Below are 72,089 nucleotides of genomic sequence, written 5' to 3'. Positions count from 1 at the left end.
CCTAGTATGGGCAAGGTCCTGGATTCAGTCCCTGCCAAAACACACACAAACACACACACATACACACACAAAGATTTTCCAGGATCCAGGATGTATGGGAATCAACCCAAGAGAGGTGCACACAGCATATACTGGGACAGAAAGAGGTAGCTCTGGACAGAAGTCAGTGACTCAGCAGGACCTGTTTTATGTTGTGGCTGTTTTATTTTTTTCAGTCAGCTTTTTTGCTACTGTGACTAAAGACCCAACCTGAACAATTATAGATGAGGAAAAATTTATTTGAGGGCTCACAGTTTCAGAGGTCTCAGTCAATAGACAGGTTGGCTTCATTCCTCTTGCCTCGATTTGAGGCAGAACATCATGGTAGAAGAGTGTGGCAGAGGGAAGCATCTCACATGATGATCAGAAATCAGAGAGAGACTCCCCTCACCTGAAACAAAATACATACCCCAAATTCACTCCCCCAATGCCACCTCTTCCAGCCACCACCTACCCACCTTCAGTTTACATTCAGTTAATCCCATCAGGGGATTAATTCACTGATTGGATTAAGGCTGTCATAGCCCAATCATTTCTCCTCTAAACCTTCTCGCATTGTCTCACACATGAGCTTTTAGGGGACACCTCACATCAAAATACTAACAGATTCTTGCTTGGAAAAAAGGAGTATGGCAAATAACAGGATAGGTTAATGGTCGGTCCAATGGAGATTAAAGGGAAATGATGATGGGGAAAAGTACTAGATCACAAATAATCTACACACCAAAATGGTTTTAAACCAGGTTCAAATCAAAACAATAAAAACATAACTAGGGAGATAAGGAAGGAGTTATGGGGAGGAAAAAGACAGCTGAATCTTCTCAGAACAGGAGGTTGAAGTTACTGTTTATAGGTGATTTAAATAGAGCAGCACAGACACATTAACCTGAAACATATTTGTTAAACTCAAAAAGAACTAGCTAGTGATGTCTGCAGACATTTCCACCTGAAGGATTTGGGATCAGCCTAGAAATGGTTGGTGAAGGAATCCTTGGTTATTCAAAGACTGCTTGGACTATTTGATGATATAACTACATAACAATTATTAAATATCATCTTAAAAATTTATATTTATATAAATAAATATAAATTTTTAAGATGATAAATGCTAACACATTTGCTCTGCAATTAGAAAAGACATTCTTATGTAAACATATATTCACATTGTGAACAAGGCCCAAAATATGCAATAGACCTTTTGGCAAACTTTATTGAAAACTCTTTATGGAATGACAAAGAATATTGGTGAACTGATCCAATTAATCCAATTTTGAGCCACCCTAATCTAAAAACAAAATCAAGGATAGGAAATTATTTGGTGCAATACAATTTGTAACCGGGAAATAAAAATCTGAACAATTTCATCTAAAATAATGAACAAATGGAAATAATTTCAATATTCTAAAAATTTGAGGCAGTCTAAAATTTTTCAAAAATTGTAAATTTCAAAAATGTTTATTTAAATTAATTGCATTTAAGGAATTGAATGCTGACATGATTTAAATAGTATTTTAAAAGTGTTCTTATAGAATGTTTTCAAATGAGTGATAAAAGTTTCATTGATTCAGTTTTGTTCATTATACTTTCATTAAACATAAACACTTGGAAAGATCACTTCCTAGAATTTTTCTAGAATAATTCCTTATAATTTTATTTGACTGAATCCCAAAGCTCAGGGATTTTACTTTTATTAAACATAACAAATTTTTAACCTTTTACTGTGTAAAATATGGTATCATAAAAGTTGGCTTTTGTCCATACAGCATATGAAATCTCCAGTAGGTCTGATGTGCTCCTTCTAGAGATGGCCTCCATGCTACCCTACAAACAAAGTCCTGAGAATTACACAACTGTTATGAACTGTGAGTGACACAATGTCAGCAATTTCTGAGTACAAAAGCCATTTTAAGTTTTGAATGATTTAGGATTTTCTTGATTTTCGAGCAAGGACAATATCATGTATGTTGAGCTTCAAATCTATTGGAACACAGCAGCACCTGGTAGTACAGTCTAAAAGATACTTTTGTATAGCAATAATATAGATGCAGAGACACATGATTTTTGAAAAACTTCCTATAAATTAGGAAAATCATGATGTCAAAAATTCAATCATGTTCTCTATGTTAGGTAGAACCTGAAGCAATCATGTATATAAAAAATATAAAAATACTGCAAGAAAAGTGAATCAAATCAAAACTGAATAAGACATTTTGGGATAGTAATGTTCCTCAAATTAATGACAAAATCTAAAAGATATTTAAAACAAACCAAAACCCAGTGGCAGCATAATAAAAACTTTTGGAATATAACCAGGGGCACTTATAAAAATTGAGTCACGTATCCAGTCCTTTTTGTGTTTTATTTAGAGATAGAGTCTCACTAAGTTTCTTAAGGCTTCACTTATTTGTTGAGGCTGGTTTTGAACTTGTGATCCTCTTGCCTTAGCCTCCAGAGCAGCTGGAATTACAGTCTTTCAGCTCAAAACTGCTGTTTTGATTTTACACCACAAAGGATTTCATTAAAAAACACAAATGAGTCTTTAGCTTGCTCCTATTGAACATAACCTTTTCCTGTGAGCAATTTTAATAATCTGCCTTCTATGTATTTGTGATGACAAAAAGAAATCATTTAAACTAAGGAAATTGTAAACTTAGAATAACACAGCACATAAAATACTATCATAGTAAGAAAGTTTATGAAAAATACTTTCCAGTGAACCTGGTACTTAGTAAACTCTTGGTAAATGTGGTATCCATTATTCTTGTCCCCAAATGCAGTTGCTCCAACATTAGCAATTTTCTTCATAATTTCTCCAAAACCAAATTTTCTGTCACTTTTTTTAAACAAACTTGAACCTAGATTGGAAAGTAGGCACTGAGAACTTAAATATGATACTCAGGCCACAGTTGAATTTAAAATATAATTCAGTACAAATTTCACTCATAATTGAAATGCATATGAATTTCTCCAAGTTCTTTCTTAAGAAAAAAATACATGATGCAGAAATATCCATCCATACAAATATATGGTATATTTCCATGCATTAGAAACAATAAATATGACATGGAAATATTTTTTTTTAAACCTGATTGTCTACTGTCAAAAAGCTACTTTGTGGGAACCAAGATATTACCGTAGAGGCTCTAATTTTTCTCAAGTAATTGTCCAAATGTGAGGACATTGATATCAACATGGTTCTCAGATCCATGATCCTTGAGAGTAGAAATTTTAGTAACAGAGCCCCTCTGTTTAATAAAACTTATGTACTTCCTTTTTAGTGTGTGTGTGTGTGTGTGTGTGTGTGTGTGTGTATCCATGTGTGTGTGCAAGTGTGAGCACAGGAGCCAGTATGTTTTAGGTTTCCACTCTTTAGCTACAACAGATAAAGCAGACTTTTAAACTTATTTTAATCATTGTAGTTTAGAGTTTCAATTATTCAATAAAGTACTAAAAAATACTCTGTTTTGTTTACTTATTTCCATAAATTACAATTAAGAAATAAATCAAATAATGCAATTTTCTTCATAATTTCTTAGAAACATCTACAGATGAATGGACAAATAAAATGTGAGATATACTTACAGCAAGTGCTCAACTGTGAAAGTGCTCTCATGCCTGCTGCAATCTGGAAGAACCCAAGAACACTCTGCTAAACAAGAGAACTCAGACACAAAAGTTCACATAGTGCATGATTTCAGAGAGGAACCAGGAGGAAACTGGGACAACTGGTAAACAAAGAATTTCTGCCTCTCAGTAACTACTAGGTTTTTAATCACAATATCAATAACATCAGCCACAGAAACCTTTTATGGAGTGTTGTCAGACACTGAGCTAGACACATGGTATGTGCTACATTACTGAGCCCTCTCAATATAGGAGGTCCATTTGACTGATGGGGAAACTGCTGTATGAGAGGTGATTTCAAAACAAGATTCAATCTCCCCATTTTATGGAAAAAAATCAAACATACTTCTAAGAATAACAGATGAGTGTAATGGGTCACTGCCAAGAACTCTGCAAAATTCCAAGCAATTATATTGCAATCTGATATTAAACCCATCCCTGCTTGTCTAATGATATCATTGAAGGTAAAAAACATCCTAGAGATTCACCATCCAGTGCAGTAGCCCCTAGATACCTGTGACTCCTAACCCTTAAAATTGAAATAAAATAATAGGAAACTAGTTCCCAATTGCATTAACCACACTTCAAATGCTCAACAACCATATATGGCTAACATCTACCATATTGGATAATCATCTGTGGAACATTTCCATCACTACAGAAAGTTTTAGTAGACAGCATCACCCAGAAACACTATGCTTTCAAATTTCTGAGGTTAGTCTGACAATCTTGTGACTCTTCTCTTCTCATGACCTTCCCATGTTTTGGTAAACAGGGTGTGTGTGTGTGTGTGTGTGTGTACATCTCTTGCTCAAAAGAGCTGGGCTAACAATCTGAGTCTGTCCATAATACTTTTGAACAGTCATGCCACAAATACTCCAGGCCCTGAATTGATTTGTCTTTATGTTTTGGTGAATTCTTCACATTTTGGGTCTCTTTGGTAACCTTTTCACCCCATTCCTTGGCTGGCTGTTATAATTCATCATGAATGCATCTTAGTCCAGGCCTGACTCTCCTGACGGAAGGAACAGCCAGTCTCCAAGGGTCTAAGGCATTTTTCTCCCTTCATCTTTCTCAGTTTTCAGCATATATTTGTCACTCTAAGAAAGCATGAATTCTGGATTTGATGTACTTTAATTGATTTCACCCTCAACAAGTCAGACTGCCCATCTTTAATTGGACTTCCCTGAACTTTCTTTAAAGCTAAGATTTTCATCTGGGCCTGAAACCAAGCTGTCATCAAACAATTTCCTCTCCTCAACAGCTCTCAGGACCCATCTTATTTCCATTCCCATAAATCTCTTGAGAAAAAAAGAAAGAGATTTATAATGAAACAAGGGAAAGATAGTATATGAAAGAAAAATAAACAGAAAAAAGGAAAAGAGAATGGATAGGAAATCCTTACTCTTATTTTTTTGGTGAATTTTTTCTGACTATTTTATCCAGATTGTTAACAGGGTAATATTAGAGAGAAGAATGTATTGATGAAAGGAGAGATAGATAGAAGGATGGATGGGAGGATGGGAGGATGGAAGGATGAATGGATGAGAGGATGGATGGATGGATAAATGGATGGATGGATGGATGTGTGGATGGATGGGAGGATGAATGCTTTGATGGGCAGGCATAAAGACAGACACATAGATGAATGTGTGAATAATTTAAAGAATTTCAGCTAAAATCATTAATCATTTAATTCATCCATAGAACATCAAAATAATTTACATTATTGCATATGCCAGAAACTCTGATAGAGACTTGAAGGGTGAGAAAATATACAGAATACTTGAGCTCACATTCAAAACTAAAGATGGAATATAGAAATATGAAAACACAGGATAACCTATATTAAGGACATTCAACAATGTAAGAATAAGGAGGGAGTAGTGAGTTTCAGAGAAGTCCAATAATTAAGGGAATAAATTAATACTTGTCACTTTTCTCAGACAAGAAACTCAAATTGTCTAGTTAGGGCTATTCCTAGGTTTAATTATAAGTCTCAGTATGTGGGTGCTCCTGAATTCCCTGTTTTTTCCTCATCCATGTGAAGAGTATGGATCCTTTTTCACATATCTCCATTCACAAAGGAACTTTAAAGTTTAAAGTACTGATTAAATATATTACTTTTCCTAAACTTTGTATAATTTTGAAAATTTTTCCTAATATTCCTCATACTAGTGGGTTTAGGATTCCATGAAAAACCTGAGACCTGAGTCATGGACTTCACTGATGCTTCAGTTTTATTCCAAGGAAACTGAAGTATCCAGTTATCCAGAAAACAACTGACGATTGGTTAGATGTGTCCGTTGGTGACATGGACAAGGGACCTCAACATCAAGGACCCCACAGTTAGTGATGTCAATTGGTTACTTCAGCATTAATCTGCAGGTGAGTCAACTTCATTTCTCACCAAGAAGGGTTCATATGTGATTATTGGTTGATTTCCTGACAGAAGCAACATCTACAACCACTTCTCTCCTGCAGTCTGGAGACGACACGACATCAGAAAACCTGGTTGTTGTCATGGTTCCAGGTGGACTCTGCACCTTGTGGATTTCTTGCATGAGGAACTCAAAGGGGCCCTGGAGGACAATGATCTCTTGTAAAATGTTCTTGTAAATGGATGACTTTAAATTGGTCACCAAATATTCCATAAAGGATCACAGATTTGGATGTGAAGATAAACTTACTAAGGGGAGTCATAAGACTTGACTTAGTCCTGAGTTCCTATGATTTCTTTATTGCCCTCTAAGCCTTGGTTTTCTCTTCAGTCAAGTCCTACTTCCTATGTTTATTGCAAGAATTAATCTGAAGTCATGAGGGAAAGCATAATAAGTTCATGACTAAGACCAAGGACTGTAGCAATGGTCCATATGATCTTGAATTCTGATTGATATCCTAAGGCTGACAACCTTAGGAAACTTCTTGCATCCTTCTCTCTATGTCCATTTCCTCAATAATAAATGCAGATGTGATAATATGAGTACATCCTTTGTAGAGTTCTTAGATGAGGACCAAACAAGTTAGCTTATACAAAGCAACTTTAACAATGCCTCACACATAATAAGAACCCATTGAATATTTGTTGTTGTTTGCTATTACTATGCTACTTCTGTGTATGTGTGGTCCTTTGTCTAGGCACTTTGTTAAGGAAATTGGGATCTATCATTAGTTTTTATTCCTCCTGTTACTTCTTCATCCATGTACTTAGTTTGGAAAATCCAAGGCAAAGATCTACTCCCTATTGTAACCTTGCCAAACATTAATTACACAGAGTTAAACATTGATATGGTGGATGGTACTCCTTGACAAAAACTTGCTAGATTAAAAACTATTTTTCTTGTATGTCATTTAAAGTTGTTTAGGGACTCTTCCAAGTTTATTTCCTTGACTTGAATGGAACGTGCTCAAATGCATTAGAATGGGATCATGGAGCTGCCTTTGGTCCTACAGGTGTTTTTCACTCTGTCATTTTTTGTTTTATCTATTCTTGAATTATTCTTGTGATCCCCATTTTTAATGAGGCCTTGAGAGTTTTAAAACTAAATAGCACACCAAGCATAATTCGAGTCTGCTTTGGCAGGGACGGGATCAAACAGATATATGGTCTACCCATTCACCTAACACATGGATGGATGGTTGGAATTATTTTTTAGTTTCTATGTTTGTTTTTTGTTGTTATTAGTTTTATGATGCTGATGGTGAATAATTCAGCAGAATTCCAAGTTTTCTTTTAAAGAATACACGGGGTGGGTTGGTGCCAAGTCATATTGTACCCCAGCCCTCCTTCATCCACCTCTTTATTTCTGGAGCATCCCACTCAGGGATTAATCCATCCAACTTATTTGCTTTGTCCTTAGAAAGCAATTCCCTTTTCCACAGGGACAAAGGCTTGAAACTGCTGGAATGAAAGGCCCTGGCTAGTTGACGGATCCCAAATCTGTCCACCGGTTGTGCTGCCTGCCTGCCTGGGCTTAAGATGGGCCTCTGTAGCTGGTGTCTTTTGTACTTCTTCCTTGAAATTGTTCAACATTTTGGGAGAAAGGTCCTAGCTGAGCATTTCCATCTTTTTTCTTGTTTTAGAAAAAGAAAACAATCCCCATCCCCCCACTTGAATAGAAGTGTCTTCTAGCCAGAGCCTGGAGTGGATCATCCACTGGGCACTCACCCTGAGGGCTCCTGTTCTTGCTGAGTCTGTGAGCTGCTGGCATGAGGTCTCCACCCAGGAACCAGTGGCAAATTTTAATGGGCCTGGTCCTTGGGCTGGCTAGATACTTTTCATAGTAGATTTATGCTTCATTTCAAAATCCATTATGTTACATTATGGACTTATTTTCAATCCAGATAATATTGATCTATTTTGGACTTCCAAAATTTGCATTTATAATTATTCCACAGAATCAAAATTTTTTAACATGGGTACTATGACCAGACACTTATAAAGCATTAAAATCAAAGTTATTTATATGTATTACAAGATTTTTAAAAATATTGTGAATGTTTGACTTATACCACTTTTCACTATTGCTTTTTTCTCTCTTCTATTCCATAGAATCCTTGCTGGTGATTTTACTTTTCTTCATAGAAAAGGCTTTTAGACAACTCAGAATTAATGTTTCATTGGCCAGATTATTTTAAATAGCAGGTCTGTGTGGGGTGTTCATACACAGAAGTGTTTGTTATGGAAAAGCTGCCATTAAGAATAAAGAAAAGAGTTGATATCAACCTGAATTGCATCTTCATAGATAGTCCTGGTTACTTTCATCTGTTTCACTGTGGTCCCTCTGTGTGTGTATGTGTGTGTGTGAATGTGTGTGTGTGTGTGTGTGTGTGAGAGAGAGAGAGAGAGAGAGAGAAATACTCAGCAATGAAGACACTATTACATTTGCAGTTTTACATACTGAATTTTTCCCACTCACCTCCATATCATATGCATTTGGTACTGTTAAGTATTTTACAAAATGTGATTTTTGTTATAACTGAAAATTACTCCATCTCATAATTGGGTCCCAAATAACTTTATTCCAGGCCATTTCCAACTGCTTGTTTGTGTGAATAAAGCTGTCACTGGCGTCCCCAGACTCTGAATCACTTCTCTGATTTGGTTCTTAGTTTTAAGTCTTAGAAAAAAGTTTTGAAGACTTTGATATGTGTGTTTGGGCAATCCCTTCTCCACTTTTATAACCAAAATAAAATACTGCCTTGTCGGGGTTTCTAGAGCCCCCAGCCTTAGACATGGTCAAGATGGCGCCTGACGCTGAGCCAGAGGCGGCCAGCTATACAGTAAACAACCAGCGAATTCCAATGATTGGCTAGTTAACGATGTGACTAGAGCATGCCCCCTCGTGTACCCATCCTATGCTTGCAGCTGTCCGCGTTTACCTCGTGTGCTCTCCCCTGATTGGTTGAAGTGTATATAAGCCTGGTGGGTGGGAGAGCGAGGGGGAAACGGAACGAACGGAGCGGAAGAAGCGGCGGCGACGGCGGCGACGGCGGCCGCAGCAGCAGCAGTTGGAGCGGAGCTGGAAGGAGGGAGTACGTGGGAGTGGAAGGAGCTGGGAAAAGGGAAGCTGAGAGTGCGCAGAAGCTAGGGGTAAGAGAAGCGTAGGAAAGAAACTGTGCACAATAAACTTCCAAAGCTTCAGACATTTGTCGTGTCTCTCTCTGCAGCCAGAGGGGACCCGATAACTGGTGCCGAAACCCGGGAAGATGAAGGCCTTATAAAAGAAAACGAGGTAAGATATTTGAAAAAAATTTTTTTTGTATACAAGTTGAACCGGTTATAAAAAAAAAAAAAAGGGTGTCAGGATGCGCCATTGGCGGTCCTGGGGACACGCGGAGTGCGGTCCGGTTGAAAGGTATCAGGAGTCCTGACGCGTGGAACGCACGTTGAAAGGTATTGGGGTCCTGACGCGTGGAACGCGGGTCTTGGGACGCGCCATTAGCGGTCCTGACGCGTGGAACGCGGGTTGAGGGGTACCGGGATCCTAACGCGTAGAACGCGGGTCGGGGGGGTATCGGGACACGCCATCAGCGGTCCTGGTGCGTGGAACGCGGTCTAATTAAAGTGAAAGTAGAAACACATTTGAAGCGGTCCTACGTGAAAAGCCGCTATAAAAATTTTAATGCGCACTTGATAGTTTTCCCTTCAGTAATTTTGTTGCTCCTGGCAGCTAGGCCACTGTTATTGTAATTGCCATAACTAAAGCTATTCAAATTAGTAACAATAGGGTCTGAGTGCAGCAACCCCTCAGGGAACCATTAAAAAACAATGGGAGCCATTGAGAAAAAAAAAAAAAAAACAGCTAAGTAAGAAAAGCTGCTTAGTGTGCCACAAGGGGGATCTTCATGAACAGGGTCTAATAGTAACAGAAAAGAACGCTTAAAGAGAATAAAGTGAGGAAAGATTGAGTGGTGGTGACCTACAGAATAATTGCTCGGGAAATCTAAGAACAAGGGAAAAAGGGGAATTAAGTCTAACACAAAGAACCCCCAAAAGGAATAACCAAGTGGTGGTGAAAACTTAAGAACAAGGGAAAAAGGTAGGAGAAACCTAAGCCTAATAAAAAGAGCTTCAAAATTTGTAGAACCTGCCTGTATTTGAGGAGCAAATGGAGATACCATCAACCATTAGAAAAAACTTTAAAGAGGCAGTTAAGACTATGCAGAGCAGTGTTATTTGGAGAACAATGGCTAATTGGAGAGCTCAGCTGTTGAAACTGCTTGCAGAAACATAGTGGCAAGGTTTCCCGATAGAAATGTTAATAGGAGAAGGCCAATACACTTCAATAGATGCACAAAATCAGCAGCAAGGAGATATTGCCCTAACAAAAGATAAGAGATAACTATAGTAAAATTTGTTACACCTTATGCCCCAGGGCTATGTCCAAGATGCAGAAGAGGAAGTCATCGGAATAGTGCCTGTCAGCCTATTAGAGATAGGGAGGATAATTTCCTAGGGTCGAATCCTGAACTTCAAAAAAACGGGAGACAGGGCCCTCCCCGGGGCCCGCAACAAATATACGGGGTAATTCAACAAGTTCCCCGACGGTGGTATCCTCCCACAGAGAAGGGGAGCGCAGAGCCACCTCAGGAAGTGCAGGATTGGACATCTGTGCCACCTCCAGACTCATACTAACCCCAGATATGGGGGTGCAGATGATTGATACTGATTGGCATGAAAAAATCCCACAAAATAGTGTAGGACTATTACTAGGTAGAGGTTCCTCAACACTAAAAGGACTTATAGTACACCCAGGGGTTATTGATCCTGATTTCACTGGACAAATAAAAGCCTTGGTCTCTTCACCAAAAGGAATTACGGTCATCTCTCCAGGGGATCGCATTGCACAAATGCTTATATTGCCCAGTCGACATTCCTTGTGGCCCAGTGAAAATACAAATAAAAGACAAGGAGGTTTTGGATCAACAGGAACCACTTTAATAAACCTTACTATGGATATGGAACAGAGGCCCCTCCTAAAATTAAAAGTGGGAAATATGGAATTTACAGGTTTATTAGATACAGGAGCAGACAAAAGTATTATCAGTGCAATGGTCTGGCCAAAGCACTGGCCATTGATCACAGCAGCTCAGAGCTTGAGAGGCTTAGGAGTAGCAGAGAGCCCCAATCAAAGTGCTTCCTCATTATCATGGAAAGATACAGAGGGACACACAGGAATATTTCAGCCATATGTCTGTAATGTTCCTATTAGCCTATGGGGACGAGACGTCCTGCAGCAAATGGATATGAAACTCACCACTGACCAGATTTACCAAGGGACCCCTGTAAGAAATATGTTACAAAATATGAATTATGATGATAAAAAAGGATTAGGAAGACATAGCCAAGGATCTACCCAACCACTGCCTTTACTTCCACCAGAAAATGATTCTCATGGATTGGGTTTTTCCTAGGGGCCACTGATAAACCATCAATCCCTATAATATGGAAAGATGATAAGCCTTGCTGGATTCCACAGTGGCCCCTAACAAAAGAAAAGCTAGAGGCAGCTCATAAGTTAGTACAAGAGCAGGTACAAGCAGGTCATTTACAACATTCTACCTCTCCTTGGAATACTCCAATATTCTTAACAAAGAAAAAATCAGGAAAATGGAGGTTATTACATGATTTAAGAGCCATAAACGAAAAAATGTACCCTATGGGACCCGTCCAATGTGGACTCCCTCTTGTCACTGCACTACCAAAAAATTGGCCTACTATTATTCTGGATTTAAAAGATTGCTTTTTCTCTATACCCTTACACAAAAATGATTGTTGGAGATTTGCCTTTACTTTGCCCTCTCTTAATCACACTCAGCCTGACCAGAGATTCGAATGGACTGTGTTGCCTCAAGGTATGGCTAACAGTCCTACTATATGTCAAATATACGTAGATAAAGCGTTAACAACTACTAGACAAAAGTTTAAGAGATTGTTGATTTATCACTATATGGACGATATACTTATTTGCCATCCAGAAAAAGAAGTTTTGTTAGAAGCATTACAATTTATAACTCAAGCATTAGAAAAGAGAGGACTAACGATAGCCCCTGAAAAATTACAATTAGAGGAGATCCAAGAATATCTGGGTACAAGGCTTACTGCTACTACAGTTAGACCAATAAGGTTGACCATCAGGACGGATCAATTGAATACCTTGAGTGATTTTCGGAAACTCTTAGGTGACATTAACTGGATCAGATCCTATTTAAAATTATCCACAGGGGAATTAAAACCTTTATTCGATATATTAAAAGGTAATCCTGACTTGAATTCCCCTAGGAAACTTACTCCTGAAGCACGGATATCCTTACAGCTAGTAGAGAATAAACTTCAGCAGTGTTACGTTGATCGTTGTGATCCTACTCAACCATTAAGTTTAATCATAATCTCAGAGAAGCATACCCCTTTTGGCATAGTTTGGCAAGGAGGACCTCTGCAAAGTGTAAATCTCCCTAGCTCTCCAGCTAAAACATTGCAATCATATCCCCAAGCTATTGCCCAGGTAATATTCAAGGGAATAGAATCTTGCATTACTGTTTTTGGAATCCATTCGTCTATTATTATAACTCCTTATTCCACTCAGCAAATTAAGTGGTTAATTAATAATGATGATGATTGGTCAGTATTATATTGTTCCACTTCAGCTCAGTTCGATAACCATTATCCCCAACATCCCTGGATTCAATTCTGTAAAAATACTCCCATAGTTTTTCCAAAAGTGACTAGTGTCCAGCCTCTTAAAGACTGTGTAACCATTTTTACTGATGGCTCCAAAAATGGAGTAGGTGCAGTACTTATCGGTAAACAACTTCACACCATAATAGTTCCACCCAACTCCGCACAGGTTACTGAACTTGCAGCTGTAATATTAGCCTTTAAATTAGCAGATAATCAGCCATTCAATCTTCTATCTGATAGCTTATATATCGTTAACGCTTTACAGGTTCTTGAAACGGTACCCCATATTTCTTCCATGTCCACGGTAGCTTCTTACTTTACTACGCTACAAAACCTTATCCTACAGCGTAAACATCTATTCTATGTAGGACATATTAGAGCTCATTCTAATTTACCAGGACCTTTGGCCAATGCTAATGACTTGGTAGATATGGCCACCAAATCAATTTTTGTTTTTTCCATAGAGGAACAGGCAAAACTCTTTCATGAAAAATTTCATGTAAATTCCACTACTTTGAGCAGAAAATTTCCTATATCTAAATGTATGGCTCGACAAATAGTAAAAAATTGTCAACATTGTGCTCCTTTAATCCCAGTGCAATCCTTTGGAGTTAACCCTAGGGGACTGCTGCCTGGCCATATTTGGCAGATGGATGTAACCCATATTTCTGAATTTGGTACTGTTAAGTATGTACATGTGTCAGTAGACACTGCTTCAGGGGTCATTATGGCTTCGACTCATTCTGGAGAAAAGGTAAAAGATGTCATTCAACACTGCCTACAAGCATTTGCTGGCTGGGGCATACCTAAAGTTATTAAAACAGATAATGGTCCTGCTTATACTTCCAAAAGCTTCCGGTTGTTCTTACAAACATTTAGCATCCAATCAGTCACTGGCATCCCCTATAATCCTCAGGGACAGGGCATTGTGGAAAGAGCACATCTTACTTTAAAAAATTGTTTAAATAAACAAAAAGGGGGAATAGGAGCCTCCTACAAGTCTCCTAAAGATAAACTTAATTTAGTTCTTTTCATTCTAAATTTCTTAACTCTGGATAGGGACGGCCATTCTGCAGCTGATCGACATTATAATCCCCATAATACTCCTCAAGTATGGGCAAAATGGAAAGATATCCTGACAGGTTGTTGGAAAGGACCGGATCCAGTCCTTCGTTGGGTCCGAGGGTCTGTTTGTATTTTCCCACAGGATCAACAAACTCCAGTCTGGATTCCAGAAAGGCTAATCAGAGTTTTACAGCATGCAAGTGATGCTGCTCCTCCTTACAATGGCGAGTCTGAGCCTTCCTCCAATAACAAAAACTCAGACGGAAAGGCAAACCCGGAACCTATGGGCCATTGTTAGCCTGGCCATATTTTTCATTTCTGACTAACATATTTTTTATCCTTCCTTTTTTTGTTTTTCACCAATTTCTCTACAAGTCTGTCAATTCTACTGATGATTTTTCAGGTCGTGCTGTTTTTGGTGACAAGGATATTTCTAGCCTTTCTTTGCTTTAACAGGAGGAATTTCTGTACTTTGCCGTTGGAATCATTCTACAGATCAGACTCAGAGTAGAGCAACTCGTTCTGCTGACCCTAGCTGTGATATTGCTTTTCCTCCCACGTCAGCTTGTGTATTTCCTCCCTTTTATGTTTCTACCAACTAACATTTCTAATAATACCTCCTAACTGTTCACTAACTGTGTCCTATCTCTCACAATACTGGAATGGTTCTTTTGCCACCCGTGCAATTTGCACATTTCTATCTTCCTACCAGTCCTAGTTTCTGTTGCAGATATAGAATTGTCAGTGCTATTATCAAAAAACAGAAGAGGCTTTGACATTGCAACAGCCGTGATCACTGCCACCACAGTCCTTGCAGTAGCAGCATTGACACAACCACAACAACGATCATTCGGCCGAGAATGCAGTTGCAGCCTTACAGACCATAGAGACTCTATCAGAGAATGGACTCTATAAGAACAAGTGGATACCTTGCAAGAACTTTTGGGACTGGGATGCGTTTATTCCCTGAGAGCTGCTTTGTGTTACCCATATTGTAACTCTATTGGGATGTATATTGTTTCTGTATTTAATATGGCTATAAGGTTCCTCTTCTGTTTATAGATTTGTCAAACAGTGGGCAAGCTTAGGAGCTATGGTGGTACCCCTCTGCCTTGGCCTTCTTCTCTTCATTCGTTTTGGCATGCATCTGCAAGCTAGCCAATAGAGATCAAATTATTTTTCATCAGGCCATGACCGCCCTAAAGGCCGACAGCCCCCCATTAGTATGGCTCTTGATGCTGGATCGGTAGTCAAAGACGGGTAATGAAGGAGGTGGCTGTGTACCGACCTAAGACAGGAGCTGCAGCATGCTCTGCAGGCTCTGATAACGGGTAAGGACATATGCTGACCACTCAGCCTAAGACAGACACGGTCCCGAGCCTTAGTTTAATATTAAAGAAGGGGGATCTGTCGGGGTTTCTAGAGCCCCCAGCCTTAGATATGGTCAAGATGGCGCCTGACGCTGAGCCAGAGGCGGCCAGCTATACAGTAAACAACCAGCGAATTCCAATGATTGGCTAGTTAACGATGTGACTAGAGCATGCCCCCTCGTGTACCCATCCTGCGCCTGCAGCTGTCCGCGTTTATCTCGTGTACTCTCCCCTGATTGGTTGAAGTGTATATAAGCCTGGTGGGTGGGAGAGCGAGGGGGAAACGGAACGAACGGAGCGGAAGAAGCGGCGGCGACGGCGGCGACGGCGGCCGCAGCAGCAGCAGTTGGAGCGGAGCTGGAAGGAGGGAGTACGCGGGAGTGGAAGAAGCTGGGAAAAGGGAAGCTGAGAGTGCGCAGAAGCTAGGGGTAAGAGAAGCGTAGGAAAGAAACTGTGCACAATAAACTTCCAAAGCTTCAGACATTTGTCGTGTCTCTCTCTGCGGCCAGAGGGGACCCGATACTGCCTTGTGGCAGATTGCATTATTGACCCTAACTCTAACTTTTCCACCTGGATCTGTGTCCCTGTCATATAACTTTGTGGTTAGGTGTGCACATTAGGGACACTTGCTCACTCATGGACGCTGGGGTCAGTATGTCACTAATTTCAGTCAAGGGGATGTTAACCGATCTGACATGAGCAAGAATTTGAAATGTGCATGCACACCATGTTCTTCACCATCTCCAGGGGAAGCACAGGTCCTAGTTAGATCACTTGTTCCAAAAGAAGTAACACAGGAAGCAGAGCTACCCAGATGGACTGAGAACTTGATACTTGCAGCAAAAGTCATTCAGCTGAGCCAAACCTACATCTGCCCACCCCAGTCCTCCTGCAGTCACACAGGAGCCAGTCCACTTAAAATCAGCAGAGATGTTCCAAGGAACCCACAGAGGAGTGCAATCAAGGCTTGTGACATGCCACTGAGATTGGGTGATTGCTGTGTAGCAGCAGCTAACAGATAAACCTTGGTAGTTCAATGAAGAAATCTAGTCCTCCATTTAACAAACAAGAAAACTGTGTGTAACATACTCATTTAATGAAAGAGTCTTGGGAGCAATCCAGACTTAGCTTTGAGGGACCTTTGGCAAATTATTTTATCTAGGTGGACTGTAGTCTCATGGTCTGTTACTTGGGAAGAATATAAGTAGGAATTCACAGAGCTGTTACTAAGAGCAAACTAGTTTATACCAGCAAAATGTTTGATAGCATGCCTGTGTGTGAACTAAGGGTCAATAAATGATGTTTAATGTTTTTCACTAAAGGACGTGAACTTGCTGAGGTCAGGGACCCTACTGAACTGTTTATAGAATCTTAAGCAAAAAGTGTCTGCTACACAGTAGGTGTTTGATTGATATTGTTGATCCTGACTATTATCCCTCTGCAAAATCCACTGGTCATGATATCCCCATTCTCCATCTTCATGCTTACTCACCCAACATCACTTGCACTCTACCACCACCACCACCAGTCAAAAAAACAGCAGGATGGGCTTTTATTTCTTTCTTAAGCTTTTTGCTGTTCCCAGACCTGCTTGAGGCTTGGGCATAGCTGCCCTGGCCAGCATTCATTCCACCAGCACATGACTTTCCAGATATTCCCATGAGCCAGGCATCCTGTTGGGATCCAGACCTGCAGAAACAAACAAGGTTCACCATACCTTGCTCGAGGGTGGCCCACTGACCAAGCAGAACTCAGAGGAAGAAGTACAGACAGTTTGTAAGCAGGTGGTCCATCTGAAGGCTGAAGAGTGGAATCTCTGAATTTCTTCATCTATGGCAAACTTCAGGTCAATTTTCTTTTTTCACCCACAGGAAAAGATTAGCATGCCTTTTTGACAGTCACCCTATGCACAGACTAAGCTTTGAATATATGTTCTCTAAGTTGCTTTAAAATGTGATGCTCAGTGATTAAACCAAAAGCTGAAGAATGAGCCCTGGTGTAAGGTGTGAGCACATTCTTTAGAAGGAGGGGGCCCTTTCAAAACCAGCACCTGGGAGTGGTCAGTTGCATTTCCCCATCCGCAGTGCCTGGGCAAATGGGGAAATGGGTGCTTCTGCAGTGATTCTAGCTGAACTCTGATTGGTCACAGTTTTGGCAGTTTTGCTGAGTTTACCAAATGATACCTGTCACTCCATTGTGAGAATTTGCACCTGCCCTTAAAGAAATCAAAGATGCCAACTCCCCTCACCACCTTTGAATGTTCCTGATTCAGTTTTAATTATTAAAACCTCAGACTTAGATTGGCTTAGATTTTGCACAATTTGGTGGGCAGAGGGGTGTGTTTGCCAAGCAACCCACCAGCCTCACCATCACAGCTGCAGCTCTCCATAGACTCTCTGCTGCATAAATGCAAGGAATGTCACAAAAGGGTCACAGTAACCTCACCCCGTTGGTGAACTCTGATCCCTCCTGTTCTTTCCTATTCTTTCACATGAGATCCAATTTCTCCCTGACTCAAATATAAGGATACAGGGACAACTGTCTGACTTCTTAGACCCCTAGAGTCTCAGATGTAAAAATGTAAGCAAGAGAAGAACACACACACACACATCTGTGCTTGTGACAGACATCAATAATCAGTCACAGAACTTTCATTCTGTGCCTGAGAGCATCCTCCGCATTTGAGGCACTCAAGGTAACCATCCTTAATACACCTCAGTGGATTCCTTTGGCCTACTTGCCTTTCTGATCTAGAGCAGATCCCTTTTATCTAAATTAAAACAAATTCCAGAGAGGAAGAGAGGCCTGGCCATCTTCAAACAAAATGTGTTAGTCAGAGCTTAGGGCTCCTTATGTCCCTTGGTCTCTGGAAATCCTCTCCACCTCTCTAGATTAAATAGGCCTAAATAAATGTCCCAGGGGCCATCTTTCAACTCCCACCAGCATACCAGGTACAGTACACTGTTGCCATAATAATGCTGTATGACAAACCCTTCGAATAGTCACTACTTAATAGAAGCAGGTCTGCTATCAACCTGGGTTCAGTCGATGCAGACCTAGCTTGGTTGATGATCCTGTGTCTGCTGTGAGAGCATTTATTTTGGACTCTGTTCAGAATGCAAAGGGACTAGGTGAGCCATACTTTTCTCATGGTGGATTCGGGTAGCTCAGGAGGGGCTGCTGAGGGAGTCCAGTGGTAGGGCATGTGTGAGGCCCTGGATTTCTCCCCAGCTCTACCAAAAGAAAGAAAGAAAAGTTAAGGTAGCTTCAAACCAAGTCAAAGTCTGTGAGTGTCTTTAAGAATGCTCCTCATATTGGCCAACCCAATCCCAAAGTCAGTGGCCTGGGATAACTAATCTGGGGGTGAGGGGCAGTGAATATTTGCTGAATAATGAAAACTCCAAAAAAATGACCTTCAAAATTTTCAATAAACATTTTAATAAGTGTTAGGATAAACAGAAGCCTTTTTTGACTGTCAGGCTATATCTAGCTAGAGAAAGTTGATAAGTTGTTGAGCACCTGACAAAATCCCTGAGAAAACTAAGTCACCTATCATGCAAATGTCAGCTCACTGGTTCTATTGGTGATTCTTTTGCTTTAGAAAAAGTCTGACATGGGAGTTCTCATCCAATGAAAGATGGATTATAAACATATTAATGGCCAGTGAGCTCCTGAAGAGTTATCTTTGTGTCTTAATACTACTTCACCCCTCCTAATATTGTGAAAATATATGGTGCTTTTGAAAGAATGTATTGAACAAATTTTAAAAACTTGAAATATGCTAAGTGAAATAAGCCAAACCCAAAAAACCAAAGGCCCAAAGTTTTCTCTGATATCTTGAAGTTAATTCACAATAAGGAGGGGTAACTAGGGACAAATTGAGTTATTTTAGATCAGGTAGAGGGGAGTGAAGGGTGGGGAAGGGAGTTTGAGGGTAGGAAGGGGATAGTATAGTGAATCAGTCATTATTACCTCGTGGATATGTATGACTGCATGGTGGATTTGACCCTACAATATGTACAATCAGAAAATGAGAGATCCATTAATGCATGATCTATCAAAATATATAAGTGTATTCTACTGTCAAGTACAACTGATTAGAAGAAATAAAAAAAGAATAAGGGCATGGTGGGCACATGCCTGTAATCCCAGCAGTGGGGATGCTGAGGCAGGAGGATCACAAGTCCTAAGCCAGCCTCAGTAACTTAGCAAGGTCCTAAGCAACTCAGTGAGAGGCTGACTCTAAATAAAATATTGAAAAGGGCTGGGGATGTGGCTCAGTGGTTAAGTCTGGGTTCAATCCCCAGTACCAAAAATAAATAAATACATAAATAGTAAGTGTTTGGAGAGAAAGTAAGATTTGAAAACTAAAGACATCACTTACTGACCAGGGGACCAACTTCAGAATTCCCCTTCACAAGTCCAGGACTGCATGCCTACCTTGCCCAGGGCAGTGTATGCAAAGTGACCAACTTTAAGCTGTCAATACATTCTAGCTTATGTTTTTATTCAGACTTATATTATTGAATTTCACTACTTTAGTGGTTAGGAATGCTACACATCAAATACTTCTAATTCTCTGCTTTCCAGGAGCCTGGAAGAAATATATTTCTCTATGCATTTTATAGTTTGGCATGGCCATGTGACTTGTGCTGGCCAATGAAATATGAGAAGACGGAAAATGTGCCACTGTAAAACAGAAACTTTGAGAATCATGATATGAGATTTACCATGTTTATTGACTGCAAGGAAAGTAAATGCTCAGACAAACCCTATCAATCTGAATTTCCAAGAGAATTTAAGGAGCAGAAACCTCTCAGCCTACCCATATTGTGTAGACAGTGTGAAAGAGCAATCATTGCATTTTATGTTAAGCCACTGAGATTTGAGCTTGGTTGTTACAGCAGCAGAGCTTAGTCCATTCTGCCCAATTCACTTAGTGTTATTAAATGCAATCTCCATCCAAAATGTTATGGATAATCCTTTCAGAGAGATTTATGCTGCAAATAAAAGTTTCCCTTGGCCATATGCCCACACACCTCCCTCTTCCCCCTATAGGTACAGAGTAGTCCAAGAGCATAAATGACAAAAACTTGACCTGAAAGTCAAAGAATGGGTGTTCTGTTTCCAGGGTGGTCTTCCCTGACCTTTATGATTGGGACAAATCATTTTCCTTATGAGATCATCAGTGTGAGCCCAAGCAATGTCATGGTGACCTGAAGAGAAAGTTACAGAGGAAGAGTGTCACAAAAGGGACAGAAACTGAAGTTCAAGGTCTGGGAAGGAATAAAAATAATCTAAATTATATAATTAAACCCTTAGGGAAGGAAAGGAGAGAGTTGGTTCACAGCCAAGGGGGTCAATGACTTCTCCCATGTACTTTCTGTCCCTGTGCCTCTGTGCCCTGTTGCTCTGCAGGCTGCCTTGGTATCTCTCCCTGCACCCCAATGTTTTCCATGCAATATGTTCTCCCAGCCATGTGCTTTGGGCTTCAGGATCCCAGGACATGGTTTTCCAAAGAGTGTTTCAAAACCCGTCTTGGGTATGAATTAAAGATTCATTTTCTCAGTTTCCCCACACTGACCTCAGATTCCTGTAGCTCTGGCCTGGGGACTCTGCATTTTTCTGTGTTTACCAAGTGATCCCTAGCCGAATTTGCATTTGTGATCTAATAGAGAACTCTATGGAGCCTGGAAGAGGTGGTGTAGTGGTACCATGGGCAGCCACACCCATGGCAGAGTTGGAGCCAGGGAAACACAGAGACCCCAACATTGGGGCCAGGGGAAGGGATGATCGACTCCAGACCATGGTGGGAATGGATGAGCCCAGAAAATGTCCTTCTATGACTTGGAAACAACCCTAAAACTTCCTATATCTTAAAACAGAGTGGAAAAAAAATTATCTTCCTCTCCTTTAGAGCCATTAGCAGGTGCAAAGTTAAGGATCTGCATCATGGAGCAGAGTGTCAGTTCTCAAAAGCCCATGGTACCCAGGCACCCTTAGACATGTGGAGAACATCATTGTTTGACTAACAAGGCCCATTCTCAGCATCCTTCCTTTCCGTGACTGCAATGCCAGAGCATACCAAGGACATACACTTCCTCTCTCAGCCTCTAGTGTGCTCACAGTATCAAGACTGGATGCTTCTGTTTATCTTGGAAGAGTTCATTTGATTCATGGTGAACTTGCTATTATGGATACAGTAGACTGGGGGTTGAACAAGGACTGACTGATCTAGAATGGTCTTTGCTGGGACAACTGGGCTGTCCAGTGTGTCCCCAGCTGTCCTTGAGTAGCTCATATTAGCTCATAGGATAATGGGCCCAATGTCAGCAAAGGAATCAGACATCTCAGTGCTTCTTGAGTCTCAGCTTGCATGACCTCTGCTATGACCAAGCCTCAATCATAGTTGGAACCAAAAAGACTTTACTTAAATGGGAAGAGAAGAGTTTAGGATATAAAAGAAAAATCAGTCATATCAATCCATAGTGGATAAGTAAGAAGCCCTGCTGGCCGTCCTTGGAGAAGATGAGGCTATAGAAAGGTGGAGAGCTGTCCTCCAAGTAACCGTGAAGGTAGAGAGAGGGCTATGGCATGAAGACCTGAATTTTGAATTCTGATTCTGTCACACATTTTATGTGATCTTAGGGAAACACACCCCTTTCCTTTGGTGAGTCTCAATTTCTCTTCCTGGAAAATGGTGGAGACCCCATCGGATGTCAACCAGCAGAGGCCCACAGGCTGACTCTGGCCTGCACATTGTTTTTCCTTTTCTCTCTCCCAACTTTCTATTTTCACTTGAGCCAACATTTGAAATTTTGAATATTTCAGATAAAAATCTGAATCCCAGGCTTCATTCAAAAACTCCAGAAGAACCAGCACGCTGATGGCTTACATAGTGGGGTGTGACTCCTGGTTGGAGAATGCAACTCTGTCTTGTGGCTTACCATGATCTCACTCTCCATTTTTGTCCATCAAATACTGTGATTTTTCTTACATTTGTCAGATTCACATATTTATATTCACCTTTAATTACTGAAGACAGTGGATTTGAGGCACCCAAACCAAGTAATGCAATAGGTGGACTCAAGGACTACATGACATGTTCTCAGTTTCCTAAGTTTAGAACATCTCCCCTCAATCTCCCTTGAATTTAGGGCAGTGGATCTTATGCCTATGGGGACTCCAGCCCATTTGAAATTCTGATGACATCTATGAACACTTTGTACAGAAGAAATACTGATTTGAGCATATGTGTGTAGACATATGTGTGTAGACACCCACATGCACACACACAATGCCACATCATGCTTTGTGAAGCCTAATTAGCATAAAAGTTTCAGTTTGTCCTGTTGCCTAGGTGGACACCAAGTTCTCCATCAACATGTTCCCACACGGCCTGTTTAGACAACTCTGAGACCTATTCAGGGAACCCCAGAAAAGCATCTTCTCTGATGAGTTTCTTAAAGCTGAGGTCACTGTCTGGTTCTGGTTCCCTCCCCATTACCCATTCACTCTTTCCTAGCACAGAGAGAAATCTAAGCAGACCACAGCCAGAAGACTCACATGAAGAAAATTGCAGGGATCAGCAGGGCTGTAACCTTCCTGTGTAGGTAACGAATGGGATGCTGTGCTTGTGCCAGGCCCTGGAGGGAGGGAAGGAAGTGGAGAAGTGGGGAGGAGGAGAGTAGTGTGGGGTGGAGCTGGGAAACAGGGGTCAGCAGACTTGCTTCAGGCATCCACAGAATAGCTCCATCCACCCATTCCCAGAAAATGGGCACTGCTGCAGGACATGCACAGGGGAGCTGCTGGAGGTCAGCAGAGGTCAAAGTGTGCACACAGAAGCATGTGTTTGTGTGCTGGAATATGTCTGTGTCTACACCAGCCAAGGGCCAGGAGAACCCCTGAATAGAATTCCTTGCAGAGATTGGAAAGGACCCCCTGGACCAACCCCCAGTTCTTAAATGCATAAGGTACAACAACGTTTTCCTTTTTGCTTTCTCTGCATTACCAGAAGGCTGTATAGTTTGGCTTTTAGGTAGGGTTTTTGGAGCTAATCTTTTGAGTTCAGATTCTTCCTGTACTACTTAATAGCTGTGTAACTCTGCAAGGCCAAGCTGCCTCTAGGTGCTTAGGCTTCTCATTCCTAAAGAAAAAATGATGATAATAACTTCTTCATATGTTTGTAAAAGCAAAATATTTATAAATAAAATGCTGAGAGAAATAAGCACAAGCTCTAACTATTCCTCTGCAGACATACAGATGGAGAACCCTAGATGGGTGCATTAATTTTCATGACTATCTAATATTTTCCTTTTCTATAAATTACATCATTTAATGTTTCCCCCAAAGATCTGGAAAGACAAATGCACTTAATCCCCATTTGACAGATGAGAAAACTGAGGTTTGAGGGATTAGATGCCTTTCCCAGGGTTTTCCAGCTAAGGAGTGATGAAACCAGGTGGGTCCATCTTGCTCCAAAGCCCTAGCTCCTGGCTGGTGCACTCTAGTCTCCAATTTGCTCTTGTGTTCCAAACACTGAGATACGTGTTTGATGCAGAAGGGAACAAATGAATGGCCGGCTCCCTTCTCTCCATTTGACCTCATGTCCAAGCAAAGCCACACTCTTCTCTCAGCTGCCCATCTCTGTTCACATTCCTGCCCATCATGATATTACCCCATCAGTCTCCGTCTGCCCTCCCAACTATCATTCATCTCTCCTCCCAGCTTCCCTCTAAAGGAAGACCCTGAAAATTGCTCAGGTGCCAGAGGAAACTCATTCTTTCTGGTTTAATTCACCCTGTCTGACCTTAATTGCTTTGCCCTGCTATGGGAGACCTCCCATGGTGACAGCCCTGAAAATGGCTGGGGGTAGGAAAGGTGGAGGAGGAAGTCAGGGGGAACTCAGAGTGGAGGGGTGATTAGTCCAAAACCAAGCCCAAATGTTTTCCCTGATAAGTTGATAATGATATATAATGGGGGTGGGGACGGTGGAGGTGAGAGAAGAAGGGAGGAATTTTAGATTACTTAGAGGTAAATGAGAGGGAGGCAGGTATGAAAAATGGTGGAATGAGACAGACATCATTACCCTATGTACATGTATGATTACATGAATGGTATGAATCTACATCATGCACAACCATAGAAATGAAATGATGTACCCCAATTGTGTACAATGAATCAAAATGCAATCTGTAAAAATATAAAAATGATTAACAAAAAAAAAAGAAAAAGCACACTTCACCTCATGAGGGTGGGACAGAAGCAATGGTGACTCACAGTTAATAACAATAATGACCACATAGTAATTATAATGATAGAAGCTGAATTGTGGAACACTTATATTGCTGGGTCCTGCCTAAGGATGTCTGTGGCTGACAGTGTTGGATCTTTCCCACAGGAAAAGAAGTTAGATACTAAGAATACTTCCACCAGTCAGAGCTCCAGGTAGCACAGAATGGTCAAACTGACCCAGGTCCACAGCCAGGATTCAGCAATGCCAAATGAAGCAATGTCACTGACTTGCATAACATCCCTTTTCAGTTACCTGGCAACAAAACAAAAACCACCATCATCCAGGAGCAATATGATCAATATGAATATGATCAAATGATTATATTCTAGTCTCTCAAGTAGTATATGATCCTTTTCCACTGCCTCAGTCAATGTTGGGTCACTGTAACTCAATGCTTGAGGCTGATACCTTATAAGTAAAGAAGGTTATGATTGTGGTGACTGGAAGGCCCCACAGCATGCTCCTGGAGTTATAGAAAGCATCACCCAAATGAGTTACAACATGGCACAGAAGCAGAAAGGGATGTAACCATGGCAGAAGATTTAGAGAAGTGTCAGGTCCACTTATAAAAATCTTGGCACTGGACTTCCCAAAAAAGCAAGATGAAAAAAGTGATTTTGAGATAAAACTATTAAAACCTCTTGAAGAGCTAATCACATTCCACTGGGATCCAAATCTTAAAGGTTCCATCACCTCCAGCACCAATGTACTGGGGACCAAGCTTCACAATCCTTTGGGGCACAAACTCTACCCAACTGCAACATCTCTTGTGCTTTCCAACAGAAGTTTTAGAAGTAAAATCATTTCCAATCTTGCCCACTTCCACCATTGAACAAATTGAAACTCACATGTCAGGATGCTCCCAGAGTTCCTGAGAAGAGTGATCATGGTGGAACTCAAAGCCCAGTTTCAGGATTATACTATTAAGGTTGAACAAACACTTCCCATCAGGTGAGTTCCTGCTCAAAGCACAAAGTTGTGAAAGAGACTGTTTTTCACAGAGGTCTATGGAAATACTGCACAAGAAGAAAGCAGGTGACCACTGGCCATCTGGGCTAGCCTTAGCAGTCAGAGATTCATGTAACAACACCCAGGCTTTGCCCATGCCATTCCCAGAAAATGATTGCATTCTCTGGCTACCTTAGAAGAATTTCTATTTCTGAAAGGCCAAGTTTTCTCTTTTAAGAAGCAACCTTTGGAAGAATGCCAGGTCAATGAACTGGATATACCTTGCATATTTATAGCTCTAATCATTTTCAATGGGCAGCTTTACATACTCCATAGGTAGATATTTAAAACAACATCAATAAAACAGAAACTAGTTTCTCCTTTCTGTTACCTGCCCAAGCAGAAAGTGTCAATAATTTGTATATCAAATCACTTTCAAACAGAGGGGAGATTAGCATCTTCTTCATCCAGGACAGGCCTGGGTAACTCAGCCTCAAAATAGAAACTACAATAGGAAATCCTACCATCTATTGATCATGTGTATGCATCAGAAAGTTTTCTGAACAATACACATGCACTTCTTCTTTGATTTCTCACATAAATGTTATCAGGTAAGTACTCTTTTTCTACAGGTCTGACCTTTGGTCTTCAACCAGGAGCAATTTTGCTCCAGAAATATCTGGCCATATCTGGAGACATTTTAATTATCATAAATAGGGTAGAAATGAGAAGGTTCTGCTGTCACTCAGTAGGTGGAATCCAGCACAGGACAGTACTTAAGAACAAATGTGAATGTTGCCAAGGTTGAGAAACTCATTTTTGAAGAACAGAAAATGTGAAATGATATTCTATGAATTAAAAAGTACAAAATCCTCACTGTATCTCTTACACCCCACCCAAATGAAAATATAACAAAGTTTAACAGGAAAGTATTTCCAGCAATCCCTTACTCACTCTGTTAGATTAGTATATTATTGGTCCCTGAATCATATATAAAGGCATTTCAAAAAGGACAATTTTAAGTCCATCTACTTAATAAATTATGATGTGAAACCCTTAAAAAATTATGACACACCAAACCCAGCAAACAAATGAATACAACTTGAACAAGTAGAGTTTGCCTCAGAAGTCCAAGGATGGTTCAATGTCAAGAAATGTTAGGGAAGAATTATATAATCTAAACAGATGCAGACAGACCTTTGGAAAAAAAGTCCTCACTTTGCAAAGTTTTATAATATTAAGAATATTAAGGAATTCTTTAACATGTATCGAAAGCTTTTAGCAAAGATCAGTATAATGATAAAATTTAGAGTGATTTAAATTAATGAAACAAGAATATTCCCAACCACCAGTTTTAATTAGTATCAGAACTCTTGTCTAAAACAAGAAGAGAAAAAGCTGTATGAATTATGAATTATAAGAATTGGAATTTAGTTAGTTTTGTGTTATGTGACCAAAAGAAAGACAACAACAACTTAGAGGAGGAAAATGTTATTTGGCTCAGAGTTTCAGAGGTTCAGCCCAGTTCAGAGGTTCGACTCTATATCTCTGGGCCTAAGGTGAAGTAGAAGGTCATGGCAGAAGGGTGTGGCATAGGAAAGCAGGTAAGGACATGACAATCAGGAAGTAGAGACAGCTCTACTCACCACGGACAAAATATAAACCCCAATGTCAAACTCCCAGTGACCCACCCTACCTGCCTACAGTTACCACCCACTTAATCCCTATCAGGGGATTAATGCACCAATTAGGTAACAACTCTCATAACCAAATCATTTCACTTCTAATATTTCATTGTCTCACATATAAGATTTTAGAGGACATCTTATGTCTAAATCATGATAATTGCATATGAAGAAAATGCAAACAAAGTCAAAGATAAACTATAAATTCAAAGAGATTGCTAGGTTTTATAATAAGATTAGCATATGAAAATCAGCAATAGCTTATTAGAAATTAAAAATAAAATAACCCATTTAGTATAACAAGGAATTGCAAGATCCTCAATTTTAATTTTTAAAAATTTTAATTTTTAAAAAATACAATACCTTTAGAAATTTAAAACATTAAAAATAAGTTTAAGAACATATTAGTAAATATAGATGTATATAAAATATTCATAAGTGTTATGATCAATATAATATCAATACTTCCAAATTAACCATAAATCCAGACAATTTCCATAGAGCTTTTAATGGAAATATTCAGGTGATTACTATCATTTGTATATAACAGAATAGGGTCAAAAGATCTGTAATAAGTTTGAAGCAAAGAAAAAGAAGGGAAGAAGTGCCCTGTGAGATATAAGATTTTAAAAATTATGTTATTTCAAACAAATTAATATTTTCATAAAAGTGGATGGAGAGGGCCTGGGGAGATACCTTGCAAGCACAAGGCCCTGAGTTTGATCGCCAGCACTGCAAAAAAAAAAAAAGTGGATGGAGAGAGATTGATAGCTATCACTAAAATGGCTCTATACCTGTATTTTGCACATGTGAACGTGATATATGATTAAAAAAAGTCATAGTTAATAGATTGTGCTGGCAACAAAAAGAAGACAACTACTTCCTTATCTCACGGAACAAATAAAAATCAATACCAGACATTTTTAAAGGTCCTATACACTAATGATTTTAGGAGAAAATGCAAAAGGAAACCTTTAAGATCTCCACATAAGATAAGATCTATTTGAGAAGACTCCAGGAATGCAACCACAAAGGAATTTTTCTACTTTAAAATCAAAATTTCAGTTTAAAAAAGACTGGGAGAAGGAATCGACAATTCATAAAATTATCTAATGGTTGGCTTCCTGAATTAATTAATTAATTAATTAATTATCTCTTACAAATTCACAAGAAATTGTTTTAAAGAGTTAATAGAAAAAAACTAACTAGTTCAGGATATGAATATACTAACAGAGACACCTGAATGGTCAGTAAGAAAACAGGAAGAAATGTTTCAGCTTTTTGCTAATCAAGGAAGTGAATCTCAAACTCACACTAAGACAGCAACTTTGCATACCAATCAGTCTGACAGAAAAATTTTAAATTTACCTGAAGTCAGTATTGTCGAGAATGTCGAAGGATGGGAAAATCATATGCTGGTCTCTGATGATGTAGGAATTGGGGCTATGGGGAGAAGGGGACCATGAGGGGCAATGGGGACCTTGTGGTAAGGGAGACTGAGTCCAGGAAGCAATTCCAGGGCTCAGGGGTGAAAAAAACTGAGAATTGCACTGAAGCAGCAGAGACCCAACATGGTGGTGCTGGGGACCTGATCCAGGGCCTCATAAATGTGAGAAAAGAACATGCCACTGAGCTACAGCTGCAGCCCAGAAATACAACTTTGAAAACCAGGTGAGACTTTGGACAAGGAACATGACTGAGTGACCTAAGTAGACCAAAGACCTGAGGACATGGAACCTTTTCTTGATCCAGGTATTTAAAATGCTAGCTGGAAACTTCATGTCATCCTGTGATGGGTCAACTCGGTAACTGCAAGAATTTGCTAGCAACTTTGCTGCATGGGATATCATTTGATTTTGTTTGAGAGAAGGATCAGGTCTATGTGTAAGAACCTGAGGTAGGAGGATATATGGGTCTACTTTTTATTGCCAATAACATAAAACTAGAGAGTGAGCAAGTTGTAAAGAAAAGGGGTTTCATTTGGCTCATGCTCTGGAGGCCTGAGTTGAAAGTCCCACTTCGGGTGAGAGTCTCACGGCAGTGCTTGACAGAACATGGCAATAGGTGGGGGACATGCAAATGTATCTGGTCTCTCTTTTCTTCTAAAGCCATCAGGATTCAACCATGGGGATCCACCCTGACAATCTTATTTAAACTTAATCACCTGCAAAGGCCCCACCCCTGAGCACTCACTGTGGTTGGATTAGGTTGTCACCCTCTTAATTCCTCACAAAGGGGATAAAATGTCCATATGTGAGGGCTTGGGGACACTCAGTCCATATCCAACCCCCAGCAGGGGCATTATGTACACCACAGACACCTCCACATAGATGAAACTCATCCACGGGACTCTAGGGGAATGTGGGCTGAACACCAGGTCTTCTTCATTTCTTCCTTATACTCCCTCTGCTGGAGCAAAGATCAAGCCATGTGCAATGGTTGAGATTCTATTTCCCCAGCCTCAGAGTCTAGACCTGGTGACATAAGGCCTGCCCTTGGCAGGACTGAAGTCCTGCCAATGCTCATGGGCCTCCTGCTTCAGCACCTGGCCAACTGTAATATTTAAGAACATCATCTTGATGTCTTCCCCTCAGCATTCCAGACATTTCCCATCCAACCCTGCTACATATTGGAATCAGTCATTTATCACATTTCTTCTGACCCTCGTGCTAAACACTGTGCCAACCAAAACAAAATAGAGTGCGGCCCAATTTCAATGGCCTAATTTTGAAACTGAAATCCCAGGGACCTTGTTAGAGCACTTCTCTCCTGGTGTTTCTCATAGGCTATTATGCTAATAAACTTTATTATCTGCTCCATAAGCACTGGCAGTTACACAGATCAGTGGCCATTGCCGAAGAAGAGCATAATGATAGGAGAGCAAGGTAAACATAATAAAGCATTCTTTGTTCTCCTGGTATATTAAGATAATGGGCGACTTCTTATTGTTTATTGTCCACATAAAGAGCTTGATGTGATCCGAGCCCTCTCTGAAACTGACAGTTACAAACTGGGAGAGCTCTGTCCCATTTGGGATGCAGGTTTGGAATTGGTTTCTTGGAGGAAGTGTGGACTAGCCAGACATGGTGCACATATGTTATCTCCTTTGGAGTTCCCAGAAGCTCTGCCCATGGCCCCATGGCCAGGTGGTTCTACCTTCTGTATTCAGGAGGGGTTAGGCTCTGCAGTGGTGGAGGGACTCTGCAAGACTACTGGAAGGAGTGGAGCAGGATGACAAAGAGCCCTGTCTGATTCACATTGAGTCAAATGTCCAACGCCATGCCATTCTCTATCTCTACCATTCTAAATCCTCCTCATCATTTTTGTTCACAGATACATCACCTCCTCCAGGAAGTCATCTGGGAATATCCTAAGAGCACAGACTGATTTGTCTGAGTCAAACAGGTGGGTTCTGGAAGTCCACATTCCTTTACTCATCTATTCACTTCCTAGGGAATTTGTGCCTGATTCTTCCAGTTTGAAATAAATTTCTCTTTTTTGGGAGATCCACAGTGTTTCATATACCATTTACAATCCATCTGAGTCAGTTGCATTGTGAATTGAATTAATAAGGATGAGTAGATTTGACCATCTTTCCTACCAGGAAGTCAGGGGTAGCATTTTGGATCAAAACACAGATTCTGTGTCTTTTTAAACTACATCACACCCATGCAATACAAAAGATCTGGGGCACCACACATCGGGCTGCTTTTGTTTTCAAAAGGAAAAGTGCCCCTAGTTGCAATAAGATAGAACTTTGGGGAGTAGGTAAATATCTGCTTTGTCAACCTGGAGTTGTTCTTCTCATTTAAGCTGCAAAATGCATTTATTTAACAAGCACTTATGGTCTACTCTGTGCTGATTTCTGCTCTACAAATTTTGAAAATATTTAAGTCACTTAATTTTCCTTACAGTCTATGAAGAAAATACTAGTCACATTCCACAGATGAGAAAATGGAGGCAGAGAAAGGTTAGGTAGCTGGCCCAAAACCACAGAGCATATCTTATTCGTGTTGGAACTGTCATCTGGATCTTAACCCACATTGACAATTTATGGGTCACAGATAATGTTGAAATTTTCTTTTCATTATCACACTCGGCAATATTAATCAAATAACTAATAATAAACCTCAATTGATCATATGATAACGAACTCATAGAATTTTCAATGGAAAAGAAGAATGTTTATTGAACATGTATTTTAATCAAGAGATTAAAACATGACAGTTAATATGCTGCCAACCACAGCAAAGAAATTGTGATCATCACTTTGCTGATGAGGGAACAACGTTTACAGAGATTAGAAGATGTGCCAGTGGTGCCCCAATGAGCTAGATGCAGAGCTGTGACTTGAATCTGTCTCTGTCTGGGTGAGGAACATCCCATCCAGCATCTAAGTGGTGCCCTCTGCAACAATCCATAGTCCTGAAGCCAAATTTTTCACTGTTCTCTCTGCAAAACCATCAATGTGGTCATTGGGTGCATGGTATTAGGTGCTATCCTTACAAAATCAGCTAAATGAATCTGAGATGCTTTGGGTTTTGAATGGTTTTCCTATTTTTATGCCACTTCACCAACTTACTATGGCTCATGTTGGTGAACTATGCTTTCCAGTGCCCAAGGAAAATTTTGAACTCCCTGTTAATTTCCCTGGTTTTCTCTCTCCCTTTTCATTTTGCCCAGAGACAGTTTTGGTTTGCAACAAAAGTAGCTTTTCATTTTTTTCCATCCTAAGTTGCTGAAAAGCCCACATTCACTGCATGTCCAGCCTCCTCTTTTGTGATCAGTCCTTCTGCCCTGCTCTGCTGATAATGCACAAATGGGCTCCCTCTCTTTCTGTGGATTAGAATAATCAGAGATCCATCTCTTCATCTTTTACCCATCTTCCTTCCATACCAGATAGGTATTCTGAGCTGATCAAAGTTGCTTTATTCAAGTGTCAAAAGTGTTTCCAGGGGTACTAAACTCCAGGAAATTCAAAGTTGCACAGATTCAATATATGTATAATTTATAGATAAACAGAAAGAGGTTACCAGGAGCTTTTGATGAACACTATGGCATTTGTAAATGCTCCCAGTTCAGGATTTCAGTTTGAAAGACCTGTTTCTAGTGATCAGGTGACTGCAGAAAGTGCTGCTGTTTCCCTGTTGGATCCGCCCATAAAATCACAGCAACATCAAACATGTTACATCAACATCAACAACAAGTAATGAAGTGCAAATACTCCTTTGAAACACTGACTTCTGGAAGTTCATTTTTGTTTCCTTTTCTCTTTTGTAATTTTTATGCACCTGTCACATCTTAGCTTTTTATATAAAATGCTCTGCATTAGAAGCCTTCAGAGGGATGGTCCTACACCATAAATGAATATAAAGAAATGTATTTCAGCCCAGTGTTTCCATTAGTCTAAATAATAACACTTAAAAGCTTTATGAAAATTTTATTCCACATCAAGATCACAGACCTGAATCACCTCCAATCCCTCTATGTACAGTTGCATCTAGATACTTCTGAATATATTGCAAAGGATTGAATTATTTAGAAGCAAAGTGGTACACTGCTTCAACCTCTGAACAGTAAATGCTTTTTAAAAAGCTTTATCCTCAAAGTGTGGCTCTAGCAGGTGCAAATTTTATATCTAATGAAATAAGTGCAATCCTTTGTAAAAATAAGTGGGTATTTCACAGAAACTGTCCAAATTCTTCAGTTCCACTATGAAAAAGTCCTTAAAATAAATGTAGTTATATCTACATTAGTTGCTTGAATCATTTCTATTGTTTCCCCAACATGTAGTATCTGGCCAGTGTAGGATGTAGAGACACTGTGTTTTAAAGATGCCCTTTAGGTAGACACATCATTCAAATTTTGAGTACATTTTACTGCTTCATATTACATTCACCATCCATCCACCCACCATCCATCCATTTCCCCACCCATCCAACTATCACCAATCCAATCACCCATCCATCCAACCATCTTCCTAGTGTTCCATCCTTCCATCCATCCATCTACCCACCCAGCCACCTGTCCACCAATCCACTCACCCACCCATCTGTACACCCATTCACCCACCCATCCATCCTTGCATCCAAGCTAATTTCCCTAGAACCCACGAAATGTGGCAAACCCCACATACATGCAAGAGGCCTACTCCTACTGGAGGAAAGGTTTGGTGAACATCAAGAGCAAACCATGGCACCAACTAAGTACAACTGGATGCGATTCTGAAGAGCCTCCCGTGCAAAGAAGCTAGTGACAAATGGGACACAGAGACACATTCAGAACAGCAGGCATTCTCAGCAATGAGCCAAATATTGAAATATGAGATACCAACAGAGTATGGACTGCCAGGAAGCTGACAGCAATTATGAAATATAACATGTGTATGGGTTAGAGCTTCTGAAAAAATGTTTCCTCAGATAATTACTGCCCTGTAACATAGTCAAACTTGAAAATAGAGTACAGTAAGTAGAAAGTGATAGTATATATGTACATGCATTGAAATCATGGCACAGACCAGGGACCACCAAGTAGATGGCAAACCTATGGCAACCAGTTGATGAAGGTGCCTGTTGACCAAGGTGAAACTGGGATATCTTACCTACAGCATTATGTCCGGCTCTGTCTCCACACTATGGTCAATCAGATAGATGCTTTTTGTTATTCACACACTTGAGGATAAAATATTATTCCATTGATGTTTCTTCTCCCCAACAGAACAAAAGAACAGTGAGCTAAAACTCAAGGCATGCACGTGTGCTTCTAAGCACTATTCAGTTTGGGGAGACTAGAGGTTTGGCAAGGCAAATGCTTCAGGGTTCCTCAATGTCATCACCATTGACCCTCAGGGCTGAATAATTCTTTGCTGTACATTATCAGATGTTCAACAGTGTCTCTGGCTTCTGTCACTAGATGCCAACATCCCTTCACTAATCAAGACAAATGTGTCCCAGGCATTGTCAAATATCCACTGAGAGGCAAAAATCTTTCAATTTAAGCCTGTTTTTTTTTTTCTTTTTTTGTGGTGCTGGGGATTGAACCCAGGTTCTTGTGTTTGTAAGGCAAGCACTCTACCAACTGAGTTATCTCCCCAGCCCAAGCCTGTTTTAATATCTACCCATGCATACCTCTAATACAGTAGCCTTTGGCCTTGAGTGTACATCAGAATCTTCTAGAGAACTGATTAAAAACAGATGGCTGAGCCCAATACCAGATTTTCTGATTCACTATAATTGGGCAAGGCCCTAAACTGGTGTAGGTTATCAGGCAACATGGTGGTCTCTGGTTCTGGTACCCTGCTTTGAGAACCACTGCTCTATCTCATTTCTTCCAGTGGCCGCCTGGAGTCCCACTATTTGCATCATCTGTATTACATTCACTCATTTCTCTAGTGAGAGCTAAACTGTCTTTCCATAATTCCTCGTCTCCACAATGTTCCCATCAGCATCCTGCCTGTCGCATCACACATAGTGTGTGACTTTCCCTAGGTCTACGCCCAGTAATGGCATTGCTACTCCTAGGGCCTCACACACTCTATTTCAATGAGTCCTGCCTGATCACACTCTGCAATGGCTAAGCCCAGCTGGGCTCCCACCAGCTGGACATGAATGGGCTTAACCCCATTTAACAGAGGAAGAGACTGTGAATCTGGAAGTTAATTAAACTGACCCCCTTTGCCCCACCATTAACACAGAAAAAAAGTGGATTCTGGGTACAAACCCATCTGAGCTCTTGCTGATTATTTATGAGGTAAACTTTCAGGGACTTTGAGTTCACTACAGAATTTTCCACAACTCTCAAACCGGTCGTTAGCATTCACCCTACCCCAAAAGTGTGCCTGTTCAGCCTCCTTGGACTTCATGTACTTCAGAGAGCAGGAATAGCAATCACTGTGCTGAGAATCTTGCCAGTGGAAAGAAGAGGGACAACAGCTCTCTCAAGGTCCTCCCAGAGGTGGGCTGGACCTCCTAGGTCAAATTTCTGTTTCCATGTCCCAAGCCTGTTTGAGAAAGCAGAGGAGGTGACTGGGTGCTATGACTTGGATCTGTAACATCCTCCAAAGGCACATGAGTGGGAGGCTTGGTTCCCAATGCAGCAGTGTTCACAGGTGGGGATCCTCAATCCCTGGCAACCACTTTTTTTTTAATGCTCTGCAACCTTCTCATTTCCAGACTGTTGCCTTAATGGAATTGCAAAGTAAATAATCTTTCTATTCTAGCTTTTCTCACTCAATCTTATTCCCTGAAGATTCATCCAAGTCATGCCTGCATCAGTCATTCATTCCTTTGTATTATTGAGTAGTAGGTGAGTCATAATATATCACTGTTTGTTTACTCATCCACAAACTGAAGGACATTTGTACTGTTTCCTTTGGGGGCACCCTTATGCACAGTGAGGGTTTTTGGGTGAAGACAATTTTTCACACCCAAGACTGCAATTTTTAGTTGGTAGTGCTTTAATAAACAGCCCGGCTATTTTCCAGAGCACTGGTACCAGCTTCCATTCCTGTGAGCAATGCATGCACGATCCACTCTTTCCATACCTGTGTCAGCACTTGGTGTTGTCACTATGTGATTTATGTTTTTATTTTGCTCGTGTCTCTCCCTTCATCTCTCTGGTGGTTTTTCTTACCTAATAACATTTCCATGGTGCAGAAGAAGGCACACATCCTAGTTTCTTCCTTCAGTCTTTCGACTAAGTCTGTGGTAAGCTCACCCATGGTTTAATTTCACAGGTCCTAATGGCTAAGGATGCGGACCCCTTCTTCTGTGCCCCTCTGCTGTCTGTGGCTCCTCCCCTGCATTGTCTGTTGATGTCACGTGACCATTTCCTTCTTGAACCTTTGTCAGCTGTGTTCTGAGAAGTTGCTAGGCCATCTAGATGTTGGTTCTTTGTCAGCTATATGCCTTGCATGTTTCTTCCCAGTCCAGATCTTGCCCCCAGTCCTTGTGATGGTGACTTTCACAGAGCAAGACTTCCTGATTTTGAAGAAGTTTTGATTGGGATTATTATGCTTTTACTTCTAGCACCTCCTCTTGGTTCTTTCTCATGTCTTCTCCGATATCAAGATGTCAGCCTTCTCTGCTAAGTCTTGTATTGTCATCTGCTTCAAGCCTGCTGCTAATTGCTCACTGAAGCACTTTCTGTGATGGTGTTCAATGATAAATATCACCCTTCTGTCATCTCCTTGTCAATTGATCATCTTCTCATCAGGCAGGATGTTCTGGATTTTGGTGTAATAAGTGGATTTTGATTGAAACCCGTATTCTCTGGGAATTAAGTTGACCTCCTGGATCTTATTTAAATTTACATCTTTGCTGGTTCTCTCCACCTCCATTTGGGTCCCAGGATGAGGTTTGGTGTAGAAGTCCAGATTCCCCATGTGAACTCAGGCATGGGGTACCTTGTACTTCTCCCCCCAGGCTTCTCTGATCCCAACCCCACAGGAGGGAGAGACATCTGATGCTGCTCAGTGAGGTACACTTTTCTGCCACTGTCATGGGGAGGGGCTCTATACAGCCCACAAGAGGACAGTCCCAGCTTCCTTCCCACTCAGCTGCCCCTGGCAGCATCCCAGGGTTGGGGGTCTGCTGCTGTGGTTGAACCACAGCTCCATCTGTGGTGTTGGGCTATAGTTGTCTTCTGAAGCCTTTCTGTCTTGCTAGCATGCCCTTCCTCTTTCTTTGGGCAGGGAAGGCATGCTCGTGTTGAGGTCTCTTTCCCCGGGTCAGTTGACGTCCCTGTTCACTGCCTTCCTCAGCATCTCACTTGAGACATAAAAAACAGTAAGACAGATTGGGGAACTCATCATGTGATTGATTTGGGGATCTAGCGGTCCCTGGCCCATCTTCTACCTTCTTCCCACATTTCAATTTTCCACATTTTTGGAAAACAAATTTTCCAAAGTTTTAGTTACTCTGAGTGGAGACATTTAGTAAAAGTATGTCTCCTCATACTCCAGAAGCAGACTTCTCAACACATTCCTCCTCCTTTAGAAACATTAAACTGTTCTGGGACATCTACATACTTCTTGTTAACCTGCTTACCTGACCTTACCTGAACCCTAGCTCTCAAAAACAACAGAAAGTGAGAAAAAAAAAAAAAGCAAAGGAAAATCAGCCAGCAAAATCTCCCCAGGCCAGGCCATGAGAGAGTTCATGTTGACTCTTCTGAAGAAGAAATGTCTCCAGCATTAATTCAGGTAGAAGCTGCCTCATGTTGATTTACTATTGCTAAAGCCTCATTTTTTGCAGCATTCACTCAGAAATTCCAATTTTAAAAATAATCAGGCACATTCAACACTTGCTTCCATGTCATTAAAAGCTTCCCTACCTTCCCAAATGATAGAAGCTCAGAAAAAGAATCCACCTCTTTTCCATGACTTAGATCCTGATTCTAAGCTGCTGAACCACAGTGCATCCTCTGCCAGGCAGCAAAGCCCTCATTGAGTTCCCCACAGATCCTGGGCTGTGTCCCAAGTCTTGATTGCTGTATGTCTGGAGTGGAGACCAGTTCACCATGCCTCACAAAGCTGTGGGTAAATTAAGAGTCAGATTTGGGGTCCAAGAACACAGACCTTAGCAACAAGCACAGAATCTGACTCATGGTTTTGATAGTTTGACTGATATTAATATGACACAAACAGTTCAGAATTCTTAGGATACTCCAGGTAGCTGAAGTTGCCAGAAAAACTGAATTTTAAAGAAAAGGAAAAATAGAAGGAAAGAAAATAAGGTAAGAGAAACCATACTGGAAATAACCCTATGATGAACATCCAACAGTGCTTCTCAAAGTCTCATTCACAGAGGGCTCCTAGTACAGAAGGCCTGGGAAAGGACTGGTGCCCATGCTTCTAATGAGGTCCCACAGCCTTCTGACAGTGCAGGTCCACAGACAACTTGTGAAATAGCAAAGACTGAGCAATCCACTTTGATAATATGTAAAGGACACTGACAGAAATCTGTTCTTCAATGGAAGATATTTCAGGCAGATCATTGTTTACCCTTTTAAAAAATGAAACATGATCATAAAAATTATATGACTGCTTCATTAGTGATACTGAAACTAAATAAGGATGCTGATTTAAGGCAGGAAAAAAATGGAGGTGTATAAGTGAATTAAAAGCAAAATGTCAGGTTGGAGATGTAGTTCAGAGGTACAGCTCCTGCCAAACACACACGGCCTCCGTCCAATGCCAGCTCCACAGTAGTAAATAAATAAATAATAAAAGCAAAAAGTCTGAATATAAAAATGAAAACTAGACACTTGTCTCTTACCAACAGTTTTTAATAAGCTCTAACTACACTGAGCATAATTCCTAAATCAAAACTCAGATTACATATTTCAACTGTTTTGCAGAAGACTAAAAGCTGAAATCAGGATTTTGGTTAGGGTGACTTTTCCAGTGAAATCTGAATAAGCTATTTAGCAACAAAAGAAAGATGAAAAATAAACCACATATATATCTATGAATGTGTAATCTAAATACTTTAGCCTAAATGAGATGTAAGGACTGGAAAAGGTTTCTATATTACCTTTTGACCTGATTTGGGGATCTAGGGTTGGTTTAAATCAAAGCCACCATCCTCTCTATATTAAACTAAAAGAAAATATTTAGTCATTTGAACAAGGTAAACTAAGTGTGTTCCAAATCATTGTATTTTTCATGGCATATCAATTGGTCTTGTGTGGAAAACATAAAAAGAATTTTGGAAAACCCAAGTCAAAGTTGACACATTTCTTTGTTGATAGACTCTTCCTACTCAGAGCCTGACATGCTGGATGTCAACACAAGGTAATTTCATTTTCTTCCCTACTATTTAAGTTCATTCTGGGAGCTAGCTCTTCTGTGCCCATAGACTTCCTTGAGTTAAAAATAAAAAAATACTCATTTAAGTCACAAGCACAATATTACTTTAATATTTTAAAAGTTCATTACAATTTAAGAAGAAAAGTTCCAGCTTTGATTTGGGGTCGGCCCCTCTCCTCCCAGGTGGGGTTGAAGACTGCAGTCCAGGAGGCTGCAGCTGGTCTTGCTCTTTCTCCTCCCTATGGCCTTCTCCTGCCACCTCTCCCTCACAGCACCTGCCTCTCCAGGTCTGCAACATGTGGGACAGGAAGGAAAGGAGGGAGTGGCAGGAAAACTGTCCTTTGGTCAGCATGTTGTGAGCAGGTGACAAGGTCTGTTAGCCGTAGGAGGATCCATGAAGTAGCTATGAGAAGTGCAACTTCAGTGGCTCTCAACTCCCACGTTCATTGTTAGAGGCCTCTCCCTGAAGCCCTTGGATATGGGTGATGCCCACATCTTCCTCGGATCCTTCCTCTCTGTTCTCTACATCCTCTTGACTGAGGTCTTTCTTCCCCAGCTCTCTTCCCTCCCTCCCTCCAGGGCCATCTTGAGCTGATTCCATACCAGTTCTCTCCTGGTCATGAGGGTCATGTTGTCCATGGAAAAATGGACACAGCCTTTCCCCAGAGAAATTCTTGAAGAATAGGATACTCAACACTCCTTACCCCAGGTTCCACCCCAGTTCATTCAGGTTAAGCTGGTCAGTGAATCATCTCTTACACTTTAGGTTGGTCACAGAAAACTCAGATACCAGAACATGTGACTACCACCTAACCCCTGGGCCATTTCCCACTTCAGGGAACTTTCACAAAATTCTGAGTGGTCCTGCTATATGCCCCACTGTCACCAAACTGTATGTAGGAGGTACCTCCTTTCTTCTCTCTCTGCCATTGTGACCTTCTCAGAACTTAGTATTATATTTTCCAAAACTACATATTCAAATAAAATCTCTCTCTCCACTCTGCTGGCCCTTTGATATTCTGGATATGGGTGCAGCATCTAACTAGCTTTTGATCTTCTACTGTGAACTTCCTGCATATGGTCTAGCACCTCCTTTGAAATAGAAATCCATTGTCTCCTAGAACCTTGGGCAATATCTCTGGCTTCACATTGTGTTGAATATGCTAATGGACCTCCAGAATCCCCAAAAGTACTTCTGAAATTTCTCCCAACTTCAAAACTACTTTTCATGGTACAGATCATGGGACTAGTTTGCACTACTTCTAAATACTTCAGTAGAATGTTGTTATTGAAAAGACTTAAGGAGCAAACCATTCCTATTTCCTTCCATTAGTAGGGATGAGGACCTGGAGCCCAAAAAGTGTATTGATAAAGACAAGTCCTCTGGTTTGTCAGTGGAAAACAGGACAGCGGCAAGCTGCCCAGACACAGTCTCAGCCCCTACTCAGGGTCTGGGAAAGAGAAGGGACTTTAATCTTTAAAGTTTGAAAAAGGTGGGGAAGAATAAAAATTATCCTTCATTTTTTAAGTGGAACAAAACCAGCAGTTAAAAACAAAAATATTTAATGAAGAAAAGCTACACAGGATGCATTTCCAAGACTGTCTGTGTCAGAGTTTTCTGAGACACTTTGTTTTATATAGTCATCCATTTTTTTTTTATAATTCAAAACTATTTGGCAGCTCTTCCTTGGGAGAGAATGTTCTACAAGTCAGCAGCATTAGACCAGAAGCTCTTCTGTGAGATTAAAGACCCACATTAGGAAGAACATGTTCTTCCTAAGAAAAAGGAATCATTTTTATGCTCATATTGAACAGCAGTCCCATGATGCACAAAGAAAGAACCTGGGCACCCTCCCTGTTCCTAATAGCCACCATATCAGGAGAAAAAGTAGAAAACAGCAAAGATGCTTTAATGTCCTGGGTAGAAATTCAGCCACCAGCTCCCACCTCTTGAGAGAGCTGAGTTGTTCCCTACAGTACTGCATCTGCCCTGTTGAAATTAGGATCTTCCCCTCCCTGAGAGACACAAGATGGAGTTCCTTCCTTCCATCAATTCAGAGCCACTCCACAAGCACCAGCCCTGGAATGCCCAGTGCTCAGAATCCGTTGACAACATCTTTAGGCAACAATGTGGCTTGGGACTTCCAAAGACTCCCATTGGTGGACAGATTCTTGGGGAAGTTGACTCTTTGCAGAGCCATGGGCCTGCTAACAAGTCTCAATGGTATGGATCCTCAAATGGTAATCCTGGGTCTTGCTGGCAGTAAGTCCTTCAGTCCTTTCAGTGTGGGGGCAAACATTCAGGGAAGATGCTTTGTATTGACCAGGTGGTGGCTGCCTACATGGAGTGCTAAATAGTTAAGAGACAGACTCCTCTAGGAAACTAAGGAGTTTTAGAAGGCAGAAACCATGTTCAGCCCAACCAGAAAAGACACACTGGTGCCCTTGACAAATGGTTCCTTGAGGGCCTTGCACTTAAGTTCAGTCTATCAGTCTGAGGTATTGGGTGGGTCCTGGACTGGGAACCAGAAGGCCTGATTGAGTCTCAGCAGATCAAGTTTCCTCTAGACCTAGTATCCCTTATCTCTGAAAGGCTAACATGGACTCCTAGTCTCCCTGCAGACCTAGCTTTACCTGAATAATAAAATGATGAGGTAAGTACATAAGGAGGGAAGGACGTAATGGATGGATGAATGAGCCAAATCAAGGAGAGGAATGAGAAACAGTTCAGGTCCCAGCCAGAGCTGTCAGTCAGCTGCCTCTTTTCTTTCTTTTACTGCCTCAGCCTGGATCTCACTATACTTTGGACTCGTGAAACTGTGTTGTATAGTAACTGGTGGCTGCATTATATTTATACACTGGAGGAAGAAGGTACAGCAGGAGAGGCGTGCCCAGCAGAGGGTGGAAGTGAATGCTTCCACGTTCATTTACAGTCCACTCTATTACTGGATCAATAAGCAGAAAAGCCATGTTATCAATGCAGCTATTCAAATAGGCCCTCCCTCATCTGTTATCATCAGTGAGATGAGAGACCATATTCCAGATTGTCTGTGGACACTGAAGACATTGTCTGAACCCACTGAAGACAGGGGTTATGGACTCAGAGGCAGCATCCACAAGGCAGAGACCCCTGTTGCTATGCAAGCAACTCTGGTGGTCTCAGGGCAGCCTGTATCTAATTAGATGCCACAGTGCCAGACCAGATCCCCATTCCCAATTCCCATCTTTCAGGAGATACCCTTTGCCCCACTCCACAAAATGCCTCTGATGCTGGAACAAACTGTCTCCTATGCGTTAGACATCTATCCTGAAAGGAATGTCCACTACCATTCCCTTCCCTCACTGGACCTGGAATGAATGGTTTCAATGCCGAGCTTTTGCTTCATATGTAGCCTTGACTCACTGAAGGTGGGAGCTTTATGTACCAAGGGTATGATTAGAAGATGGAGTTATCCTCATGGCAGTCATGTTGACACAGAAGGCCAACTTGGATGTTACGTTATTAAACATTTTTGGAAAAGTCAGTGTGTTGTGTCTCATTTGCCGGTAGGAGGGAAATGTCCTTCTCCTGTTTGATAGTGGCACATGTCTAACCAATACAATGAGAACTGGAGGTTGGCATTGAAGGGAAATATTGAATCAATACTTGTGGATGAGCTCAGTCCCCTACATCCAGGATTTAAGCTCAAACGGGTGTAAGACCCTGTGGTAGGTCCACAAAGGCAGTGCTGTGCTGCAGGATGGTAAGTTCAATTGCCACAAGAATGACAGTTGCTGAGGGCATACAGGAATGGCAGTCCACAGTGGCTATGCCAATGGTCAAACAAGTCATCATGGGGCCCATGAACCACATCACACTATGGGCTGAATGACTGATATCAATTATGTATTGAATCTTAGGTGGTCGTCTATGAATTGTTTCTTATACAAGAAAACTGCAACATGGCTATCATAAGTCTTCTCTTACTGATGAAGAGAAAGGATCCAAGGGCATATGCCATTATCTTATATATTGTTGTTGTTGTGTTGTTCCTGAGCCACTTCTCCAATTTGCATCTGCCTGACATTAGAGTTCATGATCTTTCCACCATACTCCTGGGTATACTTTCCCTAATCCTGTCTGGTTCAAACATACGTGGTGGATGCTTTAGTGTGTGCACAATCATCTGCTTGGTCTATAGATGTGCTTAGAGTAATGGATGGTGAGTACCTCCTAGAATTACACACAGGAATACATCCTTAGCAAATAGTAATCCATGGCCACCAAAAAGTGAAGAGTCCCCTGCAACTCAGATACAAGGGAACATCTTGAATACTTTCTGGAAATGGTTCTAAAAGTAGAGACAAATAAGATTATGAAGAATTTGGCTACAGTTTAAAGAAGACAATGCCTGGATCATGCAAAAATCTTTAACCCATTGCCTTGGAAATGAGAAACCCACTCACCATAGTTGCTCTAAATGTTAAATGTAGATTTCCCTGAGAGGAAACACCAGTTTTTATTATTTTGTGGTGGTGAAAGTATCTCTGAATGCATGTACGTGCATGTGTGTGTTTGTGTGTGTGTGTGTGTGTGTGTGTGTGTGTTTGTGAAAGAGAGAGAGAGAGAGAGAGAGAGAGAGAGAGAGAGAAGTTGTGAGAGAATGTGATTCTTGGCTCTTACTAAACTTAGGTAATTTATTTTTATTTATTCCTGTTTGACTGAAGGGATTAGGTCCAGCAACTGAAAAGAAAGTCCTAGCCCTATCTACATGACCTGTCTCTAGCAATGGCTTGTAAACCTTTTTCTTTTATTTTGGGAAGGCAAGTGGAACCATTTTTTCCCCTTCTGTAAATATGATCTTATATTGTAAATCAAAATATAAAACAGGACTAAGTGGATGTTCCTTGATAGAACAGAGGCAGAGGTTCACACCTTCCTCATTTTTTCTCTTATCATTGGTGCTTTCAACCATGCAGATGCATAAAGGCTGAGACTTCACTACAACACTGCTTTATGCCCACCATCTGTTAGCCCTTGCTTTCAAAGGAAGATGGAATCCATAAATGGACAGATCAATGCAGATTTTTTTTTTCTTATGAACCAGTAAAGTGGGGGGAGGCTCTTTTCAAATTTATTTTACTATTTTCACAGGATCATGGTTGCTTCTCTGCCCTCTCCATTATACTATATCTCTGAGGAATGAAATTGAGGTTGCATCTCACATGGGATCCTCACTGCTTACTATGTGGTCTAATGAGGCATTTAATAAATAATGAATGAAACTCATAAGAAACATCCATGGAGAAACCAGATGGTATACTGATTAAGAATGCAAGTTTTGCAGTCATAGTGTGTCAGATTGAATTCTGCCTTAACCAATTAATGGTCAGACTTAGGAATTTTCCACATCAGGAAAATGGGAATTGCACAAGAATACTTATGTTTGCAGGATAGTCATCATGATTGTGCCATGATACCTAACAAGTGTCCATAAGTACTCAATAGTATGATGAATTTATTGGTAAGTAAAAAAACATAGAACAGTTATTATTTAAAACAGTCCCACAATCATCATAACCTGTACATTTTACCTTCAATGCCGGAAATTCTTGGTAGGGAGATAGTCCATATTTTTGGAGCTTTGGCAATTCGATCTCAAAGAAACTGAATTTTTTGACAGCGCTGATGGCTTTGATGTGAAACTCTGTATTTGATCTGTAAAACCAAGTATGCTTTAGTATAACCAAATCTAACACCCAATTATACTAGTATCAAAGATCTTTTAGGACATTCATTCATGTATTAATATAAGAGAAATAATTGAAAATTATGTAGCATACTAACTGTGAAGTTAAAGGTTTGCCTTGAGATGTCTAAAGACAAGTGAAGGTGAATCAACAGTATATTACTTTAAGTTTTCAATAGCTGTTTCTCACCAGCGTATGTTATGCAATTTGATCTTTCCTAATGTAAAAACCTGAAATACTCATAAATCTGCCATTTCTTCAGTGCCAATATCACCTAAGGGGAAAATTCCACATGGGCCCTCATGTGATGTGTCACAGTTAAAAGAAGGTGTGCACGGTGTAGTGGCACATGCCTGTAATCACAGCAGCTCAGGAGGCCAAGGCAGGAGAATTGGGAGTTTAAGGCCAGCCAATTGAGTGAGGCCCTAAGCAACTTAGCAAAACCCTGTCTCAAAATATAATATAAAAATTTAAAGGATCTCGGGATGTGACGCAGTAGTTAATGCCCCTGGGATCTATGCCCAGTACCAGAAGAAAGAAGGTGTATACAAAAACTGCATAAGATTTCATCAGAGGCTGGGGATGTAACTCAGTAGCAGAGTGCTTGCCTAGCATGTGCAAGGTCCTCAGTTCAAGACTCTTACAGCAGAAGACACAACAATAAAGGAAAAAAAAGAAGGCAACCCATCCTAAATATCAAGCTACATGTATATGAAATATAAAGGTTTCATGTTGTGAATTGACTAACCATAAGCAAGCTATCTCATTGTATATATGCAAATATTTAGAAATCTCCAACACTTCTAGTCCCAAACATTTTGCATAAGGGGTACACAGCCTAGTGTACAAGTTAGCATTATACATCATTCAGATGGAAAGAATTCAAGCAGTCATGTTACAACAGCATAAAAAGCTGGATATGAAAGAACTTTAAACATCCTGGGACTTGTGCAATAATCCTAGTCTGGAGCTACATGCTACCAAGTAAGCTGGTGCTAAAAGACTGGTTCCATAAGATTACCCAGCACCAATGTTAGGAAAAGGCTCCCACTGTACTTCTTTCTCCCAATCAAAAGAAATCAAGGGAGGTTATATTGATTTTCCAAAGTGAATAATACTTACTGGAGAAGGGCTCAAAGCCAACACAGTCTAGTGCCTTTGTTATGTCCATAATGGAGGTAACACATCTGCCAATATTAACTAATTATGTCCCTTCCAAACCAAAGTCAAGTGCTCTTCTAATCCAATGATCCTACCATTATATGTTAATGGTTATCAGAAGAACTAAATTCTATTTTTAAGTAAATTTTAGACAGAAATGAAGAGTCTCAATTATACCTCAATTATAGCCAAATGCATAAAATGTACCCCTAAGTTTGTTTCATAGAGGTCAAGTATCAGAGCTGCATCAGGGATAAAAGCATGTCGAATGCCCACCCAGGTGTGATTGCTCTGCAGACCTGATTTGGTAGCACAGCCTTCTGCAAAAGCACTTTGCTTTTACTTTTCTGGGCTACTTCTCAGCACAAGTCTGATTCCTTATGACACCTGGCATGCCAAACCATCTCAGATCTGAAAAGTTGGGTGTTGTAATTCATGTCATTCTTTTTCTGATGACAGTGAATACAAAACCACAACTCCTAACCTTTGATGAACTGAATGTGGGTGTGCTGAACAGAAGTGAGCAACAGGGAACAGGCAGAGCTCCCCTTCCTCATCTTCTGTGTGGTCATGCCCTGGCTCGTGCCCAGGCAGCCTGAAGGAATCTGAGGTTCACTGGAACACCTCTGGATTAATGGCAAACACTGAAACAGCAGCCACCTATTACTTCCCTTGTCTTTTTCACAGGTCCTAAACAGAATAATATAAATTCATCAGTCAGTGTAAATGAGATCACACCTGCACCACAGGGTGAGAGACTAAGGCATTTCCAGGACCCACCTGCAGCATGCAGGAAGCACTCTGAATGAGCAGGGTTAGTCAAAGTATGTTTGAGCAGAGTAACTCCATCTGTTCTTAAAAGTAACTCCATCTATTGGCAACTGAGAAAGATGGGAGTACCTGAAGAGTGACAAGGAGCCAAGTGAGGACGACTGGCACAACCTACTGGGAGGCTGAGCCAGCCTTGCTTAGGAAATGGCTTTCAATCTGAGCTGGTTGAATAATTGAATCAAGCTGCCTCAGGTGGTGGTAAGCAAGACCCTGAGTCAATGGAACCATGGGGGATGGGTTACTGAGTAGGGAAGTTGTGCCATCAGTACTCAAGAGTATGAGAGGAGTTGGATTAGACAACTCTCCAAGTCTCTTCCAACTGGAGATAATGAGGTTCCAGGAAATCAGCTGAAGGGACTACTTTCACAGAGTAGGGATAGCTGACCACCTGGGTTGATAAGGAGGTGTTCAGTGGTGCAAATGTGGGAGAGGCACTACTGAGTGAACGAACTGCTTCAGCCAAGCTCCAGAGGTGAATAAACAGGGTCTTTTGGGAATCTAGCACACCACGAGGGAAAAGGTATATCAAGGACCGGGAGGAGATGAAGCTAGGAAGAGATGCAGGACCTCATTGGGGAGAGCTCCCACGGGGCCTGGTGATAATGAGAGAACACTTTGCCAGCCCTTGTTGAGGAGGCAAAAGAGAGACTGTAAGAGCCAAAGAAGGTGGTTTTGACCGCTTGGTTCCCATGAACAGCTTTTTTTTTTTTTTTTTCCCTCACACCTTGGTCACCAACTTCTTTTTTTTTTTTTTTTTTTTTCTTTTTTTTTTTTTTTGGTACTGGGGATCGAACTCAGGGCCTTGTACTTGCAAGGTAAGCACTCTACCAGCTGAGCTATCTCCCCAGCCCGGTCACCAACTTCTTGAGTGTATGCCTGCCCAATATTCACTATGCTCACTGCTGAACTTCCCACTGGAAAATATATCCAGAAATGGCTTCCTAACAAGCAACAACATAAATATAATCCCATGAGTTTGTGAGGCCCTGAATCTGGGGACTGTTTTGTGACTTCACCGTAAGAAGTTCGGAAAAGAAAATTCTGGGGAGGACCAGTACTTCATGTAAGAGAAATATGATCACAAGAGGCTGCAAGATGAAGTCCCTTGCTTCCATCAAATCAGAGCCATTCCACAAGCACCAGCCTTGGCATGCCCAGTGCTTAGAAGCTGGTGACATCATCTTTAGGCAACAATGTGGCTTGGGACTTCTGAAGTCTCCCATTGGTGGACAGATTCTTGGGGAAGTTGATTCTTTGCGGAGCCATGGGCCTGGTAACAAGTCTCAATGGTATGGATCCTCAAATGGCAAACCTGGGCCTTGCTGGCAGTAAGTATCCATTCAGTAGTTTGAGTGTTGGGACAAACTTTCACGGAAGATGCTTTGTATTGATGGGGTGGTGGCTGCCTGCATGGTGTGCTAAATAGTTAAGAGACAGACTCATCTAGAATCTAAGGAGTTTTATAAGGCAGAAACCATGTTCTGCCCAACTAGAAAAGATACACTGGTGCCCTTGACAAGTGGTTCCTTGAGGGCCTTGCACTTAAGTTCAGTCTATCAGTCTGAGGGATTGGGTGGGTCCTGGACCGGGAGCCAGAATGCCTGACTGAGTCTCAGCAGATCATGTTTCCTCTAGACCTAGTATCCCTTATCTCTGAAAGGCTAACATGGACCCTTAGGCTCCCTGCAGGCCTAGCTTCAAATGAATAATAAAATGATGAGGTAGGTATGTAAGGAGGTAAGGAGGGAATGGATGGATGAATGAGCCAAATCAAGGAGAGTAATGAGAAACAGTTCAGGTCCCAGCCAGAGCTGTCAGTCAGCTGCCTCTTTTCTTTCTTTTACTGCCTCAGCCTGGGTCTCGCTATACTTTGGACCCATGGGACTGTGTTGGGTATTAACCGGAGGCTGCATTATATTTATTCACTGGAGGAAGAAGGTGCAGCAGGAGAGGCGTGCCCAGCAGTGGGTGGAAGTGATGAACTCTTCCACATTCATTTACAGTCCACTCTTGTACTGGATCAATACCCAGAAACACCATGGTATCAATGCAGCTATTCAAATAGGCCCTCCCACAGCTGCTACCATCAGTGAGATGAGAGACCATATTCCAGATTGTGCATGGGAGTCAGACATCCCTGAAGCCAGGGGTTATGTCCTCAGAGGCAGCATCTGCAGGGAAGAGACCCCTGTTGCTATGTAAGCTGCTCTGGTGGTCTCAGGGCAATCTGTATCTAATCAGATGCCACAGTGCCAGACCAGATCCCCATTCCCAATTCCCATCTTTCAGGAGATACCCTTTGTTGCACCCCTCCACAAAATTCCTCCAATGCCTGAACACACTGTCTCCTACCCTTTGGACATCTATCCTGAAAGGAATGTCCACTACCATTCCCTTCCCACACTGGCCCTCGAATGAACTGTTTCAATGCCAAGCTTTTTCTTCATATCTGTAGCCTCCACTCACTGAAGCTGGGAGGTTTATGTACCAAGGTTATGATTAGAAATTGGAGCTAACCTCACAGCATTCATGTTGACACAGAGGGCCCACTTTGATATTACATTGTTAAAGATTTTTGAAAAGTCATTCTGTTGTGTCTCATTTGCCGGTAGGAGGGAAATGTCCTTCTCCTGTTTGATGGTGGCACAAGTCTAACCAATACAGTGATAAATGGAGGTTGGCTTTGAAGTGACACATTGAATCAATACTTGTGGATGAGCTCAGTTACCTCCATCCAGGATTTAAGCTCAAACATGGGCAAGACCCTGTGGTAGGTCCACAAAGGCAGTGCTGTGCTGCAGGATGGTAAGTTCAATTGCCACAAGAATGACAGTTGCTGAGGGCATACAGGAATGGCAGTCCACAGTGGCTATGCCAATGGTCAAACAAGTCATCATGGGGCCCATGAACCACACCAAACTATGGGCTGAATGGCTGATATCTATGATGTATTGATTCTTAGGTTTCATCTCTGAATTGTTTCTTATACAAGAACACTGCAACATGGTTATCATGAGTCTTCTCTTATTGATGAAGAGAAAGGATCCAAGGGCATATGCCATTATCTTACATTTTGTTGTTGTTGTGTTGTTCCTGAGCCACTTCTCCAATTTGCATCTGCCTGACATTAGAGTTCGTGATCTTTCCACCATACCTCTGGGTAACCTTTCCGTAATCCTGTCTTGTTAAAACATATGTGGTGGATGCTTTAGTGTGTGAAGAATCATCTGCTTGGCCTACAGATTTGCTTAGAGTTAGGGCTAATAAGTACAGAATTATACACAGGAATACATGTGTAGGAAATAGAGATCCATGGCTTCCCAAAAGTGAAGAGTCCCCTGCAACTGAGATACATGGGAACATATTGAATACTTTCTGGAAATGGTTCTTAACCAAGAGACAAATAAGATTGTGAAGAATTTGGCTACAGTTTAAAGAAGACAATGCCTGGATCATGCAAAAATCTTTAACCCATTGCCTTAGAAATGAGAAACCCACTCACCATAGTTGATCTAAACATTAAATATAGATTTCCCTGAGAGGAAAGGCTAGTTTTTGATTGTTTTGTGGTGGTGATGGTATCTCTGCATGCATGTACGTGTGTGTGTGTGTGTGTCTCTCTCTGTGTGTGTGTGTGTGTGTGTTTGTAAAAGAGATTGAGAGAGAGAGAGAGAGAGAGAGAGAGAGAGAGAGAGAGAGAGAGAGGTAGGTTGTGAGAGAATGTGATTCTTGACTCTTACTAAACTTAGGTCATTTATATTTATTTTTTCCTGTGTGGGCTAAAGAAATTAATTCCCACAACTGAAAAGGAAGCCCTAGCACTATCTATGTGACCTGTCTCTAGCAATGGCTTGTGAACCTTTTTCTTTTATTTTGGGAAGGTCGTGGAACACTTTTTTCCCCTTCTGTATATATGATCTTATATTGTAACTCAAAATATAAAACAGGACTAAGTGGATGTTCCTTGATAGAACAGAGGCAGAGGTTCACTCCTTTCTCACTTTGTTTCTTCTTATCATCATGCTTTCAACCATGCAGATGCCTAAAGTCTGAGACTTCACTACAACACTGCTTTATGCCCACCATCTGTTAGCCCTTGCTTTCAAAGGAAGATAGAATCCATTAATGGACAGATCAATGCAGATTTTTTTTTTCTCTTATGAACCAGGGGAGTAAGGGGAGGTTTTTTTCAAATTTATTATTTTCACAGGATCATGTTTGCTTTTCTGCCCTCTCTATTATACTATAATATCTCTGAGGAATGAAATTGAGGCTGCATCTTACATGGGATCCTCACTGCTTACTATGTGGTCTAATGAGGCACTTAGTGAATGAATGAAGCTCATAAGAAACATCAATAGAGAAACTGGATGGTATAGTGATTAAGAATGCAAGCTTTGCAGTCATAGAGTCTCAGCTTGAATTGTGCCTTAACCAATTATTTGATGGAACGACTTAGGAAGTTTCTCCATCAATCAAATAGGAGTTGCACATGAATACTTATGTTCACAGGATAGTAATCAGGATTATGCCATGATACCTAACAAGTGTCCATAGGACATACTCAATAGATGTTAGTTGAATTTTTTGGTAAGTGAAAAAACATAGAGCAAAAATAATGAATCAAACATCATTGCCCTATGTAAATTTATGATTACACAAATGGTATGCCTTGACTCCATGTACAAATAGAGAAACAACATGTTTCCCATTTGTATACAATAAAAAAAATAAAACTTCAAAAAAAAATAAATGGCACACTGCTTATAAAGCCAAAAAAAAAAAAAAAACATAGAGCAGTTATTGCTTAAAACAGTCCCACAATAATCCCAATACATACATTTTACCTTCAATGCCGGAAATTCTTGTTAGGGAGATAGCCCTTAGTTGGGGAGCTTTTGCAATTTGGTCTCCAAGAAACTGAAACTTTTGATAGTGCTGATGGCTTTGATGTGAAACTCTGTACAAACCATGTTTGCTTTAGTATAATCAAATCTCACACCCAATTAAACTACTATCAAAGGTCCTTTAGGGCATTCATTCATGTATTAATGTAAGAGAAAGAGTCAAAAATTATGTAGCATATTGACTGTGAATTTAAAGTTTTGGATTGAGATGTCTATAGACAAGTGAAGGTGAATCAAGATTATATTACTTTAAGTTTTCAAATAGATGTTCCTCACTGGAATGTTATGAAGTTTGACCATTCCTAATGATAAAACCTGAAATACTAAAAAATCTGCCATTTCTTGAGTGCCAATATCACATAAGAGGAAAATTCTACATGCACCTTCATGTGATGGGTCACAGTCGAAAAGAAGGTGTGCCCAATGTGGTGGCACATGCTTGTAATCCCAGCAGCTCAGGAGGCCCAGGCAGGAGAATTGGGATTTTAAGGCCAGCCAATTGAGTGAGGCCATAAGCAACTTAACATAACCCTGACTCTAAATAAAATATAAAAAGGTAAAAGGGGATTGGAAACCAGTAATTAAGTACCCCTGGGTTCTATCCGCAGTACCAAAAAAAGAAGGTGTATACAAATACTGCATAAGATTTCATCAGAAGCTGGGGATGCTTGCCTAGCATGTGCAAGGTTCTCAGTTCTAGCCTCACAACTTCAAAAACACAATAAAGGAAAAAAAAGGATCCACCCCTTCCTAAATAGCAAGCTAGGTATGTATGAAACAGAAATGTTTTATGTTGCAAATTGACTACCCATAAGCAAGGTATCTCATTGTATATATGCAAATATTTGGAAATCTCAAACACTTCTAATCCGAAACATTTTGCATAAGGGGTACACAGCCTAGTGTACAAGTTAGCATTATACATTATTCAGATGGAAAGAGTTGAAGCAGTCATGTTACAACAGCATAAAAAGCTGGATATGAAAGACCTTTAAACACCCTGGGACTTGTGCAATAATCCTGGTCTAGGACTACATGCTACCAAGTAAGCCGGTGCTAAAAGACTGGTTCCATAAGATTATGTACCACGTAATATTATGATAAAGCCTCCCACTTAGTTCTTTTTCCAAATCAAAAGAAAACAGGGGAAGTTATATTGATTATCCAAAGAGAATAATACTTACTGGAGAAGGGTTCAAAGCCAACACAGTCTAGTGCCTTTGTTATGTCCATATTGGGGGACATATCTGCCAATATTAACTAATTATGTCCCTACCGAACCAAAGTCAAGTGCTCTTCTAATCCAATGATCCTACCTTTATATGTTAATGGTTATCAGAAGGACTAAAATCTATTTTTAAGCAAATTTATACAGTAATGAAGAGTCCCCAAAACAACATGTAGGGCTGTTTTACTATGTTATGACAGTAAGAATTTTGCCTGTAATTGAATGTAGACAGCAAATCTATTTCCAGCTAAATATTACCTGTTCTGCCCTTAATAGACCAGAGTACAAATCATGTACAAAATGGGCTTTTTCTAAATGAAAACAGAGTGCATGAGCTTCACCTCTGTAAGCTTAGGCATCACTCACAAGGTTTGATCAGTGCTGCTGAAAACACCTTTCACACTCCCTATGTGGGTGCAAGCTGCACAAGCCTGCATGAAATACTCAGAAGCCAACCCAGTGCTCACTTTCTTCTGCAGTCTCTGGAGGCCTGTTGTCGAGTTTATTTGTGAAAGCACCGATCAGCTCCCGCTTCTCTTATAGCTTGGACATTGAGAATTTGAACTATCTTCATTCCACCCACAACAAAGATCAAAGAAAATTTAAGGGGAGGGGGTTGTAGCTCAGAGGTAGAGCACTTGTCTAACATGTGTGAAGTACTGGGTTTAATTCTCAGCACCACATATAAATCAATAAAATAAAGGTGCATTGACAATTAAAAAAATAACATTTAAGGTAGAAGACCTCACCTGAATCATGAACATCTACTATGTTCCCTTTAAAAGCACTGAAGGAATGAAAAAACAAATGCCAAGGATCTTTGTTTTTCAGTGTTGATGTGTGTCTGGCTGGATTTGAGTCTAGATCATTAAGGCAACATTATTCTCCAGATGATCTCAGATGCTGAGAACATTTGGCTGATGCAAGAAGGTGTATATCATCACCAGTAAAGGAAATGTACCCTTGCTCAGGTACCTGTACAACACCCATTTCTTAAATGAGGAGAATATTGTTTTCTAGGACCTATATCACACTAAGTAAATAACTGTCCTAAATATCTCACACTCCAGACCACTTGAGGGAGACTTTTATGCCCATTCCAGCCTAAACACTCCTGTGTTAAAGATTGTTTTTGACTGATAGCTTTAGAGCTGCACTAGAATAAGGGTCACATGTCTATACTGCTCGAACAACTGGTCAAACTTATTGAAAGTGTTTCAGCCACTTTCAAGGGAAATGGCAGAGGAAGGGGAGTATGGGAAGACAGAACTTTTACCCAGACTAGCCTGGATAGGATGCGACTAGAAGTAGTAGGATAGATAGATACTAATACCAATTTACTGTATTTATGTGTGAGGTTGTTTCCAGCTTTGGTGGTTACTTGAACTTCTAGTACAATTTCCTGTGCTTCATTTCCCATTTTTATATATGCCTATGTCTTTGCAGTACGAAATCTTTAAAGGGTAGGGCCAAGAGTTGTTAAGAAGATAATCTACAGGGTTCCCAGCAAAATGCATGTAAAAATAATTAAAACAAACAACAATAAAATAAAAAACAGACTATATTCTAATCACTGACAACATAAAAACTGCAGAGTCAGGGGGCATCAGTGATTTAATAGGTTATTTGGTTTCCTTGTAGAAAAAATGAGGAACTGAATTCAGTGACCACCTTGCAGCAGAGCCAGAGGCCTGGCAGCAACCTACTCCCCCTGCCAGATGGACTGAAGTGGGTGCTCTTCAGGCCACAGTAAGGTGAACAAGGCCATGGAGGCCACCACCTATCTCCTGTCTTCAGGGCTGTTTAATAGATGTAATCAAGCTGAAATGCCCATTTCATCTAAAAGAGACACATACCCAAACAGAGGTATTTACTTAACTCTAAGTAAGGAAATTCCCTGGGGTTTGGAGGTGGAAGAGGGAGAGTACTAGGAAGGAGAAAGGGAGGTCAGAGCCATCACCAGACCCTGTCAGCTCCTCACAGAATGGCTAGTTCCTGGTCCAGTTACCAGGCACAGAACTAGCTGGTGCTATTCCTAGAATTGCACCTGGTCTCCAGAAAATCCCTTTCTTTTTTCATCCTCTAGTCTTACTGGGAAGGGAAGTGACACACTTGAAAGAGCCTAAAGAGCCAGAGACACACACAAAACAAAATAGGATAAGGAAAGCAAAAGTAAATTTTGGTTAGTGGATGATTTAATCAACAGTTGCACACAAGCAACTGGAAAAGTAAACCACTTAAATTGTTATAACACTGTTTGCCAACAATATTTTGCAGAATTTATGAAGCCATTAAAAATGTTAGCCAACTTCACCACAAAAGGTCCTTGCTTTTTGGAGAGGCACTGGGTAATTGAAGGATCATAGCAAGTTATTTCTCTTCCATGGAGAGACACAAATCCCTTGCTTGAAAACAGGACTGAAGTTACCTTTTAGATGTTTCTACCAAAGTCACTTATACATTCCTCACATTCTAAGTTCAGGAGAACAAAGAGAAACCCACTGATTACACACATCACTCTAAGGACCAAGGGAGATAACAAAGGCTTCTGCCCTGGAGGAACATGCAAAATAGCTGAAGAGTTACACTCAGGACCTTTGAGAAGAACAGCACATACTGACAGTAACACTAACAATGCAGCTAGGCTGGGGGTGGAGCCCAGTGGTAGAATGCTTGCCCTGCAGGAGAGGCCCTGGGTTCCACCCCCAGTGGAGGGGGTACATCACAGAGGGAGGAGGAGGAGAAACATGAGGCACTCTTGAGAAGCATCAGGGACAGGGCAAGACAAGATGAAGGAGATCTAAAGAGACCATGGGAAAGGCAAGCATCTGAGGCAAAGGAAAGGGGTGGGGACATGAAAGCTGCTGCTGTTGGGCAGACCAGGACAGTAAAGGATAAAAGTCAAGGTTCATATTGGGAAGTGTGTACAAATGTGAAATAAGGCAAAACAGGTAAGGCTGAACACAGGCAGGAAAGGACTTGACAACAAAGCCAAGGGGTTTAGAAGCAGGTGACAGGCAGTGGGATCCCACAGCGGAGGACTGCCAGGACAGAAGGTGTGAGCAGCAGCGCAGGAGAACTGGAAGGGCTAAAGATGGAAGGAGGAAAACCAACAAGTAAAGTCTGTTCCCCACCCAGATGCCAGTCAGGCTGACCTCAGAAGCTGGTGTCTGGGGAAAAAAGGGACAGCCCTATGAGACCAGAAGGCACAACTGACACAGTGTGCCTGTGAAGGGACAGATGAGAAAAGGGTTTTGGGAGAACAGCAGCACTGCCAAAAGAGGAAACCGAGATGGGTGAGGGAGAGAGGAAAAGGGAGGAGCAGAGGAGCCAGGTGGCTGAGTCTGCCCAACGGAAACCAGAAAGGGGACCAGGCAAAGACATGGACAGGAGTCAGTGGAGCCTCTTCTATCCTGTGCCCTAACGACCTTGGTGGAAAACAGATCCTGGAGGCCAAGCCCCGGCCTCCCCTGTGGACACTCAGGCCTGCCCTCCTCTCACACAACTCAGCCAGGGAGCCACTGACCTGGGGGAGGGGCTGCATTCAACAATGTCTACATTTTCTATCATAGAATTTTAAAATGAAACACTCCAACCCAAGCATCTCAGAATCCCCTTCCAAGCTCCTAATCTGTTGGGCATGTCCTGTGCCCACAGAGCCTTCCCATCCTTACAGGCACAATCAGCTGGGGTGTCTGCGCTGACTCATTTCCCCTCACCATGCCAGGTGAGTAGCCCTGGGAAATGTGTTTGGGTGGCACTAGATTTGAAGCCATCTTCATGGATGAGACCTTTCATGAAATGTTTCAAGATTCACACTCAGAAAAGCAGTGTGATAAAAAGAACACTACCTCAAGCATTGGATCTCTGCCATAACTGCAAGCTGTTCCTCAGGGTCCTGGGTTCCTCCCCGAGAGCGGAGGGGACAGGTGCTATGTCCAACTGGCCACTGCTCATGTTGCATTTCTGGGCTAACATCTAACAAAAGTACCTCAAAATGCTGTAAATGCCTACTAGAAACCTCCACTTCACACTTTAACTCAAATGAGTTAATGGAGGGCTGGGGTGGATGAGGCACAGGGATTGCCTGGCACACACAGGTCCAATCCCCAGCATTGCAAGCTAAAAAGTTAACAAAACTTTTAACATGACTTTTTAATGCTACTGACCCCAAAACAAATGATAAACTCTTCATAAAATCAACTGAAATGCAATGGACATGTCTGAGCCCTGGTTACCTACTGCAGTAGAACTTTCCACCTGCAGCTTTCTATCCTTAAATCCTAAACTACAACTAAACTCTTGGTTAAAGCAAGACAAGAGTGCTTATGTTAGGCAGGTCCATTTCTCCCCATCCTTCTCCACAGGGACACATAGAAACTAGGACTCCTAATTTATTAGGACCCTAATAAAATCACCTATTACTGAATGCCACCCCCACTTGTCCCTCCTCATACCCTGCCATGCAGTGATTTCTGAAGCATTCTTTCTGAGGTTCTCACAAATGTTTCAGTGAGAGCCATGACTCCATCCCTGCCTGGATTGCAGCCCTCCTTCCTCACCCTGTGAACACTCTTATCACATGACTGCTTCTCCTCAGTCTTCTTCCATGAGAAAAGAGGGAACTGAGTGAATACTGAGGATGGTAGGCCACACACTCAGTCAGAATAGGTGCAGCTGCACCAGACAAAAATCCTAACAACTTGGCAAAGAGTCTGGTTTTAGTAGGAGAAAAGCAGTATATATATATATATATATATATATATTTTGTTTTTGTTTTTGTTTTTGTTTTTGTGGTGCTGGGGATTTGAACCCAGGGCCTTGTGCTTATGAGGCAAGCACTCTACCAACTGAGCTATATCCCCAGCGCAGCAGTATATTTTTTGATGTAAGAGGAAATTTAACAACTGCCTAAAACAAAAGCAATTTATGAATGGCTTAATTTTTTAAGACTGGGGGCAATTCAAATTTGAATTTTGAATTCTGTAAATTGATGCATGCAATTTGCAAAGCAAACTTCACAATTCTGAAAATAGTAATGTAAGGGAAATAAACGAGTTTGAAAATTAGACAATCAAAATACCTATTTATTAAATCTAGTGTTTGAAGAAGAGATCAGCAGAAAGTTTTTTAAATCACTCTTCAGGTTCTGGAAAACAACCCACTCTGCCCTAGTCCCCCCCTTGTAGGACTGACACACAGCATCATTCCTGGCTGCCCTTCTGTCCCTAACATCCCCACACCTCTCACCCCTACCCAACCAGCCCAGGGAGCTGACCCTGGGTCAGGCATCCCACCCAAGGCTGACACTAGGCAGGTTGACCCACAGCTTGTTGTTCAGATCTGGAGGGAGAAGTGGACAAGATCAAGTTTCTTTCAAGAATGTAAACTAGGAAATGTGACAAGAACTGGTCACTTAGAAACTAAAAGAACACAACAAGAAATGTCACAAAGTTGAACTGGAACCAGAGGAGTTTTGGCCAGCTGAGAAAGCACATGAGCTGAAGCCACAGGGGAGGGAAAGAGAGAGAAACACAGCCAGTTGGTGATGGGACAGAAAAGTTCTGGCATATGGAGCGAGGTGGGGTCCCATGGGGTGAAGTTCCAGGGACAACTGCTGCCCCTAGAGCTGCCAATAGCCCTCTCTACGACCAGGCTCCAGCCGGTCCCAGCTGGAAATACTCAGTGTCTGTGTGACTCCTAAGGCACCACATGTGTGGCTGCTAACAGAACTCCCTTTCAAGAGGGCTGGACCTGCCTCTGTCCACACAAACCCTCGCCAGCAGACAGATGTGGACAGCAGAGGGCTTTCAGACACGTCCCTCATTTGCTAGTTAGGGCAGCACCACTTAGATACATTTAAGTGAGACACAGGACTGCTTTTAAGAAACACCCATACACACAAACAAAAGTCACCACTGCCAGAGAAGAGCACAAGGGAACTTTCTGGGGTTCTGTCTTGACAGAGGTGTGGGCGACTCTTCTTAAAGCTGATCAAACTGTGTGGTTAACATGTAGCCAATCCACTACTATATGTAAGTTACACTTCAATAAAACACTCACAACACTTCCCCTTGATCCCTTAGAAGGACTGGAGTTTTTCTTTTGACTTTGGGTTGGGGGGTGCTAACTGGCAATGGAACTCAGGGCCTTGTGAATAAAAGGCATGGGCTATGTCACTGGAGCAAAACCCCAGTCCATTATTTTGTTTTCCAAGATTGTACTGATCTAGACAAAGCTCACAACATAATGTAGAAGCAGCCAGATCAAAAACACCCAAGTTTCTATTCATATAAAGAACACAAACAGGCAATAGTCACCTTCAGCATTAAAATCAGTATAGTGGCACACTTTGAGAGGGTGGGGAGCAGGGACCCAAAGAAACCAAGTGCAACTTTTAATGGGGCTTCTATGTTCTGCTTCCTGACCCTGGGGTCAGGAACCTGGTGTATTCAGGGTCACATTTCCTCAGGGTGTGTGATAGTGAGAGCCTTTTCCTGTAGTTATCATATGTTCCTGAACATATGTCATACCCTAATAATAACAGAATAGAAGGCAAGGAATATCATATAGTACCCTAAAAGTAACTAGAACCATTTTTCTGTGCAGTAAAATGTTTATTTTTAGCTAAATTTTTAGGCAAGTAACAAAAAAGAAGAAAATGAGACTTCAGTTATCTCATGTGTGAGATTCGACTCAGATTTGTGTTAGGTGAGAAGCTCGTGCAGCAGCTACCTAACAATATCTGAGGGACACCACCCTCCTGTGCTCCTCCTGAGACTACTAGCAGTCACTCACAACCACAGCAGGCCTCCACATACTGGAACCCATGCACCAGATCACTGTGCCACTTTAACTGAAAAGAAAAAAACAGAACAAAATTCATAGGAAGTGTTTAGTCAGAATCCCACTTCTGTGTTTTTAAAGGGAGAATTAACGTGAATTCACACATGATGCTGAGGTGTGTTTTTAAAACACAAAGGTGCAGATTTTCAGAGGCTTATTTTAAAAACATTTTATAGATGATACAGTTCATGAGCATATAAACACAGTAAGTGAAGCAATGGAAACAATGAATGTTAAGTTTATAGAGCAACAAATTCTAAGACTTAAAAAATAAGAAGCCAAATAGTAAATGGAAATGTACTTTACTTAAAGCCATAATAAATTCAAAGGGGTGTTTATACACCCTCACTGGTGACTGGTATTTTTGCACCATGATTGTTGTACAATAGCAATCCTCTCACACCTGCAAAACATACCCATATGTGATAAACCATCACTATACAGAAAAAAATCAGTCTGCATCAACACATCATCCCACATTCTAAGGATAAAAAGAAACCACAATAAGTCATGATTCTATGCTTGCATAGATCAAAAGATACTGAAATACACAAGGGCAGGGGGAGGTAGTTAAGACAATAAAAAAGGCAAAGAACGCCCAAGTGGAACAAGAGGAACCACGCTGGTCTGAGGGTGGAAGCCTCTCTTGCCCTCATCTGCATGGCTGGGCCCCTGAGGGTGGAAGCCTCCATTGCCCTCATCTGCAAGGCTGGGTTCCCTAAACTCCTCCTTCCTAGCAAGAAAATGCTAGGATTCAATTATGCCAATAATTTTCTCTTGAACAACTTCAAATGATAGCCAAATTAAAAATGGTTAACATCTTACTCGGCTCTGGGGAAAACACAAAAAAGCAGGGGGAAAAACACTATGTATCTCAAATTATGGAGTACTCCTCAAAAAGCTGTTTCCAAAGAGTACTTTTATCATGTCCTGTCTTCTGTGTATACTACAATTTCAGAGGCCTGTCTTCAATTGCTGGGAGGCTAAGCACTCTGGTTCAAGGGGCTCCCTGACCTCTCCAGCCTCAAAGAGCAGTGATGCTCTAAGGTTTCCACCCTCCTCAGGCTTCATGCACACATCAAAGAGCCCCTTCCAGCACAAGGTCACTCTAGTGCCAGCCTACTTGGAGTTTCCTGAAGACACACCTGGGACTCTACTCACTTAACTTAAAGTGAGGAAGGAAAAAGTGAGGACGAAAAATAAATCCAATAAGCCTACCTGTCCTACTGAGGATAATCATTAAGAATGTTATCTCATATTGAATATGGTGAATGGATATTCAAAAGTGCATGGCTGAATATCCTCAAGGATCCCAAAGTCTAGCTGTAAAAAAAAAAGAAATTATGAGGCTGTTATTTCAGAAAACTGCTCTCTATATTATCGCATTTCTACAATGTTTACATTGCTTTAAACAGGTCTGCAACTTCTTCCGCTATATTTATTTGGCACATCTCCCTGAAGGAGCAGATTATGCTGGAAAACCATCGATCTGATAGTAGGAAAACTGCTAGGGAATAACTCTGGGTGACCCCCAGCAAGTCATTTGCCCTCCCTAATTCCATCTCTATAAAACGAGGTTTGGGAAAGATTATCTCGAAACACACTCAGCTCTAAAATCATAATAGTCGGAGCCAAACTCTGAGTTCTCCAAACTCCACTCCAAGTTTACATTCATCTTGATCCTGGAGCTGACGCGTCCCGGTGCGCGGGACCTCGTTCTATTTACTTTTGCAAACTTTACAGTGGTGGGACACCGTAGGACTCTAATAAGCTTTTCAATTTTTAATTGGGAAAATTAATTTTATGGTATCTCCCAGACAAGAGGATACTTACCTGGAGAGTACGGGTAGGGAGAGGATGCAAGACAAGCGTGATGCTCCTTTAAGAAACCATACAGCCATTCACCCACGGGGATCTCCCCGCCTGCGGAGCCAGAACTGACTACACCAAGGACCGGCCAACTCGAGCTTCCCTGAACCCCGTCAGGTGCCAGTTCGGATGCGCTGCGTGGGCGTCCAGGACCGGCAGCCTCAGTTGCATGACAACTGTCGTGCTGGGGCCAGGGGAGACCCGCGGGTCCGGGACTGCAGGGCTGTGGCCGCAGTTCGGCTCCCTCAGGAGCGGCTTGAGACGTGGCCCGGCGGCGCTCTGGATCGGGCTAGGGCTGGCGGGCTGACGGGCGGACAGGAAGTGGCCAGAGCATCTCCTGGCCGCCCTGGGGCGCGCTCAGAGCCCGCCTCGCCGCGCACTTACCTCTTGTTAGAAAGGCCGGCCCGGTTGCAGAGCGGCGGGAGGAGCCCATGCCGGCGGCCCGCTGTGCCCTCACAGTTTCAGTACTTGGCGGCCGACGCTCAACCGCCGGTTCCCTAGAAGTGGCTAAGCAGGAGAAGCAAGGGGCTCGGCGAGGGCTCCAGCGGTTGTTATGGCGACAGCGAGGGCGAGGCGAGTGCGAAAGGGGCTCGCATGCGCGGACGGGTCCTGGGCGGGGCGGGCGGAGGTTGCTAGGGAGCGGGTGGGGGATATCTTTCCCGGGCCTGGACTGCACAAGCTCCCGCTTGGGTAGGAGAGGGTGGGAGGAGCTCGAGAAGGCGTCAGTCCTGATGCAGGGCGGGTCTCGCCAGAGGCCCTGTGGTTCCGCCCAGTTGGCTACCAGAGTCAGGACTGGGAGAGGGGCGGGCTCCGCCTATATCGATGTGTAGTGGGTCTCCAAGGGGCTTAGAGCAACCCGCGGAGCTGCATAGGCAGGTCTGTGAATGGTGAGAATAGGCTGTGCCTCCCAGCGCCTACCTCTGAAGTTCTTCCTGATCTTCCTCATTTTTTTTTGTTGACTGCCCATAGCAGCAGGCATCCAATAGTGCCCTGACCACATTCTCGCCGGTTAAGGACAGGATGCCAACACCAGGAATGGGGAGGGGCTGGGTGGAACCCAGAAGCAGACCTGTCAACAGCCCTACATCTTTAGTGTCAGGCGGTGGGATGGAGCTGAGACAAGCAAGGAGCGTCATCAGTGGGCTGCTAGACAGGTCTCTCTTGGCAGCAAGAGCACAGCCACCCCAACTCTGGTTCTAAAACTTAAATGCAACACATTGAGAGATGCAAGGGTGCAGAAAAGGGGCTAATGACTACGAAAGGATGTCTGGCATGTCTACCCACGCAGAAAAGTGGCTATATAAGCACCATGCAATTTCTCAATCAATGTCGCTGTTGTTCCGATCATATTAGTCACCTGTGTTGCTGTTTAGGGCTGCCTTTGCATGGAACAGTTTTGGAATTTCCTTCAGGGCCTGTTTACAAGCTTCACAAGTAAATCATTCTTTATGTGATCATACCTTAGTTTTCAACTCATACTGTCATTTTTCAACTCAATCACCCACATGACTTGCTACACTCAATCTGAATGGATTTTTCTTGTATGTAGAAATCACATCCATGATCAAAAGATGGTTTGAAAGAGGCAGCTCTCTAGCGATGTAGGTCAATGGTAGAGTGCTTGCCTGGCATGTGGTAAGCCCCTGGGTTAGGTCCTAGCACTACAGAAAAGGAAGGAAGGAAGAAAAACATTGCTGGAAAAGACTGTTCAGTTACAGTGAGTCTCCTGGTTGTAGTAAACAGCTATTGAAATGATCTTACCAAAATGCCAACCTGATCTGATGAACCTCTAGATGTAATCATCAATTTTTAAGAAATTGAGAACAGAAAAAAAATGGGAAACACTGTGGGAAATGATCCCGTTAGTTTTCTGTTGCTGTGACAAAATACCTGAGAAAATAAACTTAAAAGGAGGAAGTTTATTTTGGTTCATGGTTTCAGATATTTCAGTCCATGATCAGTTGACTCTGTTATTTGGGGGACTATGACAAGGCAGAATAGCATAATAGGAGCATGTGGTGGAGCAAAGCTGCTCATCTCAAGGTGACCAGGAAGAAAGAAGAAAGGATCAGGGTCCCAATGTACCCTTCATGGGCACACCTCCAGTGACCTGACTTCTTCCACTGGGTGCCTCCTCCTAAAGGTTTTGCCACCTTCTGACATCGCCATGAGATGGTGATCACGCCTTCAGCACAGGAGACCTTGGGGCCGGGGGGACATTCCAGATCCAAACCATTGCAGATTCAAGAAGAGAAGACCTGGGAATTCAAAGCAGACATTCATCATCAATAAATTTTAAATGGAAAATGAGAAAGTCCAACCTACATATTAAAAGAACTTGGGGAGACCATTGAGCCATACACTTAGGTTCATATTCTCTTTTCTATGTATATTATCCCTTTAATTAAAAATTTTAAAGAAAACAGACTTGAACCATCACTAATAGCTACATATGAACTTTAATTCCATCTTGTATTGAGCAAATAGTAAAAAAAAATAAAAAAACTTAAATGCCATTTGAAATACATATATTAGGAAGTCATGATGAATTTTGAGGTGGGAAAATGGAAATATGCCTGATGTTTTTAAAGAAGTTGGAGGTGGAACTCAGTGGTACAGTACTTCCCCAGCATGTGCAGGACCCAGGTTTGATCCTCAGTGCCCCAAATAAATAAGGAAACAATCTTTTTCCCCAGGCACAGTGGCACACACCTGTAATGCCAGCAATTCCTGAGGGTGAGGCAGGAGAATCACAGGTTCAAGGCCAGCCTCAGCACCTTAGTGAGACCCTGTCTCAAAATAAAAATGGCCAGCGAGGTGGCTCAGGGGTAGAGCACCCTGGGTCCAGTCCCCAGCAGTAGCAGCAGCAGCACCACCACCACCACCATCCTTCTCTTTCATGAACACACACTGAAATATTTGCAGGTGAAATAACATGATATATGGAATTAGCTACAAAATAATCCATATGGAGAAAGGGAGAAGCCAGACACAGATGGAATAAGATGGTCCTGAAGTGACCATCGTTCACTAGGGTATCCTGTCCACTTTCAAATATATTTGAAATTATCCATACAAAGAGGTTTTGAACAAAAGAACAGTCTATCAACCACCAGGATGCAAATCAAACTGTAATTATAAAAGTTATTTTAAAATGTCTCAAGCAGTTTTGGCATTATTAAGATAGATGAGGAAATTGCTAAGGTAAATAAGTTGAAGGGAACAATGCCTGCCTAGAAATACACTTTACGGTACTGTGTGTGTTTGTGTTAGGGAGGGGGGATGGCTGGGGACAGAGCCTAGGGACTGGAACCTACATGCTAAGTAAGCTGCACTCCTAACCCATCGAATTGTTTGAGAGCCAGTTTTGCTGGGCTCACATCAAAAATGTCCAAGAAATGCTACAGCTCGATGTGTCCCAGAGTGAGACCACATGCTCTGGTCCTATGCCTTTCTCAGGTGCAGAGCACTTACATGGTAGCCCCGTGTGAGGCAAGGAGATGGCCATGGTGAAACTGGGGATGTAACTCAGTTGGTAGAGTGCCTGCCTCACATGCTCAAGGCCCTGGGTTCAACCCGCAGCACCAAAAGAAATAAAAAATAAAAAAGATGGCCATGGTGTGGAGGGGGAGGGGACATGCCCTGGGATCAGGTTTGGCTGCCAGTGATCAAAAACCCAAAGTAAAAGTGCCCTGATGAGATAGAAGTTTAGGTTCCTCTCAGATGTGAATGAAGATCAGGGTTGATAAGTGCCCCCAGGATCACTGTCAACTGCCAGTTCCCCTGAAAACCACCAAGGTAACCTGCTTATGAAGCAAAGCTAGATCCTGGAACCAACTGCAGTAGGAGAGGGGGCCACCTACGCAGTCCCCTGAGGACACTGTGTGGGGTGAGGGGCCCAGGTATTGTTGGCAGGTGTGGGGGTCTTGGCTTGAGTGTCCAAAGCAGATCTCTCAGTGCTGGGATCTAACAGGATTGGGCCCAGTTTCGATGTGACGTTTAGGCCTGGTGGACACACCAAGTCTTGAAAATTTGAGTCTTGATGGATAAACTTTAGTTGTTTGATAAATGAGCTGTTTGCCTAGGAGAACAATTTGTCCGGCTGAGGTGGAATTATTGGCCAAGATGAGCAAACTTTTGTTAGAATAAATTCTTTCTTATAAATTTCCTGAAGCAAACATTGAAACTAGTTATTGGTTTACAGTCAAATCTTGCTGAACAAGAATTTTTATGGATCACAGAGTAAATCCTGTTGACTTGGGAGGTCTTGGATCTCAGTCCTGATAGTTGACCTATGTGGATGCAGGTGTCTCATCCCTCACCCTCGGTACTCAGGTTCCTTCTGTCCCCCTGCTTTGCCTTTACTACACAATATGGTCCACCTTCAGAGAGCCAGTAGGAGCAAGGACTGGCATGAAACCTCTGGCACACACTGCACACCCCCTTACATCCCACTGGTCAGAACTTGGTCACATGGGCACACGTAACTGCAAGAAAGGCTGAGAAATGGAACCTGTTTATATACCCAACTAAAAGTGGCCACATTCCCAGCTAAAAGCAATGGGCTCTGTAACCAAGAAAAAATTGGAGTGTGGCTGCTTTGGGCTCTCTTATGAAGGGTGTAATCAAAGTGCAGTGTGGAGGCTGGGGATGCAGCTCAGTGGCACCGGGCTTGCCTGGCATAGTTGTTGGCCTAGCATACGTGAAACCCCAGCTCCGACCCCAGGAAAACAGGCACCTATGTCGCAGTGTGAATGTGTTTGAAATTTTTCAATATAAAAGGAGGGACATATATGCCATCTGATTAAGTGCTATAAATGGGAAATGGAGAAACTGCCATGGAGCCAGTGCCTGGGGAGGTGAGGAAGACCTCAGAGAAGAGAAACAGTGGGACAGGGCTACATCCAAAGACAAAACGAAGACACTGGTGGGTGTGATGTATCCCCAGAATCGTGTGTGCAAGTGTGCACACAGATGCAGCAAAAAGCAAGGGCAAAAATCTCAAGAACACCAAAAAGAGTTGGGGCTGGAGCAGTGTTATAGGCATTAATCCCAGGAACTCCAGAGACTGAGGCAGGAGGATCTCAAGTTCAAGGCCAGCCTCAGCAACTTAGCAAGACTCTGTCTCAAAATAAAAAATGGAAAGAACTGGGGATGTGAGTCAGTACCCCGGGCCCATCCTCAGTATCAACAAATTACCAATAATAATAACAAAGAGCTGGGACATGGGCAAGAGCCAGGAAGGATGAGGATACACAGCTGGTGAGGTGGAAGGAGAGCAGGAGAGATGGTGACATCCTGGTCAGCAAAAGAAAGTTCAAAACTGTACTGTGTGGAATCAACAGAGCCAAAGGCTAGGAATTGGCAGTCAGAGGGTCACTGGTGTCCTACTGGACACAAACTCATCAGGTTTCAGGGACGAAAGGCAGACTGCGGAGAACAGAATGGATGCCAGGAAGTGAGTGTGCAGACTGAAGCAATGTTAGAAAACATAGCATTCTGTACAAAAGGAGAACCAGGAGGGGAGGAGGCAAGGAGGAAGGAGAAGAAAAACTCTAAGAATCCTTTGCAGGTGTCGCCCTGCACCTCTCTCTAATCCCTGGCTCCTAGCGTCATCCATGGGCTGAAAAACTGCAGGTGTCCCCCACCTAACCTGTGAATCACATCAGGTACTGCCCAGAGGATGGACTGTGTCTTCCCAGGGACCCAGCACTGTGCTCTTATCTGTGGGGATCCTCTTCTCCTTTCTCTGAAGTTGTCTTCCCAAATACTTCAAGCGTGCCCCTCGCTCTGTGAGCATTTCTATTCGCTGACTCCTTTTCTGTGTGTGGTCACTTCCTCCCTGGCAGATAGAAGCCTTGATGGATGCGACATAAAGGTCCCACTTGTCAGGTGCCCATGGGTCGGAGTCAGGATTCCAAGCCCTGGCACCCACAGCCAGGCACTCTGGCTCTTTCCAGCTGCTCAGCTGAGTCCCCTTCCAAACCTGAGTCTGAAGCTGTCATTCCCTTTAGTCCTGTTGGCTGACATCAGATGCAGGATCAACAGCCTGTGCACACCTACATGGGCACCATCATAGGTGGACAGGAAGCTCTGTAGCAGATGGCACCTCCCCCAACAGGATTAAGCTGAGGTGGGGACCGATCATTGGCTTCTGGGTCACATCTTCTCCACCCCTCTTCATACAGTGTTAGGAGACATCTCAAGGAAAGCCCAAAGCTGGCAGTGCCAGAGGCCTGGGATAGATACCAGGCGAGGGCCACTGGAGGAAGACAGGCAGCAGGTGAGATCACACCCTCTTCACCACTGCAGCTGAAATGATGATGCTGAGAGCAAGTTCAGCTACTTAGATGGCTGCCAAGAGGCCCAGGACCCCTTCTTACTCCCTGGTGTCCTTGCACACTCTGGCATTGTGTTTCCACGTGTCACTCAAGGGCACATTCAAACCCACTTCTGGAAGTGGCCACTTTTGCACTTGGTGGTAAGAGTTGAGACAGACTTGCAGAGTCTCCTGACATGGGCCATCTGGCAAGGATTCCTGCCTGGAAAAGTACTGAAAATGTAGGTTACCCTACAGGCACCATTTCCTAATTGAGCCCTGCCATTAAACCAGTGGCCTTGAGCTAATACATTGCATCATTCCCAAGTCAGGAAAATTTCTGGCCAAGAAGTCAGAACTGCAAAAATTTTCACCCAGCCTCATCTATTTCTAAAATCCCTCCTTTCAGTCTGGAAGGGCCAAGTTGCCTGGAACGTAACTGTTTTCTCTGCCCAAGTCTCCCCTCTTTCAGGGCACTCTCCACTCTGCTGGCAGAATTTTCTTTCAAAAACACAGATGAACTCTCACTCCCTTGCTCAAAATGACATTAACTGCAGACTGAAATGTAAACTTCAAAGCCTACCTGCCATTCAAGGTCTCTGTAAATCTGGTCCTGGCTGTCATTTGGGTAGGATGATCTGGCTGTCTTCTCCACTTTGTTCATTTATTCCTCTCTTGTCAATGCAGCAAGCTCAGTTTTAGCACCTTTGTTGATTCAGACACCACAGGGGACACTGGAGTCTAGAAAGGCACGCTACTTAGGACAGACAGTGGAGACGTCCAGCAGCTGCTCTTGCTCCCCCTGCTGCAGCCTTTTCTGAGGCCTCTGCCTATGGGTCCGTGCTGCAGAGTGGGTCCGTTCCTGCAGGGACTTGTAAGTGGTTCTGAGACCATGGCCACTCATTTCCTTCTACTGTCTGTAGCACCTGGCTTTTTCCTGGACCCTATTAAGCAGTAGTTGGGTTGAACTGAAGGAGGTTTCAATTAGGCCTGTGTTCTGAGTGCACTGAACACACTTCTCTGCTGCAGGGACCAAGCAGGAGTGGCCTGAGGCATGATGCTCGATAGCTCTTCTCCTCCTTATGTTACCAAGCAAGGACATCAACCCTAGGGACATGGCTAGGCCTAGGTCAGGGGTTTCTGCCATGGGAAATGCACCTTGCCTTTGATGAAATTTCAGCTGACAGGATGACCCCAGGCATTTGAGCTTCTCTATCAGAGGATTGCAGTCAGCCACCATGTTTCTTCCCAGCTTACTCATTTTCCAAGCTGAGCCCTGAACTCACTCCTCCAAGTCAGCTGTGTGACACTTTCTTCCAAGTGCCATATCCAGACTGGGGTTGCAAGCCCAGCTCAAGGCCCAGGGTTGCCTGGCTGCTGGTCACACCACCGGAGATGGGCTGGACTTGCTGTTTTTAACCAGCCAGGAGGAAGGAATGGAGCTCTCACAGGGACAGACCAGAGGGGGCACTGGTTAAGGAATAAAAAGTAGGCTATCCAAAATCCAGTTAGCTCAAGAATTTCCCCAAGGCCAGCTTCAGTGCTGTGGTTGGAGACTGGATGGCACAGGACACACAGGAAAGAGTCATCAGGGGCCAGAGCTTGATGTGAGTAGAGAGAGGATCCCTCAGACTCCTAATTCTCCCACTTTCGGTTGCAATTTTATTTGTGTGCATCCCAGGACTGATAGTCCCCTGGGTCTGCCCCGGGAAGTTTCTGTACACACACAGTGTGACTTCTGTCTGAGAATCTCATGTCTACTCATTTCACACCTCGATGTAAGTTTCATCTCAACTCTCTGCCAGCCTAGAGGGCTTGTGTGCCTGACTGAGCCTTCTTAGTGGCCCAGAGCAGCTTTTAAGGTTTTTCTTCCCCAAATGGAAAAACATTTTTAATCAGATGTTGATGGAATTTGGTGTCAGAAAACATATCTCTCTGGGTTGTTAAGCTTGGATAAGAAAATGTTTATGAGTCCTCCATATTGACACATTTTTTGAGTGCTGATTGCTCACTATCAGGCCCCTATCATCCGCCATTTGCCTACCTCTCGCCTGTCCATCACCTGCCTTACACCTATCCATCACCCAACGCACAAAATTCACCTCCTGATTGTCCAACAGCAGTCAGCAAACTGATCACCGACCACCAGTGGAGCACCAGCTGCCTGCTATTGCCTGGAATTTCACTGTTACAGTACCAGCAGGTTTGATTACACGTGGCTGCCATCAGATTGCGACAACAGCCAGGCCCCATAGGACCCCTGACCAGACTGACTGAGCCCCATCTCCAGGATCCCTCAGCCCGACAGATCACTCCCGGCCTCCAGGACCCCCGGACCAACTGACTGCTCCCTATCACCAGGACCCCATCTGACTGATTGTAACCGGCCTCCAATATCCCACAACCACAACAAACACACACAGCTTCCAGGACCCTTGCCTGACCAACCACATCCCGCCTCCAGGACCTCCTGGTGACCATGGCCACACACTGAGCTGCAGTTCCGAATTTGTCAACACATTTTGAAGCCAGAGTGGCGATCTTGGATAATCCTGGAAGACGTAGCTCTGATCTTTAGGTGGGGCAAAACCCATCCTGAGATGCCTGCTGGAGGATTGAAGCTCATTGTCAGGTACCTTTCATGCATCAGGCTACTGAACTCTGAGAGGTTTCATTACTATATGACTGTTATACTGTAGATTTTCATTTTTCTCCTTATCAAAAAAAATTGTTTTTATTTCTTTACTTTTCATGCTCTCTTTTTCTTTTGTTTACTTGTTCCCTCAGAGTCTCTTTCTCCTTTTTTTCACACTAACATCCAATTTCTTACACTCTCACCCTTTCTATTAACTAGAACTTCTGTATATTCTTTTCTTATCCCACTAACAGACACATTCTACATCCCTCTGCATCCTCTTTGTCCTCCATTTGAAATTGCAGACCTTATTGCAAATCTGTCTGTTTTACTGAAGATAATATTTGAACTCATTCCATTTATTATGACAATTTTGTTATTGTCCTCATAGGGGCTATTTGGTTTAGGATTGCATAGTATCTGATTTGGGCACTGCTAATATTGGTCTCCCCTTAAAGAAAGGGTTTTGGAGACCTATAGGGTCACTATGGACCTGTAGGGGAAATCTGCAATACCCCAGATCTGCACTGCTAGAGGGGAAGATACATGAACAACATGAAAAAAACAAGGGAAGAAAATGATTCAAACAAATCCAGATTCTATATTAATAGAATCCAATAACAGTATGTAAGAAGAAATGTCAGAAAAGGACTTCAGATTATACATGATTAAGATGATTCATGAAGCAAAGGATGAGATAAGACAACAAATGCAGGCAATGAATGATAGTACCAATAAGCTGAAGGATCAACTGCAGGAAGCCAAAGATGATTTCAACAAAAAGATAGAGATTCTCAAAAAAAAAAAAACAAATGGAAATCCTTGAAATGAAGAAAACAATAAAAGCAAATAAAAAACTCAATGGAAAGCATCACCAAAAGACTAGACCACTTGGAAGACAGAACCTCAGACAATGAAGACAAAATATTTAATGTTAAAAATAAAGTTGCCCAAACAGAGAAGATGCTAAGAAATCATGAACAGAATCTCTAAGAACTATGGGACATCATGAAAAGACCAAATTTAAGAATTATTGGGATTGAGGAAGGCACAGAGATACAAACCAAAGGAATTAACAACCTATTCAATGAAATAATGTCAGAAAATTTCCCAAACCTGAAGAATGAAATGGAAAATCAAATACAAGAGGCTTACAGAACACCAAATGAACAATATCACAAAAGATCCACATCAAGGCACATTATAATGAAAATGCCTAACATTCAAAATAAAAAAAAAAAAGGATTTTGAGGGCCACAAGAGAAAACCATCACATTGCATATAGGGGGAGACCAATACGAATAGCAGCCGACTTCTCAAACCAGACTCTAAAACTAGAAGGGACTGGAACAACGTATTTCAAGCTCTGAAAGAACATGGTTGTCAATCAAGAATCCTATACCCAGCAAAACTAACCTTCAGGTTTGAAGATGAAATAAAATCCTTCCATGATAAACAAATGTTAAAAGAATTTACAAATAGAAAGCCTGCACTACAGAATGTTCTCAATATTCCATGAGGAGTAAATGAAAAACAACAATGAA

General features: G+C 42.0%; 1 long non-coding RNA gene across 1 annotated transcript; it reads right to left on the bottom strand.

The window, feature by feature from the left end:
- Positions 1-16,852: 16,852 nt before the first annotated feature.
- LOC124974756 (uncharacterized) lies at positions 16,853-62,114 on the bottom strand. Its single transcript, XR_007106812.1, has 4 exons — positions 61,976-62,114; positions 60,941-61,045; positions 44,594-44,717; positions 16,853-16,971 (listed from the first exon to the last, which is right to left on the bottom strand). It is a non-coding gene; the product is annotated as an uncharacterized LOC124974756 (long non-coding RNA).
- Positions 62,115-72,089: the final 9,975 nt, after the last annotated feature.

Source organism: Sciurus carolinensis, unplaced genomic scaffold (assembly GCF_902686445.1).
Source record: "Sciurus carolinensis unplaced genomic scaffold, mSciCar1.2, whole genome shotgun sequence".
NCBI classification, from domain to species: Eukaryota; Metazoa; Chordata; class Mammalia; order Rodentia; family Sciuridae; genus Sciurus; species Sciurus carolinensis.
Note: the sequence above shows the minus strand (reverse complement) of the source record. Positions and strands in the feature narration are given on the sequence as shown.